We start from the raw sequence: 63150 nt of genomic DNA, 5'->3' as shown, positions 1-63150 counted from the left end.
AAAAAAAAAAATATATGAAATTTATCAATTTTTACAATTAATTTTTTAATCAAACTTTCATATTTAATTAACATCTCAAATTGACACGACTGTTAATAAACCATTAGCATGTGATGCTTGAAAGATAATTATAATGACATTTATTTTGATTATTTTTTGTTGAAAACTGTACTTTATAAGTTTATTCATAGCTGATATTAATAAGTAATTGATATAGATGAATAATTGTTATTTCTTTCAGTATTTTGATCCACCTTGTAAAGGAGGAAGAAATTTATTTTTTTTTCTCTGTTTCAAGGTTGTATTATACTGTTATACATATGCATAATAACAATGAATAAACTTGGTTAACGTTGGCTTGAATATGTAAATTAATTAGAATGGGATAGTGTAATTGTATCTACAAAATAAAATTTAACTTGTAACTTTTGGTTTGTTAAAGTATAATAATGGTTTATTTACGATCTGGTTAATTTGAAACATTAATAAAATATGAAAATTTAATTAGCAATTATATAAAATTCACAATTTAATTATTAAAATTAATAAATTTCATAATTTTTTTGACAATTAAAATATTTTAGATTTATAATATGACTTTTTTAATGATGATATGATAGCTGACTTGAAATTTTATCTAGTATATTAATAATTTTTTTATAATTAAATTAATTTAAAATATTAATTAAATATGAGAATTTAATTTATAATTATATAAATTTTAAAATTTAGGTGCAAAAATTATTAAAATTTAGGATTTTTTTACTATTAATCTTTTTATAAAAGGTGAATCAGTACCTAGCTCATTAACAAAGTTAAAATTATGTAAGGGGCGTAAATAAAAGAATAAATGAGCGTATTTAAGCATGACTGAACTAAAACATCACACATGTGGATTACAGGATTCTGGGTGACAAGACAACCTCTTCGTGACATTTAAAAAGAGGTCCCATCCCATCTACTCATGGGCACATTGTCTTCTCCTTTGTCTCTCAACTCTTTTTTTTTTCTTTTCAATATTTTCAATTGGAAAATTTTATATTTAAAATATATCATAGTTAAATTATAATTAATTTAATATTATTTAATTAATACTCTGATTATTTTAAAAATATATATTTTTAATATTTAGAGTATTTAGAAAAATTAATTAATAAAAAATTATTTTTCATTAAAAAAATTAAGTTATTCTAAAAAAATAATTTTTATTTTTTGAAAAATAAATTTATTTTATATTTTTAAATTTTGATAATCTTATTAAAATATAAACACACTTATACTTATATGAAATAAATACATATCATTAATTTAAAATTATAACTAAATAATAAAAAATATTTTCATGAAAAATATTTTCTTATTTTTCATAAAAAATATTTTTTATATATAAATTATTTTTCATGAAACGTATAGCGTAATTTAAAATAACTTAATTTAAAAAGATTAAACAAAATACCAGGAATTTAAGGATTTTTTAATTTATTTTTTAATCTTTTTATATGATATGTGAAATTTATTATATGAAATATATTTATTTTAAAAAATAAAAAATATATTTATAATTATTAAATTAGCCTCCTCATCAAACGAACTTCAACCTTCTATAAAGAATAGGAGAACTTTGATTATATATATACTTTATTTACTGAAATTTTATGGAATTAATAGTAAGGATAAGATTATAAAAAAATTCAAAATTATTAAAACTTCAAATTGAAAAAATAACGATAACAAATTTTAATTTGAAACGAATTCAAGTCTTTAACTATTAAATAATTAATCATCGACTCTATGATGTTGGACGTAATGCATATAGCTTTAAATGGTGTTTTGTCTTAACTAATAAATCAATCAAACTAGTGTACATATTTTAAAATTTGGTTAATTTATTTATTTATAATAATTTTTAGATTTATAAAATAAAAAATTTAATTTTTATTTTCAGTGCTTATAAGTTAGTTTGATAAAGTATTTTATTATATTTTTTTTATTTAATTTTTAAAATTTTATCATAAATCTTATTTAATATCTTTTTTATCATTTTAATAATAAATATATTTATAATTTATTTTTTATCAAATATATAAACTATTATTAAACATTTTAATCAAATAGATAATTACTTAAAATCTTAAATACATATAAGTTTAAATTAGCTTAATCAACTTATATAAATTAAACTAAATATTATCTTAAATTATAAAATATATATATATATATATATATATATATATATATATATATATATATATATATATATATATATATATATATATCACAAATGAAGCATTATCCTTCCTTCATTGAAATGAGAAAGCTTTAATAAAAAATTTTAATTAACAACGAGTTTATATAAAGTTAAGCTTTATAATCATTAAATATTTACATTTAAATTTATATATTCATTATATATGTTTTAATTAATTTTATATAAATTTTAATATAAATATTTGATTTAAATGATTTTTATATGAGGTTGATCATATGCTACATACACCGTAGAATATTAATGAAGAGGATCCTACGTGTACCCAGCAACCCTTTTGCTCTCCATGTGCTTGATGCTTCATCTTGTCGTTGGCAATTCAATGCATCAAAAACTACAACTTCTTTAATTAATATTATTAATTATTCTTAGTCTTAACATACGATAACATATATTTAATTAGCACATAAATTAAATTTGAAACATATACATTGAACATTGATATGCAAATCCCTTTGAATTAATTAATAGTTCATAGTATTAACACTAATTAATTGTGCTTATTGAAATACTTACCATCGAATTTACAAAACAAATGTTGCTTAATCACTTTTTTCTGTTGAGATTGCATATGATTAAATTATAGAGGGACTAAATTAAAATATCAATTAGGTAAACATGATTGAGTCGTGTTATTAAACAACCAATTAAGAATCTAGCCTTTCCAAATTTGTTTATTATATTGATATTTTTGGGACTTTGTGGGTAAGCATAGTGATAGAGGGTGTCACTGTTCATTATATATTGTTATTATTAGTAGTATATAGATAGGAAGTGTCAATCTTTGCATAATAATTAATTAGGGTTTGTACCTTCTAAGTAGGTTTTGTGAACTTCCAATTTTCAACCCAACAACACATGCCAAATGTAGTAATGTCATTGATCTCAGGGTATATTAAATAAGACTCAAATTCTTGGCATTTTGGTGGGGTAAAATTGTGTTTCAAGAAAAAATATATATTTTCAAAGTTATTAAAAAATATTTTATTATTTGATAAAATCTAAAGTTATTACTTTACTAATATAACTCTATTTTGATCGTTTTAGTTATAAGGGACCTACAATCAAAAGAAAAATATCAAAAGTCCACCAGAGATATCCTTGATAAAGATTTGAAATAGTAGCAATATAATAGAAATACAATAGAATAGGAAGAGAGACGAGGTCTGAAAAAAAAAATAACAATTTTTCATTATTATTTAATTTTATTTATAAAAAAAAGTGATAAGAACATATTTATTAGCATATTTTAAAGAATACTGCTTATAGGTATATTTTTAAATAAAATGAGTATATATTATGTGATTATTTTATAATATATCATTATTTTAGTAGTTTTATAACAAAAATTTATTAAATTTAATTTTAAATTATTTCTTAATACTCTCTACTTAATATATTTGAAAAGTATTTCTCAATTTTAACAACAATATTAAACAAATCAATCGAAAGGAATAATTTTGCAATATAGATTAATTTTATTCATTGTATCTTTACATATATAGATTAATAGATACATTAATTAATTGAAATATGTCATTGATTTGGAGTTGGTTAGCTCTGCACTTATGCTCCCTGCCCTCTAAGTTGGCTCACATATACCCATGAAACATATACAATAAAATAAAATAAAAAGAGTGATTGTGCAATAAACACATTTTGAGACACTAAAATAATGGAGGCAGGCCTTTTTGGGTACACTTTGATCTCTACTACACTTGGCTAAGCTTTTTGCACCCATGCGACATCAATTTTTCAACGAATTTTTTTCGCGATTTACATAGAGTAAGAATGAAAAAATTCTCTCTGTCTTGAAACCTGGTAACTTGCCTCTGCCACATTCCGTTGCTATTTCTATTCTTTAATTTTAGTTGTACAGAGACAAAATTTTCTCTCATATTATATATATATGTATATATATATTAAAGAAAGTTGTATGTTTTTGTTGGCAAGTAGCCTTTTCTCCTTGGAGTCCCAGGCAGGGAAGGTCTCCCTTCCACTGCCTGGATAAGTGGATATTGCCTTCTCTAGAGCGGATTTGTGCCTGTTCTACTAATAGTTTTAGAAAAAAACCCATGTTCTGCCTAAAGCCCAGCCCACTACCCTACCCAAGCCAGAGACCCTAAACTTTGTAAACCCATGCGGCTGCTTCTCTGCGTCGGATCTCTTCTCACCTTGGTCTGTGCCCGACGCGGCGACGCCGATACTCATTGCTCCTTTCCCCCTTCTTAGATTTTCTTGTCTATTTGCACGACTGCTGCGCCTCCTCAAGTCCTCTGATCTGCTGTGCTTCGTTTGTCGTCGATACTCTGCTGCGCCTCGTGTGAGTGGTGTCGTCGATACACTGCTGGTTGCTGCAGTGTTGTCTCGTTTCCTGCTTTTCTCGTCTCGTCTTCGATTCAAGGTCAGGCACTTCATAGTCTTCTTTCCTTCTGCAACTTGTAATTTTCATAAGCAGTTCGTATATGTATACAGCTTGAATATATATGTATATGAATAGGCAATGTCGGCATGAAAGTTCTGTCTTATGGGCCAAAGTATCCTTTGTGTATTCTGGATGTTGTGCTTATTAGATGTTGGTACATCTTTTATTTCCATGTTAATGATTTTGTTGAAGAGGTGTTGTTGGTTTCCTGTTCCAGGATGTCAAGCATGTATCTAAGGTTAGGCTCTACATAGTTCATATTTCATAAAAGGTTTAGCCAGAGCAATTCTATTTCTACCAGATATTATTCCTGTCTTACACAAGAAATTAGAAAACAACTGCATACGGTAGAAGCCTAACTAGGTTCATGGGAATTTGTATACTGGCAGAACCATATAGAACTTGTAGCTTTACATCTTTTACCACTAGGTTTTTCATTTTTAAACTATGGAAACCCGGAGTTGAGTTCTGAGAAACTATGTGATTTGGCCCAAACGGAATAAACCCCGAGCTGAGATATTTCTTTCCATATCAATTAAGTACATTGAGATTCTTTTAGGCTTTGGATGCATGACCTTATGTTTCTGATAGAGGCCATCTTTCTATTTCCATTGTATTTTTGAAGCAATTAGCTCCAGCTGTTGTGTAAGATTTATCCTGACTTTGATTGAATACATTTTTGCTATTGCAGATGTTACTCTTTTTTCTTTTAATGATAATAAAATTATTTTGATGTGTCTCTGTCTGAGTTTATTATTTTTTTTTTCAAATTCTGTGAAATGCAGAATTTAAGACTGCTAGCTTTTTCTTATGTGCTGCTTGGATTAGTTGTTCTTGGGCAATTTTGTCAAATTAGTTTGTGCTTATGGAATGTGGAGATTGCTGTAAACCAGGGTATTCTATCTTGTCTCTTTATTGATGCCATACTATGTCAATAAATTTTTTTCAAATTTGGGAATTGTAAATTGTTCATTTGATGTTTCATTAAACAGTCGGCATATTAGATTGTGCTTCATTTATGTGATATATGCATTAATCTCTTTGTTTAAAAGCATAGATAACCTGTATATATTTTATTTTATTTTTTTTACTCTTTGAATTTTTCTGATTTGGGTTTGGGTATTTGACCTATTTACATCCTTTTTAATTAATTTCGAGAAAAAAAAAATTAATTGAGTTCGGGTAATAATAATTGGATTTGGGATGGTACGGCTTGCAAGATAGTAATTTTAATCAAGTTTGGGAAGGGTTTGGCTGGTAGTTTTCTTACATGGGTTCAGATTCAGGTACCTGCAGGCTTCACTCTTAGTCTAGCCTAGATAATACTTTTAGCTGCTGCTCTGCTGTGGTGCCACTGTCTCCCCTTAGTGTCAAAGGTAATTTGAGAGTGGTTCAACCTGAATTCCCATAAATTGAGGTAAAAAATCTCTAAATTAAGGAAAGTCTTGATATGTTTTGTGTAGCTGCTGCTTCTGCACATATTTTTGCTAAGCTTCAATGTGTTTAAAATGGTGGAAAGGGAGGTAACATGGGATATTTCTTTGGTCTGAGCTCTGAAACTTGTATTCTATATGGTTCAGATATGTGATTTTTTTTTTCTGGATTAATGTTGGAGATTCTGGTGGGAAGAGAAGATGAGTCTGATTTGCAATTTTGCTTTCTGTATTTTATGCTTTTCTCTTTCTCCAGTTTATTTGAGTTTTGATGTATCCATCCATGCCCGTATTTAGGTAGGATTTTACAATTTTTGTTTTCCTTTGTGGTTGAACTGATCTGCAACCTAAACAAGGCAAAGAAAATGAAGAAGAGAAACCAAACAAGCGATGCTATGGATAGCAAGGACCGTGATTGGGACTTCAGAAAGCTTATGAAAGACATCGAGTTTTTGGGTATTCTTTAATCTTATCTTTGCTTTATGCTTCTTTGTTTTTGTATAATTGCATTTCTGCCTGCATGTTATTGTATATTTATGACTTTAATGTTACAGTATAACTTTGAATTTTCTTTATTTATCTTTGCTTTATGCTTCTTTCTTTTTGTTTTATAGCATTTCTGCCTGCATGTTATTGTATATTTATGACTTTAATGTTACAGTATAACTTTGAATTTTCTTTATTTATCTTTGCTTTATGCTTCTTTCTTTTTGTTTTATAGCATTTCTGCCTGCAATAATCTGCATTTTTGCCTTGTGTTTTCTTGGAATTTATGCTTGTTGTAATTTTGTTAACTGCTGTGTATGTGATTGTTGGGTAAATGTTTAATGGCTAATATGAACATATCGAAATTACATTTCAAGTAGTTTTCTAATTTTCAGCATAGTTTATTAACAAGTCACCTGGAATGAGTCTCTTTTAAAGAATTATTTGAAAAAAGTATTATTTTGGAAGAAGTGCAATGAAATTATGATTTTGAAAACTTTCCTTTATTGAAACATGTTTCAAATTTAGTTTTAAGAATCCTAATTTGGGTTAAATTTATTCCCACATGATTTCCTAACCCCTTTAAGTAGGAGTGCTAATGACATCTTCAGTATAGGACTTAGGTACAGTGAAACTCCATTGATTTTGGAATTCTCTCTCTCTTCCCTCTTTCTTTCTTCTTTTTTTTTTTATTAAAAGTTTTTAATTTTCCTTGCAGAAGATGAGGAGCTAATGGGCCTCATTAGGTATCTAATTTCAAGATTTTTTACTATTATAACATAATTAGATATCTAATTTCTGGATTTTTTGCATTTGACTCCAAAAGACCTTTTTAAAGTTAGCTGGCCAACTACTAATGGTAACTAAATTATTTTTCGAAATAGAAAAAAAAAGGATCAAAATGGAGATTGAGGAAAAAGCTCATGCTCCCAGCAATCAGGAATTGTAGTATGGAAATTATATATTTGATTTGTATTTAAGTGAGATTGAACAAGATTTCGAGTCTGATATATTGGTGTGACTGTGAACCAGTGAGGAATGTTTGTTTCTTGTGTTTTAAGTGAGATGTGGTGAGGAAGCTCATGAGGTGTTTCCTTGTATTTTAGAGAACCCAGAAGAAAAAGTTTTCAATTAGTTTGGATCACTATGTATTCTGTTCCAGTTACTGATGTAATTTCCCTGGGTTGGCAAATAACCCTGAACTTGTGACTGTAATTTATGGGGCAAGCTGATTGGGAACAAAAAGAATGGAAGTGGCAATTTTCGCTTAAGCAGTGTACCATTTTTAGTTTGGCCACCACTGTGGTTTTAATTTTTTTTTTTCAGTGTAGGCTGAGAAATAATTATGGTTTATTATTTTGTTAAAGCTGTTGTTTCAATGGGCAATTAGGGATTTCACTCTGACACATATGATATATCTTTGTTCCTTATAGAAAATTGTAAGTGATAAAAATGTGTAATCTGTTTGATCTTAAATTCCTAATGGTGTTTAATTCTTTGGATGCTTCATAAATCTATTTTGTTTCTTTAATTTGCATTTGCGTTTAACCAGTGGGAATTTTTTTGTGAATTTGTTTCTGTCTGATTAAGCTGTTATCTAGCTTTTTTTTTTTTTGGTTAACTTTGATACTTGCCATTCAGGTGCCTCACATATGACATGGAAAGAAAGGAAAGAGTTGGAGAACCGCAAGGTAGTGTCTCTTGGTGGCAAGGTAAGAACTCTGCATGTGCAAAACACACCTAGCAAAGTGAAATATTTTCAATTACTAAGCTCATGTTTCTACCTTAAAAGCTATCTAAATATTTCTATGCAACATGTGTCTTCAACACAGCCTCCAAAGAAACAAAGACTGCCTTTAAGTGTAGCACGTGTACAAATGAAGAAACAAAAGGAAAGAGAGGAGAAAATGCTTCAAGAGGTTTTTTTTTTCCCCTGAAATTTCTAATTTATATGACGTTACAAAACTTGTCACAGTTGCGCTAACAGTTCAATATTATAGAATATAATTCTTGGACGATTTGGAGGTAAGCTTGGTGGTGGTGCTAAAAGATCAATGGAGAAGCGCAAACAGGAGAACGGGGTGCTGAGGTCAAGCGAGGGATATTTCAGAAATGGTGTACTTGATGTGAAGCATATGTTAAACCCTGCCTCATCAAAAGATAATGATTCCAGTAATCATGTTTTTGGTAAAGGGAAGAAGAAGAATAAGGGAAGCGGAAAGAAAAATCGAGGAAAAAAGAAAGGCAGTGGTAGGAAGCGCCATTGAACATAAATGATGGTAATCTCTGTCAAGACGACGAGTAGAAATCGAACTTCAACTGCTGATACTTGCAGTTATATGATTCTCTCTCTCTCTCTCTCTCTCTTTTGTTTAGAAAAATGTAATCTTGGCAATAACTCAGAACTCAAAGGTGCTGCAATAGTAGTTGTAAACAATTGATCTTTCAGCTGGAATGAGCCAATTTATTCAGTAAGAAAAGTTACAATTCAATCCAATCGCTATAGGTTGTGCTTGCTTGGTGCATTTTCTGGCAAAAAAAAAAGTACAGGGAGACAGAAAAAGAAGGACTTCTAAGAGAAAGAAATGAAAAAGAATAAAAAATGGCAGAATGACAAGAAAGGAAAGAAAGCGAACGCCTTTGCAATAACATGACAGCTTGCCATTGCAAGGAAATTAACTCTTTAAAGGTTAAATGATTCTTAAATTAAGGTCGAATTTGGCTTTTGTTTAAGGATGATAATAAGAAGAGTATTTGTGAAAATTATTTTTTATTAATAAATAAAAAAATTTTACGTATTATGCATAACAATATGTGGGATAAAAATTTTATAAACCCCTATACTATTAATAAATAGTAAAAAAAAAAAAAAAAATCCTTGCATGAGCTCTTCCAACGTATGGTTTTAGAATTTGGGCTCCAAAAAACAATTAAACCCAGCCCATGTAAGCTAACCTCTTTTTCAAGTGTTGCAAGCCCACAAAAAACGAAAACCACAGTATATATTCTCTTAAGTTAAGCCCTAGCTGTGTAGCTTCTGCAGCTTTCTTCTTCCTTTTCTCCTAATCCAGAGTATAGTTACGTATTTTTCTCCTAAAACCAAGAAGAAGAAGAAGAAGAAAAATACCCTTAGATCTATACTTGTTAATTTCCTCACTAATGGCTTCTTTAACCCTCTCTAAATCCTACAGAGCTCGGGCTTATCACATTATTCCGAGACTTTCACTCCCCTATTTCCTCAGTCCCCTCCATTTCTGCACTTTAACCCAAGATACAATCTCCTCTGTCACAGAAATCCCGCCACCTATTCCACAACCCCAATCCGAAACCGAGTCTCCAAATGCGGCTCCAGAGAATCAAAAACACCAGCGTATCCTGCGAGGTGAGCGTCCGGACCCTGAAAAATTGGAGGATATAATATGCAGAATGATGGCTAGTCGAGCCTGGACGACGCGGTTGCAGAACACAATCCGGGATTTGGTTCCCGAATTTGACCACTCTTTAGTCTATAATGTTCTGCACGGTGCTCGTAACTCTGAGCACGCCCTCCAGTTCTTCAGGTGGGTTGAGCGGGCTGGGTTGTTTCGGCACGACCGTGGGACCCATATGAAGATTATTGAGATTTTGGGTCGAGCTTCGAAGCTCAATCACGCTCGTTGTATTCTCTTGGATATGCCAAAGAATGGGGTTGAGTGGGATGAGGATATGTTTGTAGTGCTTATTGAGAGTTATGGTAAGGCTGGGATAGTTCAAGAAGCTGTTAAGATATTTCAGAAAATGAATGAATTGGGTGTGGAGAGGTCAGTTAAGAGTTATGATACTTTGTTTAAGGTGATCTTGAGGAGAGGGAGGTATATGATGGCTAAGAGGTTTTTTAATAAGATGCTGAGTGAAGGGATTGAGCCAACTAGGCACACTTACAATATTATGCTTTGGGGTTTCTTCTTGTCATCCAGGTTGGAAACAGCAATGAGGTTTTATGAGGATATGAAGACTAGGGAGATATCCCCTGATGTGGTTACTTATAATACAATGATCAATGGGTATTATAGATTTAGAAAGATGGAGGAGGCAGAGAAGTTGTTTGTGGAGATGAAGGGGAAAAACATAGCTCCTACAGTTATTAGTTATACGACTATGATTAAAGGGTATGTTTCTGTAGATAGAGTGGATGATGGGCTAAGATTGATTGAGGAGATGAAGTCAGTTGGTATTAAGCCTAATGCTCACACTTATTTGGCTTTGTTGCCGGGGCTTTGTAATGCTGGGAATATGACAGAGGCAAAAGAGATTTTGAAGGAGATGATAGGGAGGCATCTTGCTCCTAAGGATAATTCCATCTTTATAAGTTTGTTATCTGGCCAGTGCAAGGCTGGAGATTTGAGAGCTGCTGAGGATGTGCTGAAGGCAATGATACGATTGAGCATACCGACAGAGGCTGGCCATTATGGTGTCTTGATAGAAAATTTTTGTGAGGCTGAGGAGTATGATCGGGCAGTAAAGTTGTTGGATAAGTTAATTGAGAAGGAAATTATTTTGAGGCCACAGAATACTTTTGAAATGGGGTCTGGTGCTTATAACTCTATGATTGAGTATCTGTGTGGTCATGGGCAAACAGGAAAAGCAGAAATCTTTTTCCGGCAGTTGATGAAAAAGGGTGTTCAGGACCCAAATGCCTTTAATAATTTGATCCGTGGGCATTCAAAAGAAGGGTCTCCTGATTCTGCTTTTGAAATTATAAAGATCATGGCTAGGAGAGGGGTCCCTCGAGATGCAGATGCATACATGTTGCTTATTGAAAGCTACCTTAGGAAAGGTGAGCCAGCTGAAGCCAAAACAGCTTTGGATGCTATGATTGAAGAAGGGCATGTCCCAGATTCATCAGTATTTAGGTCAGTGATGGAGAGTCTGTTTGAAGATGGGAGGGTTCAAACTGCTAGCCGTGTTATGAAGAGTATGGTGGAGAAGGGGTGAAGGAGAATATGGACTTGGTAGCTAAGATTTTGGAAGCTCTCCTTATGAGAGGTCATGTTGAGGAAGCCCTTGGACGAATTGAGCTACTCATGCATAGTGGGTGTCATGTCAATTTTGATGATCTTCTGTCTGTTCTTAGTGAGAAAGGCAAGACAATTGCTGCTGTTAAGTTGTTAGACTTTGCATCAGAGAGGGACTTTAATGTAGAATTTAAAAGCTGTGATAAAGTGTTGGATGCTCTCTTAGCTGCAGGGAAGACCCTTAATGCATATTCAATACTGTGTAAAATCATGGAGAAAGGAGGGGTTACAGATTGGAGTAGCTGTGAGGATTTGATTAAAAGCCTTAATCAGGAGGGGAACACAAAGCAGGCTGATATTCTCTCAAGAATGATAAAGGGATGGGAGAAATCTCGTGAAAACAAGAAAGGAAAGAAACAATCTTCTTTAGCATTTTAATTAAAGTGCTTTTAATTTTTTTTGGTTCATTGGTTACAATATAGTTGAATGTTCAATGGAAAATTATTATTCGCTTCATTGAGTAGAATAAATTTTGAGAAAAGCGATGAAAAAAGTTCTGTTTAATCATTTTGAAGATAGGGTGTTATCCCTTCAAACAGGAAATATGTTTCCCTGATTGAATTATTTTTGAAGAGTTAGTGAATTAGGCAGGATATTCTCAACTGAGAGATGGTTCTAATGCTCAAGGATTGCAGATGATGAATGGCTGCTGATCATATTTGTTACTAATATCATCCTTGAAATTAGTTCCTTTTACGCACCGTGATTGTTATGTAGTTATTTTAATACTTTCTGAACTCTAAAACTGCAATCAACTATTATATTGGGATAGCTTGCTGCAGTGGAGTATAGTTTTTTGCTTATTTGCCAAGTTCTGAGAACAAAAAAATTTATTCCCTAAGAGGCTAGCTTATTCTTGTCTAACTGCATTTCAATAATCTGTGCTATAGATATGCTGATTCCTGTGTAGCGGTAGGCTAGAACCAGAGGTGAGCATTAGTGGAGGATGCTGGATAGTGGAATAATTGCGTTCTGTGACATTGGGGTTGCTGTGCCCATGAAGCAAAATGACTATTTTTATTTTTTTCCTGCTCTGCATACAAGATGCACTTGTATTATTTTTGGTATGACAGAAATCATAAGATATGAATGTCACAGAAATATTAGATTCACATGTCACAGAAATATATATTCACTTTCTGAAAAGTTTGACCTGAATATGAATGCAAGAAATATTATTTTTAAATATATCAATAATCTTCAGTGTTTCTATTTGCATGGCTATGTTTCCTTTATTTTTCGTATAATAATGTAATTTTCCTTCTATATATGTTTATATTATTCTTACGGCTAAGGAATGGTTGCAGCATCCTCTTTTCAAGTATAAAAAAGATTTTATCTAATTCTGTCTGTAAGTATCTGGGGTGGTTTTCTACTGTGGCTTCGCTTGGAGGATATCATCTAATGGTTTGCATCGCATCTCATCATCGCAAGACGCACAAGTTCCAACCTTCTCCGTCCAAAACCAAAAGCCCAAAAGTTGGTAAAGCCAGAATAGCAGCCCAGGCAACTTCAATCCATAGCCTGGGCGTAGCAATTCATTAGTTTCCAAACCACAAAATTAACCTATCAAATTGGTACCACATAGGAGTGCCAAATATCAGCACCCAATCACAAGATGACTTCTCACAAGCTGCTCAAGAATTTCAAAGAAGCCACTGGGAACAAGAGCTAGTAAAAAAACCAGACCAAGATGAGACCTAAAAGTACGTAACACATCCTCATTAAGAACACCACACAGGGCAAAGCACAGCTAGATCATTAGCCATAACACGGACACACCCCAAATATTAACTAGGATCTTGCCTTAGGCAACTAGCCAAAAAAAACATCCAAGCCCCTTGAAAGATCAATTAAACCTCCAAAGAAAACCATCATCCTATTACATTTATATTTCTAAATTTAAAATATAATTTTCAAATAATCAACATAAATCAAAACTAATTATTAAAATCAATCTGATGTCTCATTATGCCATTTGTCAATGTGCTTCCAATTATAAATAGCTGCAAGTTGATCTGTACTTTGTGAAACTTGTTTGGTGCAGGAATTGGATGGCAGAGCAATTCGGGTCTCTGTTGCAGGAGCTAGGCCAAGACGTCAATTTTGAGCAAAAAACCTTTGCTGTATTTCTTGGTGAACGAATGCTACAGGTATCTTTCTGGTTTATATGTGTGTTTGCGTCTGAATGAACAAAATCATTATCAAAACTAAACTAATGTCTGATCCATCTACTAGCTCCCAGCTAGTCGTCTTTTTTAAAGTGAATCTGATGAGACCATTATGTGTCATTTTTATAGATACGAGTTCTTGCAACCTAAAACCTCAAATTTCTGTGACAGGGACTTGGAAGATGAGCAACTGCATTCTGTTGCTGTATTGGTATTCTTGAAACACATGCCAAATGATCCTTGTTCCTAAATTGCTTGTAGAAATGACAATCATGTGGTTCTTAGATGTATGCATCTATATGAACAAGAGCCCTACATTGAAATTTCTTGATGTATGTTTTGGGTACCATAATCCTGATGAAAACTCTCATTTATAAGGCTATTTATAAGTTCAATGTATCAGTTATTTAGTTGGGCTTTCCCATATATGTTTTGCAAGAACATCTTTTCATTAAAAATTTCTCCTCTTGGAGGTTCTTGTGGGCATTTGGCATGGAATGATAAACTGATAATTAATTGTTTATTTATTTAACAACACACCTCACACTTTACAATTACTTTATATAATAAGTAATTTTTATATATTAATAAAATAGAAAGCATATATTACTGAAATTTAAAAAAGAATTAAAGATAAAGAGAATTATAATAGAATTATATTATTGAAGACTTCACACAACATATGGAAGGTGAGAAAAAGATGTGGGATATTGCAGGCGATTCTTTTGGCTCCGTTGATGATATTGGGATATATGCGATTGTTGATCTCTTCATTGATGAATCAGACTTCGAATCTGTTTTATTTGTTGATCTTTTTTAATAAAATATTTGTTGATCACCCTGCCTTCATCTGCACGAACAGCCATTGCCATTACTGACGTTGAAGCTTTTGCTGAAATTGAGTTTGCAGCATATCGATTCCGCAGGTCAAGTGGAGGACATGGGCTGCTTGCTTTATACTAGCAGCTTGGGAAGATCTTAAATTGGGCTCATTCACTAAGGTCCAACTCAAGACCAAATAAACAAGATTCTTGGCAGAGGTCCGCCTCAAGACCAAATAAACAAGATTCTTGGCAGCCTCTGCTGGGCCAACCCAACCTATAGAGAACAACAAGAAAATTTGTCCCCAAAAGAGTTACTAATATATGCCCAACTACTGGTCATGTTACTGCTTTCCTTAGTCATTTTGTTGGTGATTTGGCAATGGAGGTTCAGGCTTTTTGGAAAAAGAGCTACTGCAAAAAAGCCGACTACTATCAACAAAATTAAAATTTGTTCTTTGGAATGAAAATCCTCAGATAACTGATAGATCTATGCATATATATGCTCAGGGATGGAGCCAAGGGGGACATTGAGCCCCCTAAAATTTTCAAAAAATAAAAACAGGGAGTTATTAGTAATTTGCAACTTCTAGTTGTATTGGAATTGAACACGTGCTACGGGACATCAAGGACACAACCTCATCACACTTTCAATTGAACAGCGGTGTGTGTATATATAAATTTATTCAAAGAGATGATTAATATAGGGGTGGCCACGGTTCAGGAACCGCCGGTTACGGTTCTTGAACCACCAGTTTAGTTTCAGAGAAATATTGAACCTGAACCAAACCGCTAAGAGATGGTTTGAAGAGCGGTTCGTGAACCGTCATTTTCGGTTCGAGCCTCGGTTTAAAACGGTTTAATAGGCGGTTTAGAGTTGGGCGGTTTAGAGCGGTTCAAGAGGCGGTTTAGGGCGGGTGGTTTAGGATGGTTTATCAAAAAATGGGAGAAAAAAATTTGGTAAAATAAATATTTCAAAAAAAAAAAGAAGAAAATGATATTATTTGTATTTGTAATAAAAATTAATAAGAAATGTGTAGAGTTAATTTAAAAAAATTATAGAAATGAAAAGAGATTAAATTAATTTTAGTTAAAAAAAAAAAAAGGAAGAAGGGCTTGAACTTAATTTTGTAGAAATTAAGTTGCCTACGTATCCTCTTGGGGTTTAGAGGAATCAAAGCCCACGTAGTTCTCTTACCTTCTATTTAGAGTTAGATAACCCCCTTATCCTAATCATTTCCACAACCGCTCGATTCCGTTATTGTTCCATCGGTTCCTATGTCATATAAATCTTCATTTCCTTCACGTGTGATCTCTTGTTGCTTTAAGGATGCCTTAATCCAATCATCTAAACATGTTTGAGCTTCTAATGATTCAGGAACCATATTAGATCGTCTCTCATCTAATATACTATCTCCTGCACTAAAAGCTTGTTCAACTGCAACTGTGGAGACTGGTGTTGCTAAAATTTGTTTAGCAATTAGTGCAAGGGTGGGAAAGTATTTGTATGTCGACGCCACCAATCAAGTACTGGAAATTCTTTACCTGCACTACTATCACCAAACTCGAAAATAGTGGTTAAATAAATATCAAATTCAGAATTATTACTAAGGGATCCTCTAGGCCTTTTTTGCCTTTGTAATAAGGCACGATCACCCATGCTTATTCTAGAGGTTGGCTCATTCCGAACTTGACTAGGCTGAGATTGAGAAACTAATTGTTGACTAGAAGAACAAAATTCACTATATAAATCAAAAATTAGTTTTCTAATTTCAACAATTATTGCATGAATATCAAAATCAATCTCATCATCAAGATTTAAACATGAATAATAAAGAGACAAATAATCATTTAAACCATCTAATTTACATATAGGATCAAAAACACAAGCAACAAGATAAAGTAGAGGAATATTTTTGAAATAATTCAACCATTTTTTTTTCATGTTAGAAATGTAATCTTTTAAATTAACATCATTTTCATGGTCTTGCAATGCACCAATAATATTAAGATATTCAATCATAAATAAATGAGATGTAGGATAATAAACACCACTCAATGTATATGTAGCATCATTAAAAACTTTTAAAATATTCAAAAATTTTGTACAAATGTCCCAATTTTGTGTATATAGTTGAACTTATGGCACATTATTGCTAATAAATGTGCACAATAAATCTCTATATCCAAATGACTCGTTTAGTAATTCATATGTTGAATTCCAACGAGTGGGAAAATCTCTTGGAAATCTTTTTGGTCTTTTATTATTTCTTTTACAAAATTTAGCCCATTTTTTCATAATTTGATGATGTCCCCATAAAAATGGAATTGTTTTTTTGATGGGAGAAATAAATTCATCTAGGGTTCTTAAACCATTTTGCACACATAAATTTAATACATGACATGCACACCTAATATGAAAAAATTTCCCCCCAAAATTGGGTTGGCAAATTTTTTTAAGGTCATTAATTGATGCAGAATTTGCAGCAGCATTGTCAAAACCAATTAAAAAAATTTTATAAACTAATCTATATTCATCTAAAATATTTTTAATCATCCTATAAATATTATTAGCAGTATGTCTCTCATCAAAAACACGAAATGCAATTATTCTTTTTTGCATGATCCAATCATCACTAATCCAATGACATATTATACCCCATATATGAAAGCATTTGCCAATGATCATTCTAAATATCACTACAAATAGAAACTTGTGCACTCATGTTTAAAAAAATTTCTTGTAATTATTTTTGCATGATCCAATCATCACTAATCCAATGACATGTTATGCCCATATATGAATGCATTTGCCAATGATCATTCCAAATATCACTACAAATAGAAACTTGTGCACTCATATTTAAAAAAATTTCTTGTAATTATTTTTTTCCTTTTTTAAATGAAGAAAAAAACATTTCTTTTCAAAGTATTTCTAGGAATACGTTTTGCATTAGGATTTAAAGCATTTTGACAATAATTAATAAAACCAAGTTTTTCACCAAAATTAAATGATAAATGCTCAACACAAATCATTTTTGCTAATTCTTCTTTATTTTTTTGATCAGAATATTGAAATAAAGATTAAGATTTAGAATTTGTGTACCCGGATATTTGAGTTTGAGACTTATCATACCCAATTTTGGTCGGATGCTTTTGCTCCAAATGCCTATTGAATGTGCCATATCCACCTCCCATTTTGAACTTCTAGACTTAGCCACAGTAATTGCAAATTACATCAAATGTATTTTCAGATCTTCATTTTTTTGTAAAGTGGACTTTGAAAATATCAGACGTGAGTGCTTTTTTTGCTTCAACTTTCTTAGCTTGTTGATTTTGGCTTTCTTGAGAGTAGTGGAATAACTCTTGAACTTTAACATCATTATCATCATCCCCAATTTGCTCCATTATGTTGTCTAAATCAACTACAGTAAATTCATTTAGATTTGGGTATGTTGATTCACCAACCTTACTTTTCCCCTTGCTACTTGATGAACTTCCAAATCCATTGCTTGCCATTTTCTCAAAAAAAAAAAAAGGTATGATACTATGATAAAATTTGAAAAAAAAAATAGTATAGAGATAACAAAAAATAGAAGGTACTAGAAATTTGAAAAAAGAAGTGTAGAAGATAACAAAAAAAAATTAGAAATTTGCAAACAAAAAAAATAGTGCTAAATTTTAAATTAAAAATTAGAGATAGTGAAAATTTTTATGAGTATATAAAAAAATAGAGTAATAAAGAAAATACTAAATTTTAATGATAGTATAAAAAAATAATAATAGAGTTATTGAATAAAATAATGGGATATAAGAAATTTTTATGAGTGTAAAAAAAAATAAAGTGTAAAATTTAGAGAATATTGAGAATTAAAGAGAAATTTGAGAATAATTGTGTAGAAAATTTGAGAGATTGAAGAGAATTTAAGAGTAGTGTGAATGAATTAAGTGGATGAATTGAGGTATTTATAGAGTTTTTATAAATTTTTTATTTCTAAAATTATCCTAAAAAAGTAACTATTTTTTTTACTGTTATTAGGGACTAATGGGTAATTTTACAATTAAAATAAAAAAAACTGTAACGGTAAATATTTTTACCGTTTAAGATTAAAAAATAAAAACAATTGATTTTGAAATTTGATAAATGATTATAAAAAAAAAAAAGAAATGACATTTGAATAGACATTTGCAGGGGTAGGTTCTTTGTGGAGTCTTTGAAATTTGCCTGAGTAGGTGTCTTGTGGGCGGTGTGATGTTGCCTTCTACGGCGATGTGTCTTTATCTTTGCGTTTTAATCGAACCGTCGATTCGATTCAAGTTAAATCAACGGTTTTAATTTGAATCAAACCGACGGTTCAACTGTTTTATAATATCTTGAACCTGAACCAAACCATGAAGGAACGATTTAGGTTCGGTTTAATAACAGTTTCGGTTTTGATCAGTTTCGATCTGGGTTTGACCGGTCCAGTTTCGGTTCGATTCCGATTCCAAATCAGACTATGGCCACCACTAGATTAACAGGTGGTGGTATTATAGTCATGAAATGCACTTTAGAAGTCATAGAAAAACATAATAGCATCATCAAGCTTCACCTGTAAGTACTCCATCAAAACTCTTTTTTTAAGTTTCTCATATTTATCTATCATCGGCTTCTCACTTCTATTAGTTAACAAATTTATAATCTCTCTTTGCTCTTCTAGCTCGTACACCACCTGAAGACTCAAATTTACAATCTCATTTTATAAGAAATATGAAGTTATCTTGATCTTATCATTAATGAAAAGGTCCCATGAATCATGATATACTTTACAATTTATGGGATGTGTTTGACCTACTGCCATTTACAACAATCCTAGATGTTATTGGAAGTTGAAAATCTATTTTTCAGGGCTTTTGGACTTCAATCATAACATAGCTCCAAAGCGAATGGACTAGTCTATGGTATAGGACATTTGGTGCATTTTGTTTTAGTAGTAAAATATTAGAATGAAAGATGACGAAAACAGAAGCAAAATGAATTCTGCTTAGCACCGTAAACCATTTTAAATTACAATTAGTTCTCTAATACGATTTGTTTAGTGATTGAATTGAATATATATATATATATATATATATATATATATATATGTGTGTGTGTGTGTGTGTGTGTGTGTGTGTGTGTGTGTGTGTGTGTGTGTGTGTGCATTTTAAAAAATATATATATATTTTTTAATTGGATCCCGTAATTAAAAATTCTGCCTCAGTAACTGTATATGCTCATGTAGATAAATAGTTTACCTTTCGAAAGACACATGCACTTGTTTTGACCTAAGAGAAAAGTAAGAGATGTACCATGAACAATTCCATTTAAGCTTGCACCAATCAATTTTTCATTTCCAAAATTAACTAGTTCCCAGCATTCCAGAGGAAGAAATAGTTCATGAAAACTTAACCCTAAACATATATATATATATATATATATATATATATATATATATATATATATATATATACATAAAGGAATAAAAACATAAAATTTCCAAGGGATCGTCAGTAGCAATATTATGGCAAAGAAGGCAATATAAACCTAATATAATATCTTCAAATAAATAGGCAAATACAGGCAAGATCTCTTCCATGACCACACCAATTCGAGCAGAGAGGTATTGGCACAAAATAGCGATAAAATTGAAAATGAGCATAGGCGGGACTAAATCATATCCAAAACGAGCACCTCCTTCAACGCTTGATTCGCCCACTTTCCAGGTCAACATATCCAATTCCAATCAAAAGTCCAGCCCAACACGGAAGCGGTTGATGAAGAATACGTAGATTGTTCAAATTCACAAACTTAGCCTCCATGTTCTTGATTGGTACTACAAGTAAAATGTGAGTAACAGGGCAAGATGATACTTAAATAGCACTCCACCAAAAGAACAACCCCAAATGAATGTCAAGCCAAATAAATTACATTGCTACTTGCGGCTTAAATCTGCATATCCGAGAGTTTGTTCCACCTATCACTGATTATTCAATGAAACACTAGCAAGTCACTCAATTAAACATGCTTTGTCTCAGTAAAGCCAAAGCCAAATCCAATTCTATGAAGCACACAACTATGCAGTATAAGCATATCAAAGAACAGCATAGATATTGCTGGACTTGCAGCCTTAGGAAATGCAATTTGACTGATCAAATCAGCAAAATCTCCCCATGGAAAAATTAATATGATTGCCAGTTAGAAGTAAATTAATAGAATACTTGGACTTAAACTAAGTTGCATGCAATCGTGGAGTAACTGTAATGCCCTCTTGCTAGATACCCTACTCATCTCCTGACCATGAGTAGCTGTTTAGACCAATCCATGTGATACTTCCACGAATTATTTGAATTCTATCCTTTGATGTCCACCCTGATTCAATAAACAATTAGTCCAATGCTAAAAACAAAAACAAAAGCAAAAGCAAAAAGATCAGCATTTAGAAAAAGGAAGATGTGAAGCCAAACAATCATTTCTCGAGCTAAAAGAAATGTGACAGTATGCAATAGGGTTTTAGGAAGAATCGAGTAATCGTGTATGATAAAAAGGATTTATTAAAAATACATAATAAAGTGTTGAATGCAGTAATAAAATAAGTTGGATTATGGAAAAAGACATTATTAAAAGAAGTAGGTACAAAATTTAAAGAAATTAGCCTTTTATAAAGGGTTAATTGCTAAAAAACTCCTAAAGTTTATCAATTTTTACAATTAAACCATGAAGTTTGTATAATTGTCAATTAAATCCTTATGTTTGATTGATGTCTTAACTTGACTCTACTGTTAATAAACTGTTAGTATACTTAATAGAAATTTCATATCAACTGTCATATCGTTACTGAATAAGTCACATTAGAAACTCTAAATTAGGTTTAATTGTCAAAAAAACCCCATGAAATTTGTCAATTTTTATAATTAAATCCTGAAGTTTATATAATTATCAATTAAACTCTCACGTTTGTTTAAATATCTCAAATTGACACAACTGTCAATAAACCGTTAGTATGTGATGCTTTTGAGATGATTATAATAACTTTTATTTTGACTATTTTGGTTGAAAATTGTAATTTATAAGTTTGTTGATTACTGCTATTAATGAGTGATTGATGTAAAGGAATAACTGTTCTTTCTTCTAGTGCAGAGGAGGAAGAATTTGATTTTGTTTTTTCTTTCTCCGTTCCAAGGCTGTATTATATTGTTGAACATATGTACAGTAATAATGAACAAACTTGGTTAATATTAGCTTGAATGTGTAGGTTAATTAGAATATGATATTGTAATTATATCTACAAAATAAAATTTGGCTTGTAATTTATTGTTTATTGAAGTATACTAATAGTTCATTGATAGTTGGATCAATTTGAAATATTAATAAAATGTGAGAGTTTAATTAGTAATTATATAAATTTTATAGTTTAATTGTAAAAATTAATAACCTTCATTTTTTTTTTGCAATTAATATAAATTTTAGGTTTTTGATGTGACTTTTTCTATGATGATAAGACAGTTGACGTAGAATTTTGTTTAGTATATTTATGATTTTTTGACGGTTAGATGAATTTAAAATATTAATTAAACATGATAATTTAATTAATAATTATATGAATTTTAAGATTTAATTGCAAAAAATGTAAAATTTTAGAATTTTTTTTTAAATTAATCTTTTATAAAGCGTGAAACAATGCCTAGCTAATTAATAGGGCTGAGCATTCGGTTCAAATCGAATTATTAAAACTGAATTAATCAAATTACTATGTCGACACCATATTTTGGCCGACCCCTAGAATCAATAAAAATTCTTCTTTGAACAGCTAATCACGTTTCCGATCCCTCTTTGATAGGCGGTCACATTTCCGATCTCTCCTCACAAAGGATTGAATCAATGCTAAGTCCTCATATTCATTAAAGCCTTGCCGATCTCTCAAATCATTTACCGACCTCTCAAACCCGTTGTCGAATTTCCGGACCTGTCAAGTATATTCCTGATCTCTGTTGATAAATAAAATGAACTGGCACTAGAACTTTTCCTACCAGTTTTATTGCCGACCTCCTTTCCGAAAGTTTAAGAGCTAAAGTTTTGGTTCGATTTAATGAGGATTCCGATCTTAAGTGTTCGAGTTAAATTTTCAATCAAGTTCCGTTCAGCATTTCTTCCCTACCGATCTCATGCTTAAAGTGCTTTCCGATCTCTCATACTTAGATTAATAATCACATTTAGTTTTTGTTTTGCTGTGCTCATACAATCAAATACTTAGACAAACGATGGTTTAAAATTTTCCGATCACAATCATTCATTGAACAAAGAGGCATTCCATTTCATGTCATAATCTGTACAAGTTATTCGGCTGGGGGATCACCCCCAGCCTGATCTACATTTGGATCACTCTCCCTCTCTCCCTCACCTTCGGCTTCCTCCTCACTATCTTCGCCGTCGCCCTCGGGAGCCAGGTCATCCATCCAGGAGAAGTCCTCTTCAGGGTAGCGCTTTTGGAGTTCGACCAAGAGATCCTTATGAGCATTCACATAGGCTCCGGCTATTCCTGACACCATCTCTTCATCTTTTTCCTTAAGCTCTTTGCCTTTCTCGGTAAGCTCCTTATCCTTCGCGTTAAGCTCCTCTATAAGTTGAGCGACCTGAGCGCCGTTGGCACAAGTGCAGGACTTCTCCGAGAGCCCGTTCTCTTTCACCAGTCACGAGACTTTTCGGCCAGCGGGTCTTCATGGTACTTCGCCAGTCCCTCGACTTGAGATATATAATCCCGAGCGGATGAGAGTTGGGATCGGAGGGAAGCCAATTCCTGATTTTTCTTCCCGACCTCCTTACCCAGACGTTGAATCTTTTCCCGAACCATGGTCTGGTTCACCAGACACTCCACATTCAAGCTCATGGTTCGAATCAAGATATCATCGAGACCATTCCGGGATAGCCTGTCCCGATCCTCTTGAAAGAAGATGGTAGATCCCAGGACTTTGGCAAAATCGGAGTTCTCCCTAACGATCAGGTTATTCTTCAAGCGATCGATCGATTCGAGCGCCACGAGAAGAGGTCCTCCCAGAAGATTGAGAAGGCTCCATTTCCGTGCTTGGAATAACTGAGAGAGGCGGGGGCTATTCTTCCTATCTAGGAGGAGATCTGACAGCTTCAATGGTCGGCGGACCCGAAGGTTGAGGCGGGTCTCTTTGTATCTCCCCAGGTTCGTGACCGGGTGTTTGAAGACGTTCCGAACGCTTCATCTCCTTTATCTTCCGGGAGATCTCTCTTTCCTTCTTCCGCTTCCTAGAACCCTCACCACCCGCCATACCTGCACAGAAAAGAGGTTAGTGAGATCGCTAAGGTCCTGAGAACTGAGATATAGAAAATACCAATGCCGAGGTCGAGAGCGAAGTTCGCGATCTTGGCGGTGATCGATTGCATGGTCCAATGGTGCGATTCGCGATCACCGCATTTAGACAGAATATTTTAGAGAGGCGGCCCGACTTTTCAGCTCCATCACTATTAAGCTTTCCTCTTGACTCGTGGTAATGTGCTTGAGCGAGGGCCCCGGTACCACCAACTACGAGGAAAGTCCTCAGCGGCTCGGATCTTTACTCCTCAAAATGAAGAACCTGGTTCTTCCAATTCTTAAGGGATGAGGGCAGATCGGAAAAGAGTCCGCAATGAGGCTTCACTGAAAAGAACCAGTGTTCGTCATCCTTTCGGCGAGTTAGTGCATGCAGCTCGGCGAACACCTTAGCCGTAGGTCCGATTCCCTTAGCTCGGCATAGACCTCGGAAGCTACCAAGATCCGCCACGAGTTGGGGTGGATTTGAACAATGGATGCTCGGTGAAGTTTTAGGACCTCCTTATAGAAATCGGCTAGAGGGAACCTCGGACCGCCTTTAATCGTTCCTCGTACACCATGACCATGTCATTCTCTTCAAAAGAGTGATCGACACGAAGATCGCCATGGCACTTGATCACTCATATGAATCGGGACAAAGATTGTATTCTTGAACAAACGATTGCAGATCGGATTCTCGAAGAACCGACGGAAGCTCGTCTATAGGAAGGGTCTCTCTCCTTGAAGAAGATGCGAGCCTCGATGGTATGACCCGCCCCCGAGTTGGAGCGGAGGCCCTGGGAGGTTCTTGTTGAACGCTTGGCCCGACTGCCTCTTCTTCAGACGATGACCACGAGAACTGAATCGAAGGAGGGCTCGCCGCTCTCTGACCTTACCTTTGTTCATTTTCAAAAGAAACAAAGAATTTAAATTAAAAAGAGGATCAAAGCCCTTACCGGAGTCTGATCGGCGTCGGAAGAACTTGAGAAAATGAGAGAACTTCGAAGTTGTGAGCAGAGGATTGAAAATGGAATGAGAGAACAACTGGCTAACCCTCCCACCCCTATTTATACTAGTCCGAGCATTTAATGCTCGCGAGGTTCTAGGCAGCGCATCGATTGGTGGAACTCGACAGCTGTTCTGACACTTCTCTCAAAAATCTGAATGTTCAGAGATCGATTAATTAGAGATCGGCATAATGAGCTAAATATTTTGAATAAAGGATCAGTTAAGTGTCATTCAGGTAAAGAACCAGATCGGATAACCACATTAGAGATCGGAAAATAATCAATGCAAAAATAATATGATAACCGACAAAATAAAGTCTTTATTTTCAAAAGTTCGGATTACATCATTTGGGCGATCTCTAGGGATCGGATTACACTAACATTGGATCACATCATTTCTGTGATCTCTAGAGATCGGATTGCATTGAAAATAAAATACATCATTTGGGCGATCTCTAGGGATCGGACTACAATAAAGGTCTAACTACATCATTTGGGCAATCTCTAGTGATCGATTACATTTCGAGATTACATCATTTGGGCGATCTCTAGAGACAGGTGGAACATCCTATCTAAAAGGCCTATGTCAAAGCCTAGTCTTGTGGTGAATCAAAAGGTGTGTTTGACCAGAGACCACTGTTGGCATCGGATAGATGTGCGGCTCGGATGGGGTGACTATGACTCCCATGAAGATGAGAGACATCGTCACCGATGTTACCACTCGAAACCGACCATTGCCCGGAACACCCAATGTGGAGGAAAGACGCTGTCGGAACACCCAATGCGATGAGAAGCCGAATGAACTCAGTTGAGCGACTCGAGAACGGTACAACCAAAGTCCGCAATACAGATCGGTCAAATCCAGTCCTCTCACCATCATCAGTAAATGTCATTAGATCAACGGGAACTTGAATTTTCAGTCGGAAAGGAAAGAAGTTCATCGGAAAAAGATCAAAGCCACGATTATAGCGAACTTCCACCGGAGCGGCTAGAATGAGGAAAGTAAGAAAAGAAGAGAGGAAAGTCGATGAAGAAAATGTCTCCGTCGATGGTATATATAGGGGAAATGGGCATTTAATGCTTTGGCGGAAAGCAGCGGGCGCTTGAGAATCGAGATGTAATTAATGCTTGGACCGAATCGGTCGATTAAGGGATAATAGAGATCGGAGATAGGAGATCGCATGAGAGATCGGAATAGGAGCTAGGGAGGGATCGGAAGATAAAAAGAATAAGACAAATCCCAATAACCGTCGTAATCGTGAGCCGAGGTAGTTAAAGCGTGTGGCACGAGATCCCCACCGCACGCCTAAGAATCGCCCGCAATGCTGACAGGTGCCAGGGTATGTCATGACAGTCCTGTACATCCCAATCTCCACCGTTGATCCCACTTGTAAGGACAAACCCGGAACCCTTAGATCAAGAGAGAAGACGACAATACCAGCGTCTTTCACTCTTAGCCCTCGGATCGTTCCGGACAAGGAAATTTGAGACCGTCAGATGGAAAGAAGAAAAGGACAAATATTATGAAGAGTGATCTCAACCATTCATTTCGATTCTCTTTAATTCCTGAACCTCCGATCATGTCCTTCGAGATCTCGACCCTCCATCTCCCTCAAATAAATCCTGACCCTTCACAAAGAGCACCCGATTCCTATAAATACCGGCATAAAAACTGTTCAAGGAAGGGACGGGGAAAAATAGACGAGAGGCTGTTATTATAGCAAGAGGAACTCTGAAAATTCATTTAGTTTGTTACTCTGCTATTTGGAAGTGTTGATTAAAAGGACTTTGGAAACTAGTTTTCTGAAGTGTTTTCTTGAAGAGATTTTGAATACTGGAACTCTATATTTCCAGTTTGTTCATTATCTGGTCATACTCTCACTTTCTGTCTTTTATCATCTCTGTTTTCACTGCCCAAGATCAACTTCATATCACTCATTTCTTTAGCTAAGTACCCTCCAGTTCACGAAGAACACCACCCTCAGGCTAATCAGTCTACTTTCTCATCCCTGTTTGCCACCCCGTAACTATTTTAGTAGACCCGGCTCCTCACAGGTAAGAGTTCATCTGCTTGCTTATTACGTTTATTTTACGCACTTCCTTTGTTCTTCATACATCTGCAACTTTCTTCAAGATTATTTTGTACGAGAGAACCCAAGAAAAATGTTGTTGTAAGAGTTCATGCTACTGTTTTTTTAAGTGTCTACGTTTATTTCCCGCATTTTCCTTGTTCTTCTTACATCTGCGATTTTCTTCAAGACCATTTCTGCACAAGCAATCCCAAAGAAAGTCACTCTCAAATCATCTTTTTAGTGATCAGTTCATTTTATTGATCTCCGTCATTTCTGAAAACAAGTTTTCTAACTCCTAGTAGTATGTAAATGGTTGGGTAAACGTAGGTAGCTGCAACTTAGAGGTCTCCTTTAAAAGAAAGGACCTGAATAACACGTCTGGAAGATAGCCAAACTATTAGGTTGACGTAAACAGCCACTCGACAAAGATGTCATAGAGTGGAATAAGACCAAAGTAAACGAAACAGAATAGGTCGGGCGTCAATAGATACTGGTAAAATGAATACATGGGAGGTCGGTAAATCAAGTCTAGTTTTCCCCATCTAGCCAAAAGGTATTGAGAAATCTTATCCTCAACATCTTTAAACTTCAGGACCCTTATTTTTAGGTTCTTAGGACACCAAAATTCGGGACATCGGAAAAATCCCTTTCAGGCTCCTTTCTAATTTAAAAGAGATCGGAGGAGAGTTCTTGTCTGGTCTCAACTCAAAATATAAATAACTATTAGATAGGGATCGGAGGAGAGTTCTTATCCGGTCTCAACCCCAAATTTTAATAAACGTCTAAAAGAGATCGGAGGAGAGTTCTTATCCGGTCTCAATCCAAAATTTTAATAACTATTAAATAGGGACCTGAGGAGAGTTCTTATCCGGTCACAACTCAAAATATAAATAACTATTAGATAGAGATCGGAGGAGAGTTCTTATCCGGTCTCAACCCCAAATTTTAATAAACGTCTAAAAGAGATCGGAGGAGAGTTCTTATCCGGTCTCATCCTCAAAACTTCAAATAAATAACTTAAAAGAGATCGGAGGAGGGTTCTTATCCGGTCTCCCCTCAAAATTTTAATAAACAACTTAAAAGAGATTGGAGGAGAGTTCTTATCCGATTCTCACACCCATTCACTGAGGTTGTCTCATTTACTTATGTATCTGGGTGATCCAAATTTAGTGAAAAATCAAATATTCCTTCTACCAAAAGGATTAACATTGCCGCCTAAGCCCTCCTAACTAATTTGTAAACGACGCAGAATTAAATCTACTTACCCTTATTAAGGGACGAGGTGGGGTGCCTAACACCTTCCCCACCCGTTTACGGACCCCGAACTTAGAATCTCTGTTTTGAAGTGGTTTCATTTTTAATTTAACTTCTCAAATGGTTTTCTTTAGTTTCCCTCAAAACTAAGGTGGCGACTCCTCACTTTTTCCCACTTCGGTGAGTGATCGTCCAGGCGACCGCAAAATCCCATTGCGACATACTATATTTTAGAAATCGAATTGAACCAAAATGAATTAAAAATCGAATCATTATATTTTGGTTCAGTTTTTTTCAAACCGATGGGTTTTTATTTTTTATGGGTTTTTTATTTAGATTTAATTTTTAAGTTATTTCGCATTATTTTAACTTCAATTTGAACCTAATAACCATTAATCAATAAAATTAAATAATTTTTATATATAATTACATGTAATTCATAAATTTTTTTTTAAAATAAATCAATTTTAAAATCAATAAAATAATTTGATTTAATTCAATTCAATTAATTTTTTTTAATTAAATAAAATTAAAATAATTAAAAATTTTAAAATATAAAATTAAATGAAATTGAATTGTCTTAAAAATTAAATTAAAAATATTAAATTAAAATAACTTAATTTAATTTATTTAATTCAAATTAAATAAACTTGCTAATTAATAAAGTTAAAATTATGTAAAATAAAAGAATAAATGAGCGCATTTAAGCATGATTGAATCAAAACATCACACGTGTGGACTATAGGATTCAAGGGGACAAGACAACCACTTTATGAAGTTTAAAAAGAGGTCCCATCCCATCCCTCTGCCCAGCTACGCATGGGCACATTGTCTTCTCCTCTGTCCCTCAACGGCTCCACCATTTTTTTCCCAATATTTCCAGTTGGGAAAGTTTATATTTAAAATATATCATAGTCAAATTATAATTAATTTAATACTATTCTAATTAAAATCTTATTTATTTCATAAAAAATATTTTTTATATTTTTAATATTTAAGATATTTAAAAAAAATTAATTAACGAAAAATTTTTTTATTAAAGAAAAATGATCATTTAAAAAAAATACTTTAATTTTTTCAAAAAAATATTTTTTATTTTTAAATTTTAATAATTTTATTAAAATATGAATACACTTTTACATATATAAAATAAACACATATCATTAATTTAAAATTATAACTAAATAATAAAAAATATTTTCATAAAAATATTTTTATATTTTTTAAATATAAATTATTTTTTATAAAATAAATATACCTTAATTTAGAATAACTCGATTTAAAAATTTAATCTAAATATTGGGAATTTAAGGATTTTTTAATTCGTTTTTAATCTTTTTATATGATATGTGAAATTCATTATATGGAATACATTTAATTTAAAAAATAAAAAAATATATTTATAATTATTAAATTAGCCTCCTCATCAAACAAACTTAAACCTGAGAGAGAGAGAGAGAGACTTTATTTGCTGAAATTTTATGGAGTTAATAGTAAGGATAAGATTATAAAAAAATTCAAAATCACTATAACTTGAAACTGAAAATAGAATAACAACAAATTTTAATTTGAAACGAATCGAGGCCTCTAGCTATTAAGGAATTGATTATAACTCTCTAATGTTGCACGTAATGTATGTAACTTTAGATTGTACTTTGCCTTAACTTATAAATCAGTTAAATTATTTTATATGCTCTAAAAATTAGTTGATTACTTATTTATAATAATTTTTAGATTTATAAATTAAAAAAATATATTTATTTTCAGTGCTTATAAGTTAATTTGATAAAATATTTTATTATATTTTTTATTTAATTTTTAAAATTTGATCATAAAACTTATTTAATATCTTATTTATTATTTTAATAATAAATATATTTATAAATTATTTTTTATCAAATACATTAACTATTTATCAATTATTTATAAACATTTTAATCAAATAGATAATTACTTAAAATCTTAAATGCATATAAGTTTAAATTAACTTATAAATACAATGTATTTATAAATCAATTTTTATAAATTAAGTTAAATATTCTCTTAAATTATAAAAGAAAAAATTATATTACAAAGGAAGCATTAGCTTCTCCATTCAAATGAGAAAGCCTTGCGAATTTGAGACAAAGCAAAACAAGATATTTTAATTAACAATGAGTTTATATAAAGTTAAGAATATAGTTAAGCTTTACAATCATTTGAGTTGTGATAGATAATTATTTAAAATCTTAAATGCATATAAGTTTACACTAGATTAACTAATTTTTATAAATTAAGCTAAATATTTTCTTAAATTACAAAAAAAAAAATTATATTACAAAGGAAGCATTAGCCTTTCTCCATTGGCCTTAATAAGAAATTTTAATTAATAACGAGTTTATATAAAGTTAAACTTTACGATGATTAAATATTTATATTTAAATTTATATATTTATTATATATGTTTTAATTAATTTTATATAAATTTTAATATAAATATTTGATTTAAATGATTTTTATATGAGGTTCATCATATGTCACATCCACCGTAGAATATTAATGAAGAGGATCCTACGTGTACCCAGCAACTCTTTTGCTCTCCATGTGCTTGATGCTTCATCTTGTCGTTGGTCATTCAATGCATCAAAAACTACAACTTCTTTAATTAATATTATTAATTATTCTTAGTCTTAACATACAATAACATATATTTAATTAGCACATAAATCAAATTTGAAACATATACATTGGACATTGATATGCAAATCCCTTTGAATTAATTAATAGTTCATAGTATTAACACTAGTTAATTGTGCTTATTGAAATACTTACCATTGAATTTACAAAACAAATATTGCTTAATCATTTTTTGCTGTTGAGATTGCATATGATTAAGTTATAGAGGAACTAAATTAAAATATCAATTAGGTAAACATGATTGAGTCGTGTTATTAAACAACCAATTAAGAATCTAGCCTTTCCAAATTTGTTTATTATATTGATATTTTTAGGGTTTTGTGGGTATGTGTGGTGATAGAGAGAGTCATTGTTCATTGTATATTATTATTATTATTATTATTATTATTATTATATAGATAGGAAGTGTCAATCTTTGCATAATAATTAATTAGGGTTTGTACCTTCTAAGTAGGTTTTGTGAACTTCCAATTGACCCTTCAACCCAACAACACATGCCTAATGTAGTAATGTCATTGATCTTAGGGTATATTAAATAAGACTCAAATTCTTGGCATTTTGGTGGGGTAAATTGTGTTTCAAGAAAAAAAAATATTTTAAAAGTTATTAAAAAATAATTAAAAAATATTTTATTATTTAATAAAGTCTAAAATTATTACTTTACTAATATAACTCTATTTTTATCGTTTCAGTTATAAGGGACCTACAATCAAAAGAAAAATATCAAAGATCCACAAGAGATATCCTTGATAAAGATTTGAAAGGGTAGCAATATAATAGAAATACAATAGAATGGGAAGAGAGACGAGGTCTGGAAAAAAATTAACCATTTTTCATTATTATTTAATCTTATTTATAAAGAAAAGTGATAAGAACATATTTATTAGCATATTTTAGAGAATACTGCTTATACGTATATTTTTAAATAAAATGAGTATATATTATATGTGATTATTTTATAATATATCATTATTTTAGTAGTTTTATAACAAAAATTTATTAAATTTAATTTTAAATTATTTCTTAGTACTCTCTAATTAATATATTTAAAAAGTATTTCTCAATTTTAACAACAATAATAAAGAAATCAATTGAAAGGAATAATTTTGCTAAATTTTATTTTTTTAAGGGTTTTTTTTTTAAAAATTTTCAAACACTAAGCTGTCAAGAATTAATTACTTGCATTTTTGTTCACTAGATTGAGATTTTTGGGACACTGTGACAATCTGTGTAAACAATGAGCGAGGTAATTTTATTCATTGTATCTTTACATGTATAGATTAATAGATACATTAATTAATTGAAATATGTCATTGATTTGGAGTTGGTTAGCTCTGCACTTATGCTCCCTGCCCTCTAAGTTGGCTCACATATACCCATGAAACATATACACTAAAATAAAATAAAAAGAGTGATTGTGCAATAAACACATTTTGAGACACTAAAATAATGGAGGCAGGCCTTTTTGGGTACACTTTGATCTCTACTACACTTGGCTAAGCTTTTTGCACCCATGCGACATCAATTTTTCAACGAATTTTTTTCGCGATTTACATAGAGTAAGAATGAAAAAATTCTCTCTGTCTTGAAACCTCGTAACTTGCCTCTGCCACATTCCGTTGCTATTTCTATTCTTTAATTTTAGTTGTACAGAGACAAAATTTTTAAACTATGGAAACCCGGAGTTGAGTTCTGAGAAACTATGTGATTTGGCCCAAACGGAATAAACCCCGAGCTGAGATATTTCTTTCCGTATCAATTAAGTACATTGAGATTCTTTTAGGCTTTGGATGCGTGACCTTATGTTTCTGATAGAGGCCATCTTTCTATTTCCATTGTATTTTATGAAGCAATTAGCTCCAGCTGTTGTGTAAGATTTATCCTGACTTTGATTGAATACATTTTTGCTATTGCAGATGTTACTCGTTTTTTCTTTTAATGATAATAAAATTATTTTGATGTGTCTCTGTCCGAGTTTATTATTTTTTATTTCAAATTCTGTGAAATGCAGAATTTAAGACTACTAGCTTTTTCTTATGTGCTGCTTGGATTAGTTGTTCTTGGGCAATTTTGTCAAATTAGTTTGTGCTTATGGAATATGGAGATTGCTGTAAACCAGGGTATTCTATCTTGTCTCTTTATTGATGCCATACTATGTCAATAAATTTTTTTCAAATTTGGGAATTGTAAATTGTTCATTTGATGTTTCATTAAACAGTTGGCATATTAGATTGTGCTTCATTTATGTGATATATGCATTAATCTCTTTGTTTAAAAGCATAGATAACCTGTATATATTTTATTTTATTTTTTTTACCCTTTCAATTTTTCTGATTTGGGTTTGGGTATTTGACCTATTTACATCCTTTTTAATTAATTTCGAAAAAAAAAAATAATTGAGTTCGGGTAATAATAATTGGATTTGGGATGGTACGGCTTGCAAGATAGTAATTTTAATCAAGTTTGGGAAGGGTTTGGCTGGTAGTTTTCTTACATGGGTTCAGATTCAGGTACCTGCAGGCTTCACTCTTAGTCTAGCCTAGATAATACTTTTAGCTGCTGCTCTGCTGTGGTGCCACTGTCACCCCTTAGTGTCAAAGGTAATTTGAGAGTGGTTCAACCTGAATTCCCATAAATTGAGGTAAAAAATCTCTAAATTAAGGAAAGTCTTGATATGTTTTGTGTACCTGCTGTTTCTGCACATATTTTTGCTAAGCTTCAATGTGTTTAAAATGGTGGAAAGGGAGGTAACATGGGATATTTCTTTGGTCTGAGCTCTGAAACTTGTATTCTATATGGTTCAGATATGTGAATTTTTTTTTTCTGGATTAATGTTGGAGATTCTGGTGGGAAGAGAAGATGAGTCTGATTTGCAATTTTGCTTTCTGCATTTTATGCTTTTCTCTTTCTTCAGTTTATTTGAGTTTTGATGTATCCATCCATGCCCGTATTTAGGTAGGATTTTACAATTTTTGTTTTCCTTTGTGGTTGAGCTGATCTGCAACCTAAACAAGGCAAAGAAAATGAAGAAGAGAAACCAAACAAGCGATGCTATGGATAGCAAGGACCGTGATTGGGACTTCAGAAAGCTTATGAAAGACATCGAGTTTTTGGGTATTCTTTAATCTTATCTTTGCTTTATGCTTCTTTGTTTTTGTATAATTGCATTTCTGCCTGCATGTTATTGTATATTTATGACTTTTATGTTGCAGTATAACTTTGAATTTTCTTTATTTATCTTTGCTTTATGCTTCTTTCTTTTTGTTTTATAGCATTTCTGCCTGCAATAATCTGCATTTTTGCCTTGTGTTTTCTTGGAATTTATGCTTGTTGTAATTTTGTTAACTGCTGTGTATGTGATTGTTGGGTAAATGTTTAATGGCTAATATGAACATATAGAAATTACATTTCAAGTAGTTTTCTAATTTTCAGCATAGTTTATTAACAAGTCACCTGGAATGAGTCTCTTTTAAAGAATTATTTGAAAAAAGTATTATTTTGGAAGATGTGCAATGAAATTATGATTTTGAAAACTTTCCTTTATTGAAACATGTTTCAAATTTAGTTTTAAGAATCCTAATTTGGGTTAAATGTATTCCCACATGATTTCGTAACCCCTTTAAGTAGGAGTGCTAATGACATCTTCAGTATAGGACTTAGGTACAGTGAAACTCCATTGATTTTGGAATTCTCTCTCTCTTCCCTCTTTCTTTCTTCTTTTTTTTTTATTAAAAGTTTTTAATTTTCCTTGCAGAAGATGAGGAGCTAATGGGCCTCGTTAGGTATCTAATTTCAAGATTTTTTACTGTTATAACATAATTAGATATCTAATTTCTGGATTTTTTGCATTTGACTCCAAAAGACCTTTTTAAAGTTAGCTGGCCAACTACTAATGGTAACTAAATTATTTTTCGAAACGGAAAAAAAAAAGGATCAAAATGGAGATTGAGGAAAAAGCTCATGCTCCCAGCAATCAGGAATTGGAGTATGGAAATTATATATTTGATTTGTATTTAAGTGAGATTGAACAAGATTTCGAGTCTGATATATTGGTGTGACTGTGAACCAGTGAGGAATGTTTGTTTCTTGTGTTTTAAGTGAGATGTGGTGAGGAAGCTCATGAGGTGTTTCCTTGTATTTTAGAGAACCCAGAAGAAAAAGTTTTCAATTAGTTTGGATCACTATGTATTCTGTTCCAGTTACTGATGTAATTTCCCTGGGTTGGCAAATAACCCTGAACTTGTGACTGTAATTTATGGGGCAAGCTGATTGGGAATAAAAAGAATGGAAGTGGCAATTTTCGCTTAAGCAGTGTACCATTTTTAGTTTGGCCACCACTGTGGTTTTAATTTTTTTTTTTTTTCAGTGTAGGCTGAGAAATAATTATGGTTTATTATTTTGTTAAAGCTGTTGTTTCAATGGGCAATTAGGGATTTCACTCTGACACATATGATATATCTTTGTTCCTTACAGAAAATTGTAAGTGATAAAAATGTGTAATCTGTTTGATCTTAAATTCCTAATGGTGTTTAATTCCTTGGATGCTTCATAAATCTATTTTGTTTCTTTAATTTGCATTTGCATTTAACCAGTGGGAATTTTTTTGTGAATTTGTTTCTGTCTGATTAAGCTGTTATCTAGCTTTTCTTTTTTTTTCGGTTAACTTTGATACTTGCCATTCAGGTGCCTCACATATGACATGGAAAGAAAGGAAAGAGTTGGAGAACCGGAAGGTAGTGTCTCTTGGTGGCAAGGTAAGAACTCTGCATGTGCAAAACACACCTAGCAAAGTGAAATATTTTCAATTACTAAGCTGATGTTTCTACCTTAAAAGCTATCTAAATATTTCTATGCAACATGTGTCTTCAACACAGCCTCCAAAGAAACAAAGACTGCCTTTAAGTGTAGCACGTGTACAAATGAAGAAACAAAAGGAAAGAGAGGAGAAAATGCTTCAAGAGGTTTTTTTTTTCCCTGAAATTGCTAATTTATTTGACGTAACAAAACTTGTCACAGTTGCGCTAACGGTTCAATATTATAGAATATAATTCTTGGACGATTTGGAGGTAAGCTTGGTGGTGGAGCTAAAAGATCAATGGAGAAGCGCAAACTGGAGAACGGGGTCCTGCGGTCAAGCGAGGGATATTTCAGAAATGGTGTACTTGATGTGAAGCATATGTTAAACCCAGCCTCATCAAAAGATAATGATTCCAGTAATCATGTTGTTGGTAAAGAGAAGAAGAAGAAGAAGGGAAGCGGAAAGAAAAATCGAGGAAAGAAGAAAGGCAGTGGTAGGAAGCGCCATTGAACATAAATGATGGTAATCTCTGTCAAGACGACGAGTGGAAATCCAACTTCAACTGCTGATACTTGCAGTTATATGACTCTCTCTCTCTCTCTCTCTCTCTCTCTCTCTCTCTCTCTCTCTCTCTCTCGTTAAGAAAAATGTAATCTTGGCAATAACTCAGAACTCAAAGGTGCTGCAATAGTAGTCGTAAACAATTGATCTTTCAGCTGGAATGAGCCAATTTATTCAGTAAGAAAAGTTACAATTCAATCCAATCACTATAGTTTGTGCTTGCTTGCTGCATTTTCTGGGGAAAAAAAATTGCAGGGAGACAGAAAAAGGACTTCTAAGAGAAAGAAATGAAAAAGAATAAAAAATGGCGGAATGACAAGAAAGGAAAGAAAGCGAACGTCTTTGCAATAAGATGACAGCCTGCCATTGCAGGGAAATTAACTCTTTAAAGGTTAAATGATCCTTATCTATAATTATGTATTGTTGTGGGCGGAGGCTTAAATTCTGCCCATTAACTTGTACTAAAAATAAATTAGGTTTCTCAACTAATTTCTTAGTCAATAAACTCTTAAATTAAGGTCGAATTTGGCTTTTGTTTAAGGATGATAATAAGAAGAGTATTTGTGAAAATTATTTTTTATTAATAAATAAAAAAATTTTACGTATTATGCATAACAATATGTGGGATAATGGAAAAAAAAAAAAAAAGCTCTTACTAAAATCCCTATACTATTAATAAATAGTAAAAAAAAAAAAAAAATCTTGCATGAGCTCTTCCAACGTATGGTGTTAGAATTTGGGCTCCAAAAAACAATTAAACCCAGCCCATGTAAGCTAACCTCTTTTTCAAGTGTTGCAAGCCCACAAAAAACGAAAACCACAGTATATAGTCTCTTAAGTTAAGCCCTAGCTGTGTAGCTTCTGCAGCTTTCTTCTTCCTTTTCTCCTAATCCAGAGTATAGTTACGTATTTTTCTCCTAAAACCAAGAAGAAGAAGAAGAAGAAAAATACCCTTAGATCTATACTTGTTAATTTCCTCACTAATGGCTTCTTTAACCCTCTCTAAATCCTACAGAGCTCGGGCTTATCACATTATTCCGAGACTTTCACTCCCCTATTTCCTCAGTCCCCTCCATTTCTGCACTTTAACCCAAGATACAATCTCCTCTGTCACAGAAATCCCGCCACCTATTCCACAACCCCAATCCGAAACCGAGTCTCCAAATGCGGCTCCAGAGAATAAAAAACAGCAGCGTATCCTGCGAGGTGAGCGTCCGGACCCTGAAAAATTAGAGGATATAATATGCAGAATGATGGCTAGTCGAGCCTGGACGACGCGGTTGCAGAACTCAATCCGGGATTTGGTTCCCGAATTTGACCACTCTTTAGTCTATAATGTTCTGCACGGTGCTCGTAACTCTGAGCACGCCCTCCAGTTCTTCAGGTGGGTTGAGCGGGCTGGGTTGTTTCGGCACGACCGTGGGACGCATATGAAGATTATTGAGATTTTGGGTCGAGCTTCGAAGCTCAATCACGCTCGTTGTATTCTCTTGGATATGCCAAAGAATGGGGTTGAGTGGGACGAGGATATGTTTGTAGTGCTAATTGAGAGTTATGGTAAGGCTGGGATAGTTCAAGAAGCTGTTAAGATATTTCAGAAAATGAATGAATTGGGTGTGGAGAGGTCAGTTAAGAGTTATGATACTTTGTTTAAGGTGATCTTGAGGAGAGGGAGATATATGATGGCTAAGAGGTTTTTTAATAAGATGCTGAGTGAAGGGATTGAGCCAACTAGGCACACTTACAACATCATGCTCTGGGGTTTCTTCTTGTCATCGAGGTTGGAAACAGCAATGAGGTTTTATGAGGATATGAAGACTAGAGGGATATGCCCAGACGTGGTTACTTATAATACAATGATCAATGGGTATTATAAATTTAGAAAGATGGAGGAGGCTGAGAAGTTGTTTGTGGAGATGAAGCGGAAAAACATAGCTCCTACAGTTATTAGTTATACGACCATGATAAAAGGGTATGTTTCTGTAGATAGAGTGGATGATGGGCTGAGATTGCTTGAGGAGATGAAGTCAATTGGTATTAAGCCTAATGCTCACACATATTCAACTTTGTTGCCTGGGCTTTGTAATGCTGGGAATATGACAGAGGCAAAAGAGATTTTGAATGAGATGGTAGGGAGGCATCTTGCTCCTAAGGATAATTCCATCTTTATAAGTTTGTTATCTAGCCAGTGCAAGGCTGGAGATTTGAGAGCTGCTGAGGATGTGCTGAAGGCAATGATACGATTGAGCATACCGACAGAGGCTGGCCATTATGGTGTCTTGATAGAAAATTTTTGTGAGGCTGAGGAGTATGATCGGGCAGTAAAGTTGTTGGATAAGTTAATTGAGAAGGAAATTATTTTGAGGCCACAGAATACTTTTGAAATGGGGTCTGGTGCTTATAACTCTATGATTGAGTATCTGTGTGGTCATGGGCAAACAGGAAAAGCAGAAATCTTTTTCCGGCAGTTGATGAAAAAGGGTGTTCAGGACCCAAATGCCTTTAATAATTTGATCCGTGGGCATTCAAAAGAAGGGTCTCCTGATTCTGCTTTTGAAATTATAAAGATCATGGCTAGGAGAGGGGTCCCTCGAGATGCAGATGCATACATGTTGCTTATTGAAAGCTACCTTAGGAAAGGTGAGCCAGCTGAAGCCAAAACAGCTTTGGATGCTATGATTGAAGAAGGGCATGTCCCAGATTCATCAGTATTTAGGTCAGTGATGGAGAGTCTGTTTGAAGATGGGAGGGTTCAAACTGCTAGCCGTGTTATGAAGAGTATGGTGGAGAAGGGGGTGAAGGAGAATATGGACTTGGTAGCTAAGATTTTGGAAGCTCTCCTTATGAGAGGTCATGTTGAGGAAGCCCTTGGACGAATTGAGCTACTCATGCATAGTGGGTGTCATGTCAATTTTGATGATCTTCTGTCTGTTCTTAGTGAGAAAGGCAAGACAATTGCTGCTGTTAAGTTGTTAGACTTTGCATCAGAGAGGGACTTTAATGTAGAATTTAAAAGCTGTGATAAAGTGTTGGATGCTCTCTTAGCTGCAGGGAAGACCCTTAATGCATATTCAATACTGTGTAAAATCATGGAGAAAGGAGGGGTTACAGATTGGAGTAGCTGTGAGGATTTGATTAAAAGCCTTAATCAGGAGGGGAACACAAAGCAGGCTGATATTCTCTCAAGAATGATAAAGGGATGGGAGAAATCTCGTGAAAACAAGAAAGGAAAGAAACAATCTTCTTTAGCATTTTAATTAAAGTGCTTTTAATTTTTTTTGGTTCATTGGTTACAATATAGTTGAATGTTCAATGGAAAATTATTATTCGCTTCATTGAGTAGAATAAATTTTGAGAAAAGCGATGAAAAAAGTTCTGTTTAATCATTTTGAAGATAGGGTGTTATCCCTTCAAACAGGAAATATGTTTCCCTGATTGAATTATTTTTGAAGAGTTAGTGAATTAGGCAGGATATTCTCAACTGAGAGATGGTTCTGATGCTCAAGGATTGCAGATGATGAATGGCTGCTGATCATATTTGTTACTAATATCATCCTTGAAATTAGTTCCTTTTTACTCACCGTGATTGTTATGTAGTTATTTTAATACTTTCTGAACTCTAAAACTGCAATCAACTATTATATTGGGATAGCTTGCTGCAGTGGAGTATAGTTTTTTGCTTATTTGCCAAGTTCTGAGAACAAAAAAATTTATTCCCTCAGAGGCTAGCTTATTCTTGTCTAACTGCATTTCAATAATCTGTGCTATAGATATGCTGATTCCTGTGTAGCGGTAGGCTAGAACCAGAGGTGAGCATTAGTGGAGGATGCTGGATAGTGGAATAATTGCGTTCTGTGACATTGGGGTTGCTGTGCCCATGAAGCAAAATGACTATTTTTATTTTTTTCCTGCTCTGCATACAAGATGCACTTGTATTATTTTTGGTATGACAGAAATCATAAGATATGAATGTCACAGAAATATTAGATTCACATGTCACAGAAATATATATTCACTTTCTGAAAAGTTTGACCTGAATATGAATGCAAGAAATATTATTTTTAAATATATCAATAATCTTCAGTGTTTCTATTTGCATGGCTATGTTTCCTTTATTTTTCGTATAATAATGTAATTTTCCTTCTATATATGTTTATATTATTCTTACGGCTAAGGAATGGTTGCAGCATCCTCTTTTCAAGTATAAAAATAGAACAACAACAAATTTTAATTTGAAACGAATCGAGGCCTCTAGCTATTAAGGAATTGATTATAAACTTTTTAATGTTGCACGTAATGTATGTAACTTTAGATTGTATTTTGTCTAAACTTATAAATCAGTTAAATTATTTTATATGCTCTAAAAATTAGTTGATTACTTATTTATAATAATTTTTAGATTTATAAATTAAAAAAATATATTTATTTTCAATGCTTATAAGTTAATTTGATAAAATATTTTATTATATTTTTTTATTTAATTTTTAAAATTTGATCATAAAACTTATTTAATATCTTATTTATTATTTTAATAATAAATATATTTATAAATTATTTTTTATCAAATACATTAAATATTTATCAATTATTTATAAACATTTTAATCAAATAGATAATTACTTAAAATCTTAAATGCATATAAGTTTAAATTATCTTATAAATACAATGTATTTATAAATCAATTTTTAAAAATTAAGTTAAATATTCTCTTAAATTGTAAAAGAAAAAATTATATTACAAAGGAAGCATTAGCTTCTCCATTCAAATGAGAAAGCCTTCCGAATTTGAGACAAAGCAAAACAAGATATTTTAATTAACAATGAAATTATATAAAGTTAAGAATATAGTTAAGCTTTACAATCATTTGAGTTGTGACAGATAATTATTTAAAATCTTAAATACATATAAGTTTACACTAGATTAATCAATTTTTATAAATTAAGCTAAATATTTTATTAAATTACAAAAAAAAAATTATATTACAAAGGAAGCATTAGCCTTTCTCCATTGAAATGAGAAAGCCTTAATAAGAAATTTTAATTAATAACGAGTTTATATAAAGTTAAACTTCATGATCATTAAATATTTATATTTAAATTTATATATCTGTTATATATGTTTTAATTAATTTTATATAAATTTTAATATAGATATTTGATTTAAATGATTTTTATATGAGGTTCATCATATGTCACATCCACCGTAGAATATTAATGAAGAGGATCCTACGTGTACCCAGCAACTCTTTTGCTCTCCATGTGCTTGATGCTTCATCTTGTCGTTGGTCATTCAATGCATCAAAAACTACAACTTCTTTAATTAATATTATTAATTATTCTTAGTCTTAACATACAATAACATATATTTAATTAGCACATAAATCAAATTTGAAACATATACATTGGACATTGATATGCAAATCCCTTTGAATTAATTAATAGTTCATAGTATTAACACTAGTTAATTGTGCTTATTGAAATACTTACCATTGAATTTACAAAACAAATATTGCTTAATCATTTTTTGCTGTTGAGATTGCATATGATTAAGTTATAGAGGAACTAAATTAAAATATCAATTAGGTAAACATGATTGAGTCGTGTTATTAAACAACCAATTAAGAATCTAGCCTTTCCAAATTTGTTTATTATATTGATATTTTTAGGGTTTTGTGGGTATGTGTGGTGATAGAGAGAGTCATTGTTCATTGTATATTATTATTATTATTATTATTATTATTATTATATAGATAGGAAGTGTCAATCTTTGCATAATAATTAATTAGGGTTTGTACCTTCTAAGTAGGTTTTGTGAACTTCCAATTGACCCTTCAACCCAACAACACATGCCTAATGTAGTAATGTCATTGATCTTAGGGTATATTAAATAAGACTCAAATTCTTGGCATTTTGGTGGGGTAAATTGTGTTTCAAGAAAAAAAAATATTTTAAAAGTTATTAAAAAATAATTAAAAAATATTTTATTATTTAATAAAGTTTAAAATTATTACTTTACTAATATAACTCTATTTTTATCGTTTCAGTTATAAGGGACCTACAATCAAAAGAAAAATATCAAAGATCCACAAGAGATATCCTTGATAAAGATTTGAAAGGGTAGCAATATAATAGAAATACAATAGAATGGGAAGAGAGACGAGGTCTGGAAAAAAATTAACCATTTTTCATTATTATTTAATCTTATTTATAAAGAAAAGTGATAAGAACATATTTATTAGCATATTTTAGAGAATACTGCTTATACGTATATTTTTAAATAAAATGAGTATATATTATATGTGATTATTTTATAATATATCATTATTTTAGTAGTTTTATAATAAAAATTTATTAAATTTAATTTTAAATTATTTCTTAGTACTCTCTAATTAATATATTTAAAAAGTATTTCTCAATTTTAACAACAATAATAAAGAAATCAATTGAAAGGAATAATTTTGCTAAATTTTATTTTTTTAAGGGTTTTTTTTTTTTTAATTTTCAAACACTAAGCTGCCAAGAATTAATTACTTGCATTTTTGTTCACTAGATTGAGATTTTTGGGACACTGTGACAATCTGTGTAAACAATGAGCGAGGTAATTTTATTCATTGTATCTTTACATGTATAGATTAATAGATACATTAATTAATTGAAATATGTCATTGATTTGGAGTTGGTTAGCTCTGCTCTTATGCTCCCTGCCCTCTAAGTTGGCTCACATATACCCATGAAACATATACACTAAAATAAAATAAAAAGAGTGATTGTGCAATAAACACATTTTGAGACACTAAAATAATGGAGGCAGGCCTTTTTGGGTACACTTTGATCTCTACTACACTTGGCTAAGCTTTTTGCACCCATGCGACATCAATTTTTCAACGAATTTTTTTCGCGATTTACAGAGAGTAAGAATGAAAAAATTCTCTCTATCTTGAAACCTCGTAACTTGCCTCTGCCACATTCCGTTGCTATTTCTATTCTTTAATTTTAGTTGTACAGAGACAAAATTTTCTCTCATATTATATATATATATGTATATATATATTAAAGAAAGTTGTATGTTTTTGTTGGCAAGTAGCCTTTTCTCCTTGGAGTCCCAGGCTGGGAAGGTCTCCCTTCCACTGCCTGGATAAGTGGATATTGCCTTCTCTAGAGCGGATTTGTGCCTGTTCTACTAATAGTTTTAGAAAAAAACCCATGTTCTGCCTAAAGCCCAGCCCACTACCCTACCCAAGCCAGAGACCCTAAACTTTGTAAACCTATGCGGCTGCGTCTCTGCGTCGGATCTCTTCTCGCCTTGTCTGTGCCCGACGCGGCGACGCCGATACTCATTGCCCCTTTCCCCCTTCTTAGATTTTCTTCTATATTTGCACGACTGCTGCGCCTCCTCAAGTCCTCTGATCTGCTGTGCTTCGTTTGTCGTCGATACTCTGCTGCGCCTCGTGTGAGTGGTGTCGTCGATACACTGCTGGTTGCTGCAGTGTTGTCTCGTTTCCTGCTTTTCTCGTCTCGTCTTCGATTCAAGGTCAGGCTCTTCATAGTCTTGTTTCCTTCTGCAACTTGTAATTTTCATAAGCAGTTCGTATATGTATACAGCGTGAATATATATGTATATGAATAGGCAATGTCGGCATGAATGTTCTGTCTTATGGGCCAAAGTATCCTTTGTGTATTCTGGATGTTGTGCTTATTAGATGTTGGTACATCTTTTATTTCCATGTTAATGATTTTGTTGAAGAGGTGTTGTTGGTTTCCTGTTCCAGGATGTCAAGCATGTATCTAAGGTTAGGCTCTACATAGTTCATATTTCATAAAAGGTTTAGCCAGAGCAATTCTATTTCTACCAGATATTATTCCTGTCTTACACAAGAAATTAGAAAACAACTGCATACGGAAGAAGCCTAACTAGGTTCATGGGAATTTGTATACTGGCAGAACCATATAGAACTTGTAGCTTTACATCTTTTACCACTAGGTTTTTCATTTTTAAACTATGGAAACCGGGAGTTGAGTTCTGAGAAACTATGTGATTTGGCCCAAACGGAATAAACCCCGAGCTGAGATATTTCTTTCCATATCAATTAAGTACATTGAGATTCTTTTAGGCTTTGGATGCATGACCTTATGTTTCTGATAGAGGCCATCTTTCTATTTCCATTGTATTTTATGAAGCAATTAGCTCCAGCTGTTGTGTAAGATGTATCCTGACTTTGATTGAATACATTTTTGCTATTGCAGATGTTACTCTTTTTTCTTTTAATGATAATAAAATTATTTTGATGTGTCTCTGTCCGGGTTTATTATTTTTTTTTTTTCAAATTCTGTGAAATGCAGAATTTAAGACTACTAGCTTTTTCTTATGTGCTGCTTGGATTAGTTGTTCTTGGGCAATTTTGTCAAATTAGTTTGTGCTTATGGAATATGGAGATTGCTGTAAACCAGGGTATTGTATCTTGTCTCTTTATTGATGCCATACTATGTCAATAAATTTTTTTCAAATTTGGGAATTGTAAATTGTTCATTTGATGTTTCATTAAACAGTCGGCATATTAGATTGTGCTTCATTTATGTGATATATGCATTAATCTCTTTGTTTAAAAGCATAGATAACCTGTATATATTTTATTTTATTTTTTTTACTCTTTCAATTTTTCTGATTTGGGTTTGGGTATTTGACCTATTTATATCCTTTTTAATTAATTTTGAAAAAAAAAAATCAATTGAGTTCGGGTAATAATAATTGGATTTGGGACGGTACGGCTTGCAAGATAATAATTTTAATCGAGTTTGGGAAGGGTTTGGCTGGTAGTTTTCTTACATGGGTTCAGATTCAGGTACCTGCCGGCTTCACTCTTAAGTCTAGCCTAGATAATACTTTTAGCTGCTGCTCTGCTGTGGTGCCACTGTCACCCCTTAGTGTCAAAGGTAATTTGAGAGTGGTTCAACCTGAATTCCCATAAATTGAGGTAAAAAATCTCTAAATTAAGGAAAGTCTTGATATGTTTTGTGTACCTGCTGTTTCTGCACATATTTTTGCTAAGCTTCAATGTGTTTAAAATGGTGGAAAGGGAGGTAACATGGGATATTTCTTTGGTCTGAGCTCTGAAACTTGTATTCTATATGGTTCAGATATGTGATTTTTTTTTTTCTGGATTAATGTTGGAGATTCTGGTGGGAAGAGAAGATGAGTCTGATTTGCAATTTTGCTTTCTGTATTTTATGCTTTTCTCTTTCTCCAGTTTATTTGAGTTTTGATGTATCCATCCATGCCCGTATTTAGGTAGGATTTTACAATTTTTGTTTTCCTTTGTGGTTGAACTGATCTGCAAACTAAACAAGGCAAAGAAAATGAAGAAGAGAAACCAAACAAGCGATGCTATGGATAGCAAGGACCGTGATTGGGACTTCAGAAAGCTTATGAAAGACATCGAGTTTTTGGGTATTCTTTAATCTTATCTTTGCTTTATGCTTCTTTGTTTTTGTATAATTGCATTTCTGCCTGCATGTTATTGTATATTTATGACTTTTATGTTGCAGTATAACTTTGAATTTTCTTTATTTATCTTTGCTTTATGCTTCTTTCTTTTTGTTTTATAGCATTTCTGCCTGCAATAATCTGCATTTTTGCCTTGTGTTTTCTTGGAATTTATGCTTGTTGTAATTTTTTTTAACTGCTAACTCCGCCTAAGTAGTTTGCGCTTAGCCGGTCCCAAGCCCGGATAAAGGAGGAGGGTTGCGGTAGGTGACAACCAGCGTAAAAATTTCGTCACACCTTATGATATAGATTCAAATGATATAAATTTGAGGCGTCCTCTACTAACGAAGTGCTACGTCAGAGCCTGGGTGTAGTGAGAAATATGCAAGGGTGTAGTGCGTTCACCAAAAGCGATGCGCTATGCCGGCGCCCGGGTGTGGTGTTAAGTGAGCAAGGGTTCCCACATCATGGACGGGTGTGGGTAAAGAAGTTAGTCCATAGGACAGATAATAGAACAAATAGTGGAACAGAACACAAGATAGACATAGAAAATAATAGAAGATATCATAGAAGGAGACCAATTAGGAAGGAGCAGGATAGGAGGAGGATCAGGGTTGATACTTGGAATGTTGGATCACTTACAGCAAAATTAATGGAGTTTGTGGATATCTTGGAAAGGAGAAGGGTGAATATTGCTTGTATTCAGGAGACTAAATGGGTAGGAGAGAAAAGTAAGGAAGTGGGTAATTCAGGGTACAAATTATGGTTTACAGGAAAGGAGAGAATCAAGAGCAGTGGGTATAATCATAGACAGGACATTGAAAGACGCAGAGTAGCTGTGAAAAGAGTAGGAGATAGAATTATACTAGTAAAGCTAGTACTAGACGGAGAAACAATAAATATAGTTAGTGCTTATGCCCCACAAATAGGACTAGACAGGAGAGTAAATAAAGGTTTTGGGAAGATATGGATGATTTAATGCAAAGCATACCGAATGAAGAGAATGTTTTCATTGGTGGAGATTTGAATGGACATGTAGGAAGTGATAGGCAAGGTTATGAGAATGTTCATGGATGTTTTGGTTTTGGCAGTCGAAATGAGGAGGGAAAAAGCATCATGGATTTTGCTATGGCATACGACCTAATACTAGCAAATACCTACTTTATAAAAAGAGTCACATTTAGTGACTTTCAAAAGTGGGCAACATAGAAGCCAAATCGACTTCCTCTTAACCAGGAAGACAAATAGAGCTCTATGCAAGGATTGCAAGGTCATTCCAGGAGAAGTTTTAACAAGTCAACATAGGTTGGTGGTCTTGGATGTCAAGTTTAGGAACAATTCAAGTAAGGTCAGAAGAAATAGTGTAGCTCGAACAAAGTGGTGGGAGTTCAAAGGAGTAAAGCAAGTGAAGTTCAAAAATGAACTTCTTGAGTCCGAAGTATGGAAGCTAGATATGGAGGCCAATGATATGTGGATACAGATGGCATCAAAGATTAGAGAAGTAGCTAGAAAAGTACTTGGGGAGTCTAAAGGACATGGACCACTCTCAAAAGAGAGATGGTGGTGGAATGAGGAAGTACAAAAGGCAGTGAAGAGAAAAAGGGAATGGTATAAGAAATTACCTAAATGTGATAATAATGAGGCATATGAACAGTACAAGATAGCAAAGAAAGAGGCAAAAAGGCGATTAGCCAAGCAAGAGCACAGGCCTTTGAAAAGTTATATGAGAAACTTGGAACTAAAGAAGGGGAGAAAGATATTTATAGATTAGCAAGGAGTAGAGAAAGGAAATGTCAAGATCTCAATCAAGTTAGGTGCATTAAGGATAAAGAAGGAAAAGCGTTGGTGAAAGATGAGGACATTAAAGAAAGATGGAGAAATTATTTTAATGATCTCTTTAATAATAGTCAAAATGGAAATAGCGTGAATATAGATTATAGAACAATAGAAAAGAATGTAAATTATACTAGAAGGATTAGATCTTTAGAAGTAAATGACGCACTTAAGAGAATGAAGGTAGGTAAAGCTGTGGACCCGATGAAATACCAATTGAAGTGTGGAAGTATTTGGGAGATATGGGAGTGGCATGGTTAACTAAATTATTTAATAAGATTCTAAACTCAAAGAAAATGCCCGATGAATGGAGGAAGAGTATTTTAGTACCTATTTTTAAAAATAAGGAGACATACAAAGTTGCTCAAACTATAGGGAATTAAACTCATGAGCCATACTATGAAGTTGTGGGAGAGAGTTGTGGAGCATCGACTACGTCATGATACTTCTATCTCTCTCAATCAATTTGGTTTCATGCACGATCGTTCAACTATGGAAGCGATCTTTCTCATTAGAAGCTTGATGGAGAAATATAGAGATGGGAAGAAAGATCTACACATGGTTTTTATTGATTTGGAGAAGGCTTATGATAGTGTTCCAAGAGAGGTCTTATGGAATGCGTTAGAACAAAAGAGGGTATCTATTAGGTATATACAAGTATTGAAAGATATGTATGAAGGAGCAACTACTATTGTGCGCACGGTGGGAGGGGACACAAGAGATTTTCCGATCTCAATTGGATTACACCAAGGATCAGCCATAAGCCCTTACCTTTTTACATTAGTTTTAGATGAACTGACTAAACATATACAAGAGAGTATTCCTTGGTGCATGATGTTTGCGGATGATATTGTTCTGATAGATGAGACACGAGAAGGAGTCAATAGGAAGCTAGAACTTTGGAGAAGTACTCTAGAGTCAAAGGGTTTTAAGTTAAGTAGAACGAAGACAGAATACATGCATTGCAAGTTCAGTGAAGGCCAAACTGGTGATAGGGAAGGAGTTAGTTTGAATGGAGTGGCACTGTCCCAAAGTAATCACTTTAAATATCTAGGCTCAGTCCTTCAAGTAGATGGGGGATGTGAGGAGGATGTTAGTCATAGGATTAAAGCCGGATGGTTGAAGTGGAGACGTGCCACGGGAGTTTTATGTGATCGTAAGATTCCCAATAAATTAAAAGGAAAATTTTACCGTCTGACCATACGACCGGCTATGCTATATGGTAGTGAGTGTTGGGCACTGAAAGAGTCCTACGCATCTAAGATAAGAGTTGCAGAGATGAGAATGTTAAGGTGGATGAGTGGCCATACTAGATTAGATAAAGTCCGTAACGAAAGTATTAGAGAAAAGGTAGGAGTGGTGCCAATTGAAGATAAGTTGAGAGAAGGGAGATTGAGGTGGTTTGGTCATGTGAAGCGTAGACATACGGAGGCTCCAGTTAGACAAGTAGAGCACATTAGGCTAGAGGATAGAAAGAAAAAAAGGGGTAGACCTAAATTGACGTGGAGGAGAGTAGTACAGCATGACTTAGAAGCATTACACATTTCTGAGGATTTAACCCAAAATCGTTCAGAGTGGAAAAAACGAATCCATATAGCCGACCTCAAATTTTTGGGATAAAGGCTTAGTTGAGTTGAGTTGAGTTGAGTTGTAATTTTTTTAACTGCTGTGTATGTGATTGTTGGGTAAATGTTTAATGGCTAATATGAACATATCGAAATTACATTGCAAGTAGTTTTCTAATTTTCAGCATAGTTTATTAACAAGTCACCTGGAATGAGTCTCTTTTAAAGAATTATTTGAAAAAAGTATTATTTTGGAAGACGTGCAATGAAATTATGATTTTGAAAACTTTCCTTTATTGAAACATGTTTCAAATTTAGTTTTAAGAATCCTAATTTGGGTTAAATTTATTCCCACATGATTTCCTAACCCCTTTAAGTAGGAGTGCTAATGACATCTTCAGTATAGGACTTAGGTACAGTGAAACTCCATTGATTTTGGAATTCTCTCTCTCTTCCCTCTTTCTTTCTTCTTTTTTTTTTTATTAAAAGTTTTTAATTTTCCTTGCAGAAGATGAGGAGCTAATGGGCCTCGTTAGGTATCTAATTTCAAGATTTTTTACTATTATAACATAATTAGATATCTAATTTCTGGATTTTTTTGCATTTGACTCCAAAAGACCTTTTTAAAGTTAGCTGGCCAACTACTAATGGTAACTAAATTATTTTTCGAAATGGAAAAAAAAAAGGATCAAAATGGAGATTGAGGAAAAAGCTCATGTTCCCAGCAATCAGGAATTGGAGTATGGAAATTATATATTTGATTTGTATTTAAGTGAGATTGAACAAGATTTCGAGTCTGATATATTGGTGTGACTGTGAACCAGTGAGGAATGTTTCTTTCTTGTGTTTTAAGTGAGATGTGGTGAGGAAGCTCATGAGGTGTTTCCTTGTATTTTAGAGAACCCAGAAGAAAAAGTTTTCAATTAGTTTGGATCACTATGTATTCTGTTCCAGTTACTGATGTAGTTTCCCTGGGTTGGCAAATAACCCTGAACTTGTGACTGTAATTTATGGGGCAAGCTGATTGGGAATAAAAAGAATGGAAGTGGCAATTTTCGCTTAAGCAGTGTACCATTTTTAGTTTGGCCACCACTGTGGTTTTAATTTTTTTTTTTTCAGTGTAGGTTGAGAAATAATTATGGTTTATTATTTTGTTAAAGCTGTTGTTTCAATGGGCAATTAGGGATTTCACTCTGACACATATGATATATCTTTGTTCCTTATAGAAAATTGTAAGTGATAAAAATGTGTAATCTGTTTGATCTTAAATTCCTAATGGTGTTTAATTCTTTGGATGCTTCATAAATCTATTTTGTTTCTTTAATTTGCATTTGCATTTAACCAGTGGGAATTTTTTTGTGAATTTGTTTCTGTCTGATTAAGCTGTTATCTAGCTTTTTTTTTTTTTCGGTTAACTTTGATACTTGCCATTCAGGTGCCTCACATATGACATGGAAAGAAAGGAAAGAGTTGGAGAACCGGAAGGTAGTGTCTCTTGGTGGCAAGGTAAGAACTCTGCATGTGCAAAACACACCTAGCAAAGTGAAATATTTTCAATTACTAAGCTGATGTTTCTACCTTAAAAGTTATCTAAATATTTCTATGCAACATGTGTCTTCAACACAGCCTCCAAAGAAACAAAGACTGCCTTTAAGTGTAGCACGTGTACAAATGAAGAAACAAAAGGAAAGAGAGGAGAAAATGTTTCAAGAGGTTTTTTTTTTCACTGAAATTGCTAATTTATTTGACGTTACAAAACTTGTCACAGTTGCGCTAACAGTTCAATATTATAGAATATAATTCTTGGACGATTTGGAGGTAAGCTTGGTGGTGGAGCTAAAAGATCATTGGAGAAGCGCAAACTGGAGAACGGGGTGCTGAGGTCAAGCGAGGGATATTTCAGAAATGGTGTACTTGATGTGAAGCATATGTTAAACCCAGCCTCATTAAAAGATAATGATTCCAGTAATCATGTTGTTGGTAAAGAGAAGAAAAAGAAGAAGGGAAGCGGAAAGAAAATTCGAGGAAAGAAGAAAGGCAGTGGTGGGAAGCGCCATTGAACATAAATGATGGTAATCTCTGTCAAGACGAAGAGTAGTAATCCAACTTCAACTGCTGATACTTGCAGTTATATGACTCTCTCTCTTTCTCTCTCTCTCGTTAAGAAAAATGTAATCTTGGCAATAACTCAAAACTCAAAGGTGCTGCAATAGTAGTCGTAAACAATTGATCTTTCAGCTGGAATGAGCCAATTTATTCAGTAAGAAAAGTTACAATTCAATCCAATCACTATAGTTTGTGCTTGCTTGCTGCATTTTCTGGGGAAAAAAAATTGCAGGGAGACAGAAAAAGGACTTCTAAGAGAAAGAAATGAAAAAGAATAAAAAATGGCGGAATGACGAGAAAGGAAAGAAAGCGAACGTCTTTGCAATAACATGACAGCCTGCCATTGCAAGGAAATTAACTCTTTAAAGGTTAAATGATCCTTATCTATAATTATGTATTGTTGTGGTCGGAGGCTTAAATTCTGCCCATTAACTTGTACTAAAAAATAAATTAGGTTTCTCAACTAATTTTTTAGTCAATAAACTCTTAAATTAAGGTCGAATTTGGCTTTTGTTTAAGGATGATAATAAGAAGAGTATTTGTGAAAATTATTTTTTATTAATAAATAAAAAAATTTTACGTATGTGGGATAATGGAAAAAAAAAAAGCTCTTACTAAAATCCCTATACTATTAATAAATAGTAAAAAAAAAAAAAATCTTGCATGAGCTCTTCCAACGTATGGTGTTAGAATTTGGGCTCCAAAAAACAATTAAACCCAGCCTATGTAAGCTAACCTCTTTTTCAAGTGTTGCAAGCCCACAAAAAACGAAAACCACAGTATATAGTCTCTTAAGCCCTAGCTGTGTGGCTTCTGCAGCTTTCTTCTTCCTTTTCTCCTAATCCAGAGTATAGTTACGTATTTTTCTCCTGAAACCAAGAAGAAGAAGAAGAAAAATACCCTTAGATCTATACTTGTTAATTTCCTCACTAATGGCTTCTTTAACCCTCTCTAAATCCTACAGAGCTCGGGCTTATCACATTATTCCGAGACTTTCACTCCCCTATTTCCTCAGTCCCCTCCATTTCTGCACTTTAACCCAAGATACAATCTCCTCTGTCACAGAAATCCCGCCACCTATTCCACAACCCCAATCCGAAACCGAGTCTCCAAATGCTGCTCCAGAGAATCAAAAACACCAGCGTATCCTGCGAGGTGAGCGTCCGGACCCTGAAAAATTGGAGGATATAATATGCAGAATGATGGCTAGTCGAGCCTGGACGACGCGGTTGCAGAACACAATCCGGGATTTGGTTCCCGAATTTGACCACTCTTTAGTCTATAATGTTCTGCACGGTGCTCGTAACTCTGAGCACGCCCTCCAGTTCTTCAGGTGGGTTGAGCGGGCTGGGTTGTTTCGGCACGACCGTGGGACCCATATGAAGATTATTGAGATTTTGGGTCGAGTTTCGAAGCTCAATCACGCTCGTTGTATTCTCTTGGATATGCCAAAGAATGGGGTTGAGTGGGATGAGGATATGTTTGTAGTGCTTATTGAGAGTTATGGTAAGGCTGGGATAGTTCAAGAAGCTGTTAAGATATTTCAGAAAATGAATGAATTGGGTGTGGAGAGGTCAGTTAAGAGTTATGATACTTTGTTTAAGGTGATCTTGAGGAGAGGGAGATATATGATGGCTAAGAGGTTTTTTAATAAGATGCTGAGTGAAGGGATTGAGCCAACTAGGCACACTTACAATATTATGCTTTGGGGTTTCTTCTTGTCATCCAGGTTGGAAACAGCAATGAGGTTTTATGAGGATATGAAGACTAGGGAGATATCCCCTGATGTGGTTACTTATAATACAATGATCAATGGGTATTATAGATTTCGAAAGATGGAGGAGGCAGAGAAGTTGTTTGTGGAGATGAAGGGGAAAAACATAGCTCCTACAGTTATTAGTTATACGACTATGATTAAAGGGTATGTTTCTGTAGATAGAGTGGATGATGGGCTAAGATTGATTGAGGAGATGAAGTCAGTTGGTATTAAGCCTAATGCTCACACTTATTTGGCTTTGTTGCCGGGGCTTTGTAATGCTGGGAATATGACAGAGGCAAAAGAGATTTTGAAGGAGATGGTAGGGAGGCATCTTGCTCCTAAGGATAATTCCATCTTTATAAGTTTGTTATCTAGCCAGTGCAAGGCTGGAGATTTGAGAGCTGCTGAGGATGTGCTGAAGGCAATGATACGATTGAGCATCCCGACAGAGGCTGGCCATTATGGTGTCTTGATAGAAAATTTTTGTGAGGCTGAGGAGTATGATCGGGCAGTAAAATTGTTGGATAAGTTAATTGAGAAGGAAATTATTTTGAGGCCACAGAATACTTTTGAAATGGGGTCTGGTGCTTATAACTCTATGATTGAGTATCTGTGTGGTCATGGGCAAACAGGAAAAGCAGAAATCTTTTTCCGGCAGTTGATGAAAAAGGGTGTTCAGGACCCAAATGCCTTTAATAATTTGATCCGTGGGCATTCAAAAGAAGGGTCTCCTGATTCTGCCTTTGAAATTATAAAGATCATGGCTAGGAGAGGGGTCCCTCGAGATGCAGATGCATACATGTTGCTTATTGAAAGCTACCTTAGGAAAGGTGAGCCAGCTGAAGCCAAAACAGCTTTGGATGCTATGATTGAAGAAGGGCATGTCCCAGATTCATCAGTATTTAGGTCAGTGATGGAGAGTCTGTTTGAAGATGGGAGGGTTCAAACTGCTAGCCGTGTTATGAAGAGTATGGTGGAGAAGGGGGTGAAGGAGAATATGGACTTGGTAGCTAAGATTTTGGAAGCTCTCCTTATGAGAGGTCATGTTGAGGAAGCCCTTGGACGAATTGAGCTACTCATGCATAGTGGGTGTCATGTTAATTTTGATGATCTTCTGTCTGTTCTTAGTGAGAAAGGCAAGACAATTGCTGCTGTTAAGTTGTTAGACTTTGCATCAGAGAGGGACTTTAATGTAGAATTTAAAAGCTGTGATAAAGTGTTGGATGCTCTCTTAGCTGCAGGGAAGACCCTTAATGCATATTCAATACTGTGTAAAATCATGGAGAAAGGAGGGGTTACAGATTGGAGTAGCTGTGAGGATTTGATTAAAAGCCTTAATCAGGAGGGGAACACAAAGCAGGCTGATATTCTCTCAAGAATGATAAAGGGATGGGAGAAATCTCGTGAAAACAAGAAAGGAAAGAAACAATCTTCTTTAGCATTTTAATTAAAGTGCTTTTAATTTTTTTTGGTTCATTGGTTACAATATAGTTGAATGTTCAATGGAAAATTATTATTCGCTTCATTGAGTAGAATAAATTTTGAGAAAAGCGATGAAAAAAGTTCTGTTTAATCATTTTGAAGATAGGGTGTTATCCCTTCAAACAGGAAATATGTTTCCCTGATTGAATTATTTTTGAAGAGTTAGTGAATTAGGCAGGATATTCTCAACTGAGAGATGGTTCTAATGCTCAAGGATTGCAGATGATGAATGGCTGCTGATCATATTTGTTACTAATATCATCCTTGAAATTAGTTCCTTTTTACTCACCGTGATTGTTATGTAGTTATTTTAATACTTTCTGAACTCTAAAACTGCAATCAACTATTATATTGGGATAGCTTGCTGCAGTGGAGTATAGTTTTTTGCTTATTTGCCAAGTTCTGAGAACAAAAAAATTTATTCCCTCAGAGGCTAGCTTATTCTTGTCTAACTGCATTTCAATAATCTGTGCTATAGATATGCTGATTCCTGTGTAGCGGTAGGCTAGAACCAGAGGTGAGCATTAGTGGAGGATGCTGGATAGTGGAATAATTGCGTTCTGTGACATTGGGGTTGCTGTGCCCATGAAGCAAAATGACTATTTTTATTTTTTTCCTGCTCTGCATACAAGATGCACTTGTATTATTTTTGGTATGACAGAAATCATAAGATATGAATGTCACAGAAATATTAGATTCACATGTCACAGAAATATATATTCACTTTCTGAAAAGTTTGACCTGAATATGAATGCAAGAAATATTATTTTTAAATATATCAGAAGCATTCAATAATCTTCAGTCTTTCTATTTGCATATCTATGTTTCCTTTATTTTTCGTATAATAATGTAATTTTACTTCTATATATGTTTATATTATTCTTACGGCTAAGGAATGGTTGCCGCATCCTCTTTCCAAGTATAAAAAGGGTTTTATCTAATTCTGTCTGTAAGTGTCTGGGGTGGTTTTCTCCTGTGGCTTCGCTTGGAGGATATCATCTAATGGTTTGCAACGCATCTCATCATCGCAAGACGCACAAGTTCCAACCTTCTCCGTCCAAAACCAAAAGCCCAAAGATTGGTTAAGCCAGAATAGCAGCCCAGGCAACTTCAATCCATAGCTTGGGCGTAGCAATTCATTAGTTTCCAAACCACAAAATTAACCTATCAAATTGGTACCACATAGGAGTGCCAAACATCAGCACCCAATCACAAGATGACTTCTCACAAGCTGCTCAAGAATTTCAAAGAAGCCACTGGGAACAAGAGCTAGTAAAAAAACCAGACCAAGATGAGACCTAAAACAGTCCACACAAAAGTTTATGAGCAAATGTACAATCCCTCAAAGTACGTAACACATCCTCGTTAAGAGCACCACACAGGGCAAAGCACAGCTAGATCATTAGCCATAACACGGACACACCCCAAATATTAACAAGGATCTTGCCTTAGGCAACTAGCCAAAAAAAACATCCAAGCCCCTTGAAAGATCAATTAAACCTCCAAAGAAAACCATCATCCTATTACATTTATATTTCTAAATTTAAAATATAATTTTCAAATAATCAACATAAATCAAAATTTATACCAATAAAATTTCAAAAAAACAATTTTATATGATAGCAATATATTAAAAATATATATAATAAGGTGAAGTACTACCGCAAGGTTTACCCAAAGAGCTCTGATAAAAAAAAAAAAAAAAAAAAGTTTACCCAAAGAGCCAAACAGGCCATAAATATCTTAAAATTGGCAATCCCCTTTATAAACCCTTCTCTTCCTGAAATCTTATCGTCCTTTCTTCTATTTTTGCAAGCTCAGAAGAATAGCCATGCCTACTGCTTCAGCGTCTTTTCTGTTTCTCCCTTTTCTCAATCCTAAAACTCTCTCCCTTTGCAACCCCAACAAACTCACTTCTCTCTTTTTTGTCTCTCCCTCTTCCTCTTCTCTCAGGTTACATGCCAAGCCCATTTCAATCCCCACTTCATTTTTCCACTCCTTGGGAGCTCTCCGACAACCCTTTTCCTCTCGCTTCGTTCCCAACGTTGCTATTTCTTCTGAGTACGGACAAGAAGAGGAGGTCGCGAGCGACGGAGATGATCCCACTTTCTCTCCCGACCTCAAATTGTTTGTGGGTAATCTTCCCTTCAGCGTTGACAGTGCCCAGCTTGCTGGCTTGTTTGAAAGCGCTAGAAATGTTGAGATGGTTGAGGTTTTTTTTTTTCTTTTTTATTCACTCAAATTTGGTGGCTTTTTACTATAATTTACTCTTATTATGACCTGTTTATAATTTGCATTCTGAAAGTGCCCTTTTCCCCTCCTTTTACAAAGTAACTGGGAGAAGCAGAGGATTTGGTTTTGTGACCCTGTCAACTACTGAGGAAGTTGAAGCAGCGGCTCAGCAGTTCAATGGCTATGTAAGTTGGATCATATTTTATCCAAGTTTTTGTGAATATCACTTAGTAATGTGTTATCAAACTTATGATTTATGATAGAGAGAGTGGTAGATCAAGGGGCTTTGGGTTTGTTACTTACAGTTCTGCTGAAGAGGTTGAAAATGCCATCGAGTCCTTGAATGGCGTTGTAAGTTTATTATTCGCTTTTCAGTGATGATATATTTATTGTTCAAATAATCTTCAGGTTTACTGCCTTGTGTTGAATCTGAATTGCTAGGTCTGAAACCTGGCTTTCAATGTAGCTAATACATAAGAGCTATTATTATTCATTTTTCTGTGTTGGAGGTTTCATGCAGTGGAGTGTTTTGTTTTTCATGTGGATGATAAGTTTAGATCAAGTGTCGGCACATGGTTGATTTGCACCCAATTCTAGTTTGTGGGTTTCGATATAATGATTTTTTGTCTGGCCAGAGCTTTTTAAAGGTCATTTATGTTTCATCAAGCTGGCTCACTGAACGATACATATGTTTGCGTGAGTCTAATTGGGAAGTTAAATATTTCATATAATTATGTGACTAAACTAATTCTTAACATCAATCTGATGTCTCATTATGCCATTTGTCAGTGTGCTTCCAATTATAAATAGCTGCAAGTTGATCTGTACTTTGTGAAACTTGTTTGGTGCAGGAATTGGATGGCAGAGCAATTCGGGTCTCTGTTGCAGAAGCTAGGCGAAGACGTCAATTTTGAGCAAAAAACCTTTGCTGTATTTCTTGGTGAACGAATGCTACAGATATCTTTCTGCTTTATATGTGTGTTTGCGTCTGAATGAACAAAATCATTATCAAAACTAAACTAATGTCTGATCCATCTGCTAGCTCCCAGCTAGTCGTCTTTTTTAAAGTGAATCTGATGAGACCATTATGTGTCATTTTTATAGATACGAGTTCTTGCAACCTAAAACCTCAAATTTCTGTGACAGGGACTTGGAAGATGAGCAACTGCAATCTGTTGCTGTATTGGTATTCTTGAAACACATGCCAAATGATCCTTGTTCCTAAATTGCTTGTAGAAATGACAATCATGTGCTTCTTAGATGTATGCATCTAGATGAAAAAGAGCCCTACATTGAAATTTCTTGATGTATGTTTTGGGTACCATGATCCTGATGAAAACTCTCATTTGTAAGGCTATTTATAAGTTCAATGTATCAGTTATTTAGTTTGGCTTTCCCATATATGTTTTGCAAGAACATCTTTTCATTGAAAATTTCTCCTCTTGGAGGTTCTTTTTCTTCTACTTTTCCAAAGTTTACAACTATGATGCAACAACACTCCGATGAGTAAATTATTTAGTGAAATAGTTACTCTTTGAGCATTTGATATGGAATGATAAGTCAATAATTAATTGACACATTATCAATTGTTTATTTATTTAATGATACACCTCAAACGCTTTACAATTACTTTTTATAATAAGTAAATTTTATATATTAATAAAATAGAAAGCATATATTACTGAAACTTTAAAAAGAATTAAAGATAAAGGGAATTAAACTAGAATTGTATTATTGAAGACTTCACAGAGTATATGGAAGGTGAGAAAAAGATGTAGGATATTGCAGGCGATTCTTTTGGCCCCGTGGATGTTATTGGGATATATGCGATTGTTGATCCCTTCATTGATGAATCAGACTTCGAATCTGTTTTATTTGTTGATCTTTTTTTATCAAATATTTGTTGATCACCCTGCCTTCATCTGCACGAACAGCCATCGCCATTACTGATGTTGAAGCCTTTGCTGTAATTTAGTTTGTAGCATATCGATTCCGCAGGTCAAGTGGAGGACACGGGCTGCTTGCTTTATACTAGCAGCTTGGGAAGATCTTAAATTGGGCTCATTCACTAAGGTCCAACTCAAGACCAAATAAACAAGATTCTTGGCAGAGGTCCAACTCAAGACCAAATAAACAAGATTCTTGGCAGCATCTGCTGGGCCAACCCAACCTATAGAGAACAAGAAGAAAATTTGTCCACAAAAGAGTTACTAATATATACCCAAATTAACAAATTTCTTATCCCATTGGGCCTCCTTTTTCTTCATGTTTTTAATGAAGTTGAAGCAGAGATGATTTCTGGTCCTGTTACTGCTTTCTTTAGTCATTTTGTTGGTGATTTGGTAATCGAGGTTCAGGCGCTTTTTGGAAAAAGAGCTACTGCGAAAAAGCCAACTACTATCAACAAAATTAAAATTTGTTCTTTGGAATGAAGATAACTGATAGATCTATGCATATATATGCTCAGGGATGGAGCTAAGGGGGAAATTGAGCCCCCCTAAAATTTTCAAAAAATAAAAACAGGGACTTATTAGTAATTTACAACTTCTAGTTGTATTGGAATTGAACACGTGCTGTGGGACATCAAGGATACAACCTCATCACACTTCCAATTGAACAGCTTATGTATAAATTTATTCAAAGAGATAATTAACAGGTGGTGTCAGGTGGTGGTATTATAGTAATCAAATGCACTTTAGAGGTCATAGAAAAACATAATAGCATCATCAAGCTTCACCTTTAAGTACTCAGAACTCTTTTTTTTTTGTTTTTCATATTTATCTATCATCGGCTTCTCACGTCTATTAATTAGTAAATTTACAATCTCCCTTTGCTCTTCTAGCTCGTACACCACCCGAAAACTCAAATTTACAATCTCATTTTATAAGGAATACGAAGTTATCTTGATCTTGTCATTAGTGAAAAGGTCCCATGAATCCTGGGATACTTTACAATTTATGAGGTGTGTTCAACTTACTGCTATTTACAACAATCCTAGATTTTATTGGAAGTTAAAAATCTATTCTTCAGGCTTTGGGACTTCAATCATAACATAGCTCCAAAGCGAATGGATTAGTCTATGGTATGGGACATTTGCTGCAGTTTTGTGTTAGTAGTAAAATATCAGAATGAAAGATGATGAAGACAGAAGCAAAATGAATAAACCATTTTAAATTACAATTAGCTCTGCAATACATTTTGTTTAGTGATTGAATTGAACATATATACGTGTGCATTTTTTTTTTAATGATATTTTTTAATTGGGTCCCCCTAATTAAAAATCCTACTTCCGTAACAGTATATGCTCATATAGATAAATAGTTTACCTTTCGAAAGACACATGCACATGTTTTGACCTAAGAGAAAAGTAAGAGATGTACCGTGAACAATTCCATTTAAGCTTGCACCAATCTATTTTTCATTTCCAAAATTTACTAATTCCCAGTATGCCAGAGGAAGAATTAGTTCATGAAAATCTAACCTCGAACATATATATATTTAAAAAAAAAAAGGAATAAAAACATAAAATTTCCAAGGGATCATCAGTAGCAATATTATGGCAAAGAAGGCAATATAAACCTAATATAATATCTTCAAATAAATAGGCAAATACCTGGGCAAGATCTCTTCCAGTGACCACACCAATTCGAGCAGAGAGGTATTGGCACAAAATAGCAGTAAAATTGAAAATGAGCATAGGCAGGACTAAATCATATCCAAAACGAGCACCTCCTTCAACAGTTGCTGCCCACTTTCCAGGGTCAACATATCCAATTCCAATCAAAAGTCCAGGCCCAACACCAGGAAGCAGTTGATGAAGAATACCCGGTAGATTGTTCAAATTCACAAACTTAGCCTCCATGTTACTGATTGGTACTACAAGTAAAATGTGAGTAACAGGGCAAGATGATACTTAAATAGCACTCCAGCCAAAAGAACAACCCCCCAAATGAATGTCAAGCCAAATAAATTACATTGCTACTTGCAGCTTAAATCTGCATATCTGAGAGTTTGTTCCACCTATCACTGATTATTCAATGAAACACTAGCAAGTCACTCAATTAAACATGCTTTGTCTCAGTAAAGCCAAAGCCAAATCCAATTCTATGAAGCGCACAACTAAGCAGTATAAGCATATCAAAGAACAGCATAGATATTGCTGGACTTGCAGCCTTAGGAAATGCAATTTGACTGATCAAATTAGCAAAATCTCCCCATGGAAAAATTAATATGATTACCAGTTAGAAGTAAATTAATAGAATCCTTGGACTTAAATTAAGTTGCATGCAATCGTGGAGTAACTGTAATGCCCTCCTGCTAGATACCCTACTCATCTCCTGACCATGAGTAGCTGTTTAGACCAATCCATGTGATACTTCCACGAATTGTTTGAATTCTATCCTTTGATGTCCACCCTGATTCAATAAACAATTAGTCCAATGCTAAAAACAAAAACAAAAGCAAAAGCAAAAAGATCAGCATCTAGAAAAAGGAAGATGTGAAGCCAAACAATCATTTCTCGAGCTAAAAGAAATGTGACAGTATGCAATAGGGTTTTAAGAAGAATCAAGTAATCCTGTATGATAAAAAGGATTGCGGCATAGATTTACGTCATTAAGGCCGTTTGGTGTTGTAGTTAAAATTATTATTAAAAAATTATTTTTTAAAATATATTAATTAAAAAATTAAAATATAATTACAATTAAATTTAATTAATTTTAATTATAAAATTATTAAAATAATAAAATAAATTTTTTAAAATTATTTCTTTTAATAATATTTAAAATAATATTTTTATTTAAAAAAATAATTTCAACTTTCAAATTTTAATACCAAACAGACTGATAATTTTATTTTTATTTTTTTAATAGATCTAAATTCATGGGATTTATTCCCTGCAATAAAGGACTTATTGTCTATAATTTTTCACTACTACTTGATTTAATTCCATATACCGCCTCCTCTCTCTCTCTCTCTCTCTCTCTCATGCGGAGAGGGAAACTTCCCTCTCTTTTTTTTTTGTTTCGCTTCAAAAGTCTTCATTTGCTAGATGCTACTTTTTATTGTCGCTTCCGAGTAAGGGTGGCCTTTCTCTAACCCTCCAGTGTGGGTTTCCTTTCCCTCTATGTAGGCTTGGTTTGTAAATATTCTTTTGGGTTTTATTTCTAGTATGTGCTTCATGAATGGGCTTGTTTCGACCTGCTTGTACCGATATGTGGGTTGTGATTTTGAGTTGGCTTCCATAGTGCTAGGATTTGTATAATGTGGTTGATGCTTTTGAGTTAGGTTGCGTGCCTTCGGATTTGGTGTGGCTTCGGTGCCTCTAGTACCTCCAAAGACATGCATGATATCATCGATAAAGCATTCGATACCTTAAATGACTTTGAGAGTACCAAAAGAGCTTTATCTTACTGTTTGATGAGTATCTATTTGTATGATTTTTGGGTTATGGCTCAACTAGGTCTAAGGGTTCTCTCCTAATTCTTTTGACTCAGCTCTAATTTTAGGTAAATTATTAGGTGTATTAGATATATGTATACATTTATTAATAAAATAATAAATTTTATTTTTTTATTATATAATTATTTTTATATGAATATATGATACACTATTTTTTAATATACCAAATATACTTTATAATTTGCCCCAATTTTGAAGAAGATTTTAGGCAGCCTTTATTTTTCTCCTGCAACTAATGAAAGTTTTTCGATTGGCAGAGGCACTGGCTGTGCTTTCCTTGGTGAGTGGCGTTACGTTCTCCTGTGATGTCAGATCATCCACAAACTCAATTACTTAAGGTTTTATTTGTTTAAGTTTGGACCTTTCTTTTCTTTACTGCGAATGAAATTATCTTTAGAATAAGAAAAAAAATATCCATGAATTAGAGTTTATTTCCCATTAAGGTTAAAGTTTTCATTTTAAAATTTTATTATTTTAAATATTATTAAAAATAAGTAATTTAAAGATTTTTTTAATTATTTTATAATTTTTATTATTAAAATATATTAAATTTAATATAAAAATAATTTTAATAATTTTTATTAATATATTTAATATAGTACTTTTTAATAGTAATTCAAATAATAACACTAAACAGATTTTTAATAATTTGTTATTCAAATGCTTATTTCATAATGTAAAATATTAAATATTAATTTGTCATTTCTTCTTGGAAAATTTACGATATTCTAAAAAATTGAGCATATGGAGTGTATTCTAATTTCGTGTGGTTTGAACTACTTTTTTAAATTATATTGTTTAAATATAGTTAAAATTTAATTATTTATTTTTCTAAAATTATTTGGTTCAATATTAAGTTACATTTTAAAAC

The 63150-nt window shown here is 33.4% G+C and overlaps 6 protein-coding genes, 1 long non-coding RNA gene and 1 pseudogene across 9 annotated transcripts; all 8 read left to right on the top strand.

Annotated features, from left to right (window-relative positions):
* The first annotated feature begins 4337 nt into the window (after nt 1–4337).
* LOC110667312 (uncharacterized) lies at nt 4338–9107 on the top strand. The gene is made up of 5 exons (XM_058143570.1): nt 4338–4670; nt 6481–6580; nt 8252–8322; nt 8443–8529; nt 8611–9107. The coding sequence occupies exons 2-5, from the start codon at nt 6490–6492 to the stop codon at nt 8875–8877; spliced, it is 516 nt and encodes a 171-aa protein (XP_057999553.1). The 5' UTR covers nt 4338–4670; nt 6481–6489; the 3' UTR covers nt 8878–9107.
* Nucleotides 9108–9628: 521 nt separating this feature from the next.
* On the top strand, nt 9629–12228 carry LOC131178580 (pentatricopeptide repeat-containing protein At2g37230-like; annotated as a pseudogene).
* A 1141-nt stretch (nt 12229–13369) lies between these two features.
* LOC131168808 (uncharacterized) lies at nt 13370–58220 on the top strand. The gene is made up of 2 exons (XR_009147493.1): nt 13370–13817; nt 57966–58220. It is a non-coding gene; the product is annotated as an uncharacterized LOC131168808 (long non-coding RNA).
* LOC131178581 (uncharacterized) lies at nt 33508–36565 on the top strand. 2 transcript variants are annotated; one of them, XM_058143566.1, is made up of 5 exons: nt 33508–33644; nt 34018–34117; nt 35687–35757; nt 35878–35964; nt 36045–36565. In XM_058143566.1, exons 2-5 carry the CDS (start codon nt 34027–34029, stop codon nt 36309–36311), a joined length of 516 nt encoding a protein of 171 aa, XP_057999549.1. In that variant the 5' UTR covers nt 33508–33644; nt 34018–34026; the 3' UTR covers nt 36312–36565. The 2 variants fall into 2 exon arrangements, with proteins under 2 accessions (XP_057999549.1, XP_057999550.1); XM_058143567.1 differs by having other exon boundaries at nt 33540–33603.
* On the top strand, nt 37211–40354 carry LOC110667281 (pentatricopeptide repeat-containing protein At2g37230-like). The gene has a single exon (XM_058143562.1). It carries the CDS (start codon nt 37346–37348, stop codon nt 39617–39619), a length of 2274 nt encoding a protein of 757 aa, XP_057999545.1. The 5' UTR covers nt 37211–37345; the 3' UTR covers nt 39620–40354.
* Nucleotides 43597–51526, top strand: LOC110655374 (uncharacterized). Its single transcript, XM_058143565.1, has 5 exons — nt 43597–43892; nt 45707–45806; nt 50676–50746; nt 50867–50953; nt 51034–51526. The coding sequence occupies exons 1-5, from the start codon at nt 43629–43631 to the stop codon at nt 51298–51300; spliced, it is 789 nt and encodes a 262-aa protein (XP_057999548.1). The 5' UTR covers nt 43597–43628; the 3' UTR covers nt 51301–51526.
* On the top strand, nt 52218–54630 carry LOC110655303 (pentatricopeptide repeat-containing protein At2g37230-like). The gene has a single exon (XM_021811550.2). It carries the CDS (start codon nt 52279–52281, stop codon nt 54550–54552), a length of 2274 nt encoding a protein of 757 aa, XP_021667242.2. The 5' UTR covers nt 52218–52278; the 3' UTR covers nt 54553–54630.
* Nucleotides 56354–57048, top strand: LOC110655304 (29 kDa ribonucleoprotein, chloroplastic-like). Of its 2 annotated transcripts, none has more exons than XM_058143568.1 (2): nt 56354–56799; nt 56893–57018. In XM_058143568.1, exons 1-2 carry the CDS (start codon nt 56419–56421, stop codon nt 56965–56967), a joined length of 456 nt encoding a protein of 151 aa, XP_057999551.1. In that variant the 5' UTR covers nt 56354–56418; the 3' UTR covers nt 56968–57018. The 2 variants fall into 2 exon arrangements, with proteins under 2 accessions (XP_057999551.1, XP_057999552.1); XM_058143569.1 differs by having other exon boundaries at nt 56356–56799; nt 56919–57048.
* Nucleotides 58221–63150: the final 4930 nt, after the last annotated feature.

This window comes from Hevea brasiliensis, chromosome 3 (assembly GCF_030052815.1).
Source record: "Hevea brasiliensis isolate MT/VB/25A 57/8 chromosome 3, ASM3005281v1, whole genome shotgun sequence".
Classification (NCBI taxonomy): domain Eukaryota; kingdom Viridiplantae; phylum Streptophyta; class Magnoliopsida; order Malpighiales; family Euphorbiaceae; genus Hevea; species Hevea brasiliensis.
Note: the sequence above shows the minus strand (reverse complement) of the source record. Positions and strands in the feature narration are given on the sequence as shown.

Excerpts from the sequence above, each read along its gene's own strand:
- LOC110655304 (XM_058143568.1), top strand. The coding sequence starts at position 56,419 with ATGCCTACTGCTTCAGCGTCTTTTCTGTTTCTCCCTTTTCTCAATCCT. Across the intron at positions 56,800-56,892 it reads GAAATGTTGAGATGGTTGAG|TGCCCTTTTCCCCTCCTTTT; the intron begins GTTTTTTTTTTT and ends GCATTCTGAAAG.
- LOC110667281 (XM_058143562.1), top strand. The coding sequence starts at position 37,346 with ATGGCTTCTTTAACCCTCTCTAAATCCTACAGAGCTCGGGCTTATCAC.
- LOC110667312 (XM_058143570.1), top strand. The coding sequence starts at position 6,490 with ATGAAGAAGAGAAACCAAACAAGCGATGCTATGGATAGCAAGGACCGT. Across the intron at positions 6,581-8,251 it reads GAAAGACATCGAGTTTTTGG|GTGCCTCACATATGACATGG; the intron begins GTATTCTTTAAT and ends CTTGCCATTCAG. Across the intron at positions 8,530-8,610 it reads AGGAGAAAATGCTTCAAGAG|AATATAATTCTTGGACGATT; the intron begins GTTTTTTTTTTC and ends TCAATATTATAG.
- LOC110655374 (XM_058143565.1), top strand. The coding sequence starts at position 43,629 with ATGCGGCTGCGTCTCTGCGTCGGATCTCTTCTCGCCTTGTCTGTGCCC. Across the intron at positions 43,893-45,706 it reads CGTCTCGTCTTCGATTCAAG|GCAAAGAAAATGAAGAAGAG; the intron begins GTCAGGCTCTTC and ends AAACTAAACAAG. Across the intron at positions 45,807-50,675 it reads GAAAGACATCGAGTTTTTGG|GTGCCTCACATATGACATGG; the intron begins GTATTCTTTAAT and ends CTTGCCATTCAG.
- LOC110655303 (XM_021811550.2), top strand. The coding sequence starts at position 52,279 with ATGGCTTCTTTAACCCTCTCTAAATCCTACAGAGCTCGGGCTTATCAC.
- LOC131178581 (XM_058143566.1), top strand. The coding sequence starts at position 34,027 with ATGAAGAAGAGAAACCAAACAAGCGATGCTATGGATAGCAAGGACCGT. Across the intron at positions 34,118-35,686 it reads GAAAGACATCGAGTTTTTGG|GTGCCTCACATATGACATGG; the intron begins GTATTCTTTAAT and ends CTTGCCATTCAG. Across the intron at positions 35,758-35,877 it reads TAGTGTCTCTTGGTGGCAAG|CCTCCAAAGAAACAAAGACT; the intron begins GTAAGAACTCTG and ends TCTTCAACACAG.